General features: G+C 44.4%; 1 long non-coding RNA gene and 1 pseudogene across 2 annotated transcripts; one reads left to right on the plus strand and one right to left on the minus strand.

Moving 5' to 3' along the window:
• The first annotated feature begins 26,806 nt into the window (after positions 1-26,806).
• LOC134947921 (uncharacterized) lies at positions 26,807-45,429 on the plus strand. 2 transcript variants are annotated; one of them, XR_010182858.1, is made up of 4 exons: positions 26,807-26,890; positions 27,018-27,063; positions 41,086-41,222; positions 44,701-45,429. It is a non-coding gene; the product is annotated as an uncharacterized LOC134947921 (long non-coding RNA). The 2 variants fall into 2 exon arrangements; XR_010182857.1 differs by lacking the exon at positions 41,086-41,222.
• LOC134950077 (5S ribosomal RNA) lies at positions 36,931-37,048 on the minus strand (annotated as a pseudogene).
• Positions 45,430-72,089: the final 26,660 nt, after the last annotated feature.

The following is a 72,089-nucleotide window of genomic DNA, read 5'->3' on the forward strand; positions in this document are numbered from 1 at the left end:
GACGCTTCGCTGACTCTAAATATGCCAGATTCTTATGGTCAGTGAGAATTGAGACCACAAACTTAGCCCCCTCAAGCCAGTGTCTCCACTCCTCGAGTGCATCCTTAATAGCCAACAATTCCCGGTTACCCACGTCATAATTCATCTCGGCAGGCGAAAATTTACGGGAAAAGTAAGCACAGGGATGAAGGCGATTATCAGACACTCCCATCTGAGAAAGCACTGCCCCAATACCCATCTCAGAGGCATCCACCTCCACCACAAAAGGACGCTCTGGATCTGGGTGTCGCAGCACCTTGGCCGAAACAAATGCCCTTTTGAGACGGGCAAAAGCCGCTTTAGCCTCACAAGACCAGTGAGCAACATCCGCCCCTTTCTTAGTGAGTGCCACCAAGGGCGCCACTATAGACGAAAATCCAGCGATAAATCGTCTATAAAAATTCGCAAAGCCCAGGAAACGCTGAAGCGCCTTCAAACTAGTGGGCTGCACCCAATCCAGGACTGCCTGTACCTTGGAACCCTCCATTTGGAAACCTTCTGGGGAGATAATATATCCTAGAAATGCGATTTGCTGAACTTCAAATTCGCACTTCTCCAGCTTCGCCCCAAGCTGGTGGTCTCTGAGTTTCTGGAGGACTAAGCGTACATGCTTCCGATGTTCCTCCAGGGAATGGGAGAAGATTAGGATGTCATCTAAGTATACAACTAAGAATCTATCCAAATATTCCCTGAGCACATCATTCATGAAATCCTGGAAGACTGCCGGGGCATTACAGAGCCCAAATGGCATCACCAAATATTCATAATGCCCTGAGTGGGTATTAAAGGCAGTCTTCCATTCATCCCCCTCTCTTATTCGGATTAGATTGTACGCACCGCGTAGGTCAATCTTAGAAAAAATGGTGGCAGTACGAAGCTGGTCAAAGAAGACCGAAATGAGAGGCAGTGGGTATGAGTTTTTAATCGTGATACGGTTCAATTCCCTGAAGTCGATGCAGGGTCGCAACGAACCGTCCTTTTTACCCACGAAGAAGAACCCCGACCCAACTGGAGACTGTGAAGGTCTGATAAATCCCTTAGCCAAGTTCTCCTGAATGTACTCTGCCATAGCCTGAGTCTCAGGACGTGACAGGGAGTACAACCTGCTCTTGGGAAGCTTAGCATTTGGCAACAAATCAATGGCACAGTCATAGGGGCGATGGGGAGGTAGTACCTCTGCAACTTTTTTGGAGAACACATCCGCAAAATCTGCATAACACCCTGGCAATCCTGGCAAACTTAGCTGCGAGAGCCTGACTGGAAGGCTCAAGCAACTCCTGAAACAATCAGTACCCCAACTAAGAATCTCCCCAGAGACCCAGTCAAATTGAGGATTGTGGGCCCTTAACCAGGGTAACCCCAACACCAATGGGGCAAAAGTACAGACAGTCACATAAAAGGACAATTTTTCAGAGTGTGTGGCTCCAATAAACAAAGAAATCTGGCTAGTGCAAGAGGTAATTTTACCTTGGGATAATGGTTCCCCGTTTAACCCACAAATCTCAATTTCCGATGCCAAGGGTACTAAGGGAACAGAGTGTTTCAGGGCGAATTGGCGGTCCATAAAAACCCCGTCGGCCCTACTGTCCACAAAGGCCTCAGTCTTGACAGTTTGACCGAGGATCTTCAAGGTCACCGGAATGATAAAAGTCTTCTTGGGAAATTCTGACTTCTGGCCTGACAGGATATTTCCCATCACCCTCAGGCCCTGAAGTTTTCCGGCTTTTCTGGGCATGATACTACCACATGACCTTTATTCCCACAGTACAAACACAACCCCTGCTGTCTCCTCCGCGTCTTCTCACGCGAGGAGAGGCGGGTAGCCCCAATCTGCATAGGCTCCTCAGAAAATTCCTCAGAGTCTGAGGTTCCCTTGGGAAGGAAGGAAATCTCAGTCTCCCTTTCAAGCCTACGCTCTCTCAGCCGTCTATCCACCCGGATGGATAACTGCATGAGCTGATCCAAGCTATCAGGCAAGGGATATTGTACCAGTTGGTCCTTTATCTGGTTAGAAAGACCTCTTCGGTACTGGTGTCTCAGGGCTGGGTCATTCCACTGGGTATCATGGGCCAACCTCCGAAACTCCGTACAGTAAACCTCAACTGGCCTTCGCCCTTGCTTAAGGATCGAAATCTGAGCCTCGGCTGAGGCCGTCTTGTCAGGGTCATCATACAACATGCCCAGTGCCGTAAAAAAAGCATCAACACTTTTAAGCGACGGACAGTCAGGCTGCAACCCATATGACCAGACCTGTGGGTCTCCTTGTAGCAAGGAAATCACTATGCCCACCCGCTGAATCTCCGACCCAGAAGACTGAGGCCTAAGCCGGAAGTATAGCTTGCAGCTCTCCTTGAAACAAAAGAACTGCGAGCGATCTCCAGAAAAACGATCCGGGAGATTTACTTTCGGCTCCTTAACCCCTGCAGGTGCTGCTGCTGCGGGAGCTCCGCCAGCAGCCTGGGAGGTGTGCATTTTAATGGACAAATCATTAAATTGTCGAGTCAGGACCTGCACCTGATCGACCACCTGTTGCAACGTATTTTGAGGGGTATGCTCCATATTCCCACAAAATTTCAACAGGAGTATTAGGCTGCTGAATATGTTATGCACACCAGTGCCTGCAGGAAAGTACTGGTGTCAGAACTGTTATGCACTCCAGTGTCTGCAGGAATGTACTGGTGTTTGAACTGTTATGCAAAACAAATGGACTCACAGACAAACTGGGGAATATTACATAACGTACACAGAAGGTAATAGGGTAACAAAATACACACAAAGTGAACAGAGAAGCCCAGAGGCTAAGGAACTGGGTATCTCCCTTGTATTAGAACTGCACAGATGGAAAAAGCAAGATGTTGTGTTTTAATACGTAGAGAACCCGAAATGCTGTTGCTAAGGGCAACAGCAAAACCCTAAAGGGTTACCAACGGGTGTGGCAGTAAACTCCTTGGTCAGAGATGGAATGATAGACACAAGGAGAGTCTCCACAATCCTATTTCTCACTTGCAGTGCACAGGTTTTAGCTTACTGCCACTAAACTGACCCCTGACACCTAGCACAGTGAGACAGGATTAGACAGGCAAGTCTTAGAATACAGCCGCAAACTTGCTAAGTTCACAGAGTAGTAACAGAACCCCAGCAAGCTAAACGACTGACTCCAGTCTTACTGCTAGGTCTGGATTGGCAGAGTGTAATACCAAATCCCCAGGCCTATTTGCAGTAAGCAACAAACAAATACAAAGCTACACAGTACTGGCTAACTTTCATGAACTGACTAACCAACAAAGATTCAGCAGCATCTGCTTACCCTGAAAAGAGGCCTTATAAAGCAGGTGCTGTCCACGCCCCACTCAGACCTCACAGACTGTGAGCACAAAAACCAGCACCGGATCCCCTGCCGTGCACAGAGCCTATAACCACTGCACAGCAAAAGACCCGAACCGGAGTATCAGCTGCGCTCAGGTTACTCCACTAGCACTTGTCTCCCGGTTGCCATGACAACGTGGCAGCACAGGGCAGGAGACCCTAACAGTACCCCCCCCTCTGACGAGGGGTCAAAGAACCCCTACCACCGGGTTTATCGTGGAACTGCGAGAAGAAAGAGCGTATCAGTCTGGGGGCATGAAGATCACAACTGCGCACCCACGACCGCTCCTCCGGGCCATACCCCTTCCAGTGCACCAAAAATGACAGCCGACCCCGAACCACCTTGGAGTCAAGAATCCTTTCAACAACAAACTCCCTCTGGCCACGTATCAGAAGAGGGGAAGGTCTTCCACTGGAAGAAGGATTACTAATCGCCCGTTTTAAAAGGGAACAATGAAATGTTTTATTGATACCCAAAGAACGGGGCAGATCTAACTGAAATGCCACCGGATTGATAACCCTGGTGATCTTATAAGGGCCGATGAACCGGGGCCCTAACTTATGAGATGGCTGTCTCAACTTCAAATTCTTGGTAGACAACCAGACGAAGTCTCCTAATTTGAAGCTGCAGGGTCTTTTCCGCTTATCAAAAACCCTTTTGGTCACTAATGACACAGACACAAGGGCTTTCTTCACTTTCCGCCAAATACCTCTAAGGACCGAAACCACAGAGGAACCACCAGGCGTGGAGTCCAGGGGGTCAAAAGAATTGGCCTTAGGATGATGCCCATACACACAAAGGAAGGGAGAGATCCCTGTAGCAGAGTGAGCCGCGTTGTTATAGGCAAACTCCGCCATGGACAGATGAGCAACCCAGTCAGTCTGACACTTGGAGACATAACACCTGAGGAACTGCTCCAAGGACTGGTTCACCCTTTCAGTCTGCCCATTAGACTGCGGATGGTAGCCTGACGACAAGCTGACAGAAATCTGGAGATCGGAACAAAATGCCCTCCAGAATTTGGCCACAAACTGGGATCCGCGGTCAGAGACCACATCAAGTGGCAACCCGTGGAGACGCACAACATGCAGCATAAATAATTCAGACAGGCGTCTGGCTGATGGCAGCCCAACCAGTGGAACGAAGTGCGCCATCTTCGAAAACCTGTCAACGACAACCCAGATGTCTGTCATCCCCGAGGATTTGAGCAAGTCCACCACAAAATCCATTGAAATGTGGGTCCATGGCTTAGATGGGATAGAGAGTGGATGTAATGGGCCAACAGGAACCCCTCTAGGAGTCTTATTTCGGGCACAGATGTCACATGCCCGAACCCACTGATCCACATCCTTAGCCACCGAGGGCCACCACACCGTCCTAGATAGCAACTCCCGAGTTCTGGCAATACCCGGGTGACCTGCGGACTTCTTGGCATGGAATTCCAGGAACACTCGCTGTCTTAACCTAGGAGGCACAAACAAAAGACCTACCGGAAGGTCTGGAGGAGCCTGCTCCTGTGCTCTAAGGACTAATGATAAGAGGTCCTGGGTAATGCCCACTTTAATACATGATGGGGAAACAATGGGCAACGGCTCCTCAGTGGTCTCCTGGATTGGAGCAAAACTCCGCGAGAGCGCATCAGCCTTGATGTTTTTTGACCCAGGGCGATATGTTATCAAAAAATTAAAGCGAGCAAAAAACAAAGCCCATCGTGCCTGCCTGGCATTGAGACGCTTCGCTGACTCTAAATATGCCAGATTCTTATGGTCAGTGAGAATTGAGACCACAAACTTAGCCCCCTCAAGCCAGTGTCTCCACTCCTCGAGTGCATCCTTAATAGCCAACAATTCCCGGTTACCCACGTCATAATTCATCTCGGCAGGCGAAAATTTACGGGAAAAGTAAGCACAGGGATGAAGGCGATTATCAGACACTCCCATCTGAGAAAGCACTGCCCCAATACCCATCTCAGAGGCATCCACCTCCACCACAAAAGGACGCTCTGGATCTGGGTGTCGCAGCACCTTGGCCGAAACAAATGCCCTTTTGAGACGGGCAAAAGCCGCTTTAGCCTCACAAGACCAGTGAGCAACATCCGCCCCTTTCTTAGTGAGTGCCACCAAGGGCGCCACTATAGACGAAAATCCAGCGATAAATCGTCTATAAAAATTCGCAAAGCCCAGGAAACGCTGAAGCGCCTTCAAACTAGTGGGCTGCACCCAATCCAGGACTGCCTGTACCTTGGAACCCTCCATTTGGAAACCTTCTGGGGAGATAATATATCCTAGAAATGCGATTTGCTGAACTTCAAATTCGCACTTCTCCAGCTTCGCCCCAAGCTGGTGGTCTCTGAGTTTCTGGAGGACTAAGCGTACATGCTTCCGATGTTCCTCCAGGGAATGGGAGAAGATTAGGATGTCATCTAAGTATACAACTAAGAATCTATCCAAATATTCCCTGAGCACATCATTCATGAAATCCTGGAAGACTGCCGGGGCATTACAGAGCCCAAATGGCATCACCAAATATTCATAATGCCCTGAGTGGGTATTAAAGGCAGTCTTCCATTCATCCCCCTCTCTTATTCGGATTAGATTGTACGCACCGCGTAGGTCAATCTTAGAAAAAATGGTGGCAGTACGAAGCTGGTCAAACAAGACCGAAATGAGAGGCAGTGGGTATGAGTTTTTAATCGTGATACGGTTCAATTCCCTGAAGTCGATGCAGGGTCGCAACGAACCGTCCTTTTTACCCACGAAGAAGAACCCCGACCCAACTGGAGACTGTGAAGGTCTGATAAATCCCTTAGCCAAGTTCTCCTGAATGTACTCTGCCATAGCCTGAGTCTCAGGACGTGACAGGGAGTACAACCTGCTCTTGGGAAGCTTAGCATTTGGCAACAAATCAATGGCACAGTCATAGGGGCGATGGGGAGGTAGTACCTCTGCAACTTTTTTGGAGAACACGTCCACAAAATCTGCATAACACCCTGGCAATCCTGGCAAACTTAGCTGCGAGAGCCTGACTGGAAGGCTCAAGCAACTCCTGAAACAATCAGTACCCCAACTAAGAATCTCCCCAGAGACCCAGTCAAATTGAGGATTGTGGGCCCTTAACCAGGGTAACCCCAACACCAATGGGGCAAAAGTACAGACAGTCACATAAAAGGACAATTTTTCAGAGTGTGTGGCTCCAATAAACAAAGAAATCTGGCTAGTGCAAGAGGTAATTTTACCTTGGGATAATGGTTCCCCGTTTAACCCACAAATCTCAATTTCCGATGCCAAGGGTACTAAGGGAACAGAGTGTTTCAGGGCGAATTGGCGGTCCATAAAAACCCCGTCGGCCCCACTGTCCACAAAGGCCTCAGTCTTGACAGTTTGACCGAGGATCTTCAAGGTCACCGGAATGATAAAAGTCTTCTTGGGAAATTCTGACTTCTGGCCTGACAGGATATTTCCCATCACCCTCAGGCCCTGAAGTTTTCCGGCTTTTCTGGGCATGATACTACCACATGACCTTTATTCCCACAGTACAAACACAACCCCTGCTGTCTCCTCCGCGTCTTCTCACGCGAGGAGAGGCGGGTAGCCCCAATCTGCATAGGCTCCTCAGAAAATTCCTCAGAGTCTGAGGTTCCCTTGGGAAGGAAGGAAATCTCAGTCTCCCTTTCAAGCCTACGCTCTCTCAGCCGTCTATCCACCCGGATGGATAACTGCATGAGCTGATCCAAGCTATCAGGCAAGGGATATTGTACCAGTTGGTCCTTTATCTGGTTAGAAAGACCTCTTCGGTACTGGTGTCTCAGGGCTGGGTCATTCCACTGGGTATCATGGGCCAACCTCCGAAACTCCGTACAGTAAACCTCAACTGGCCTTCGCCCTTGCTTAAGGATCGAAATCTGAGCCTCGGCTGAGGCCGTCTTGTCAGGGTCATCATACAACATGCCCAGTGCCGTAAAAAAAGCATCAACACTTTTAAGCGACGGACAGTCAGGCTGCAACCCATATGACCAGACCTGTGGGTCTCCTTGTAGCAAGGAAATCACTATGCCCACCCGCTGAATCTCCGACCCAGAAGACTGAGGCCTAAGCCGGAAGTATAGCTTGCAGCTCTCCTTGAAACAAAAGAACTGCGAGCGATCTCCAGAAAAACGATCCGGGAGATTTACTTTCGGCTCCTTAACCCCTGCAGGTGCTGCTGCTGCGGGAGCTCCGCCAGCAGCCTGGGAGGTGTGCATTTTAATGGACAAATCATTAAATTGTCGAGTCAGGACCTGCACCTGATCGACCACCTGTTGCAACGTATTTTGAGGGGTATGCTCCATATTCCCACAAAATTTCAACAGGAGTATTAGGCTGCTGAATATGTTATGCACACCAGTGCCTGCAGGAAAGTACTGGTGTCAGAACTGTTATGCACTCCAGTGTCTGCAGGAATGTACTGGTGTTTGAACTGTTATGCAAAACAAATGGACTCACAGACAAACTGGGGAATATTACATAACGTACACAGAAGGTAATAGGGTAACAAAATACACACAAAGTGAACAGAGAAGCCCAGAGGCTAAGGAACTGGGTATCTCCCTTGTATTAGAACTGCACAGATGGAAAAAGCAAGATGTTGTGTTTTAATACGTAGAGAACCCGAAATGCTGTTGCTAAGGGCAACAGCAAAACCCTAAAGGGTTACCAATGGGTGTGGCAGTAAACTCCTTGGTCAGAGATGGAATGATAGACACAAGGAGAGTCTCCACAATCCTATTTCTCACTTGCAGTGCACAGGTTTTAGCTTACTGCCACTAAACTGACCCCTGACACCTAGCACAGTGAGACAGGATTAGACAGGCAAGTCTTAGAATACAGCCGCAAACTTGCTAAGTTCACAGAGTAGTAACAGAACCCCAGCAAGCTAAACGACTGACTCCAGTCTTACTGCTAGGTCTGGATTGGCAGAGTGTAATACCAAATCCCCAGGCCTATTTGCAGTAAGCAACAAATAAATACAAAGCTACACAGTACTGGCTAACTTTCATGAACTGACTAACCAACAAAGATTCAGCAGCATCTGCTTACCCTGAAAAGAGGCCTTATAAAGCAGGTGCTGTCCACGCCCCACTCAGACCTCACAGACTGTGAGCACAAAAACCAGCACCGGATCCCCTGCCGTGCACAGAGCCTATAATCACTGCACAGCAAAAGACCCGAACCGGAGTATCAGCTGCGCTCAGGTTACTCCACTAGCACTTGTCTCCCGGTTGCCATGACAACGTGGCAGCACAGGGCAGGAGACCCTAACACATACCCAGCAGCCAGCCATCAGGCATTTGTCCGTCCTCAAATTTATCGAAGAGCGATGACTGACTGAGGATGAAGGAGTCATGGCAGCCGCCAGGGTAACCTGCAACCACACTCATAATTTTTAGTTTTGCATCACAAACCACCTGGACATTAGTGGATTGAGCCATATGTCTGTTGGTATATATATATATATATATTGACGGCCCCTAGGTGGTCTCAGCTGAACGTGTGTGCAATCTATGGCCCCCAGCACATTGGGCATGCGAGCAAGCTCATAGAAAGCTACCCTGACAGCATGCCACTCCGACTCCTGGGTAGGGAAGCAGATTGAGGCATTAATATGTGGATCCAAGACATCCAAAACCTGAGTGGACATTAAACAATCTAAGGTGAGTGTCATGTTATGTATTCTATACAATACTGTGTTGTAAGACCTTACAGAAGCAACACTTAGACATAAACGTGTATGTATTTTTCAACTCACCTGATTCAAATATTTTGAAAAGGTTGGCTGCGAGATACCAATGACGTCGCCTGTCACAGCCTGGAAACTCCCAGTAGCCATAAAGTGTAACACAGCCAGGAGTTTGTGCAGGCCTGAGACAGAGCGAGAGCGTGCTGTCTCAGGGTCTAGTCCCAGTTTGACAAGGTCATACAGGCGGAAAATGTTGTTTCTATATGACCCTATCATTCTGTTCTGTATGACCCCATCATCAGACAATGCGTTTAAGTTTAAACGACCCCTAAAAAAACGTGGCTGGCGCAGCCTCCGCGGCACCTGGACAACCTGCTGACCATGTTCACTTACCTGGCCCTGATTTCTGGAAGCCTCATGGAGCAGTCTCAGGTATCCCCCAGCAAACAGAAAGTCATTAGCACACACCACAGCCGCCATTTCAGAGTGAGTGAATTTCAAAATGTGCCTGGGACCCTTTTATAGGGCCACACATTTAGGTGTGAGTAATGGATAATTGACTACACATGTAAACACGCTTCTCAAAAGCAGGTCTGTTTTTTTTTAGGACTTTTTTACGAGTTGTAATTTTTTACGGCCGCAAATGCATTTTCACGGAATACATTACAATTACGAATGGTTAGTAAATGACCGAGATTCATATCTAAACAGGCGCGTTTTGACAGATGGTGTATTCATTCGTATTTTTTTTACTTTGACTTCCCAAAAAATACGAATGCCCTCATCACTGCCGTGATTTGAGTTTAGTAAATTCCCGAGATGACACTTAGAAGAAAAAACGACATCTCGGGCAAAATCGGGACCGTAGTAAATAAACCCCATAGTATGTTTTTCAGCCACACGGTGGGATGTAATGCATGGTTTTGCCTTGTAAGTAATTGCCCCTTCAAAAAAGTCTACGTTCGGCCGCCATCCCGTGCAGCCACCGTACTCAGGCGGCATTACATCCTGCCACCAGCATCTGTGTGCAGTGCTATCCCCATCATCTGCACTTCAAAAATCAAAAGTGGAAGAAAAATCTTTTTCTTTTTCTTTTTTTTTGCTGGTGTCAAAAAAAATCTCCCAGTGTTTTAGTAATAATACTGCATGATAAAGGTAATGGTCATCCCTCCTATTCCTATCTCATTGTGCATTCACTTGGTGAGGTATTAGTTAAGTTCAACTACAGTAACTTTACTTTTGACCTGGTTTAACTGTAAAAAAACAAAAAAAAAACAATCATGGCTCAGTTTATAGAAGATCAGGAGCATCCCAGTACCTAGTGCTGCAGCTCCTGCCAGTCATAGTACTTCTTCAACATCTGCTAATGGTGGTCAAAGGGAGAGAAAGTATGAAGGGCACCTCAAATCTAAACAGTATTTTTCAATGGTAAAGATAACATTATCACTAACTATAAAAGGACCACACATAGTCAGACATTTTCTGTAACCTCGCATTCAACGGCTTCTCGCTCTGAGTCTAGATGTGTCACCTTTAAAACAGGCAAATCAATTCACAAAAACAGACACAAAGGGGTACATTTACTAAGCAGTGATAAGAGCGGAGAAGTGAGCCTGTGGAGAAGTGCCCATGGCAACCAATAAGCACTGAAGTAACATCTATAATTTGCATACTATAAAATGATACAGAGCTGCTGATTGGTTGATGGGGAAATATCTCCACTGGCTCACTGCTCCGCTCTTATCACTGCTTAGTAAATGTACCCCTAAGGCTGTGTGTACAAATTTACCAAATCCCTAAGGAGAATTTAAGGTTGTCTATGATAGCTATGACTGAGTCTGACATTTCTGATTCTGAAACTGTAATCATACAGAAGCCTCTTTCCACCATTTCTGAACCCTCTGCAAATGTGAAGATGAGTAGTCATAAAAGTAAAGATGGTGATGGTTTAGAGGCAGACATGGAAATTGAGGCTGCTTCTGTGGAAGTGTGACAGGATGAGGGGATATTTCTGTATTTGACACTAATGAGGATATTGATGATGAATGTGTTGGATAAGAAGAAGTTGATAAATCTCAGCAGGAGGATGTTGTTTGTGTCAAAGTAAGTCAGTCACCAGTGGCAGCAGTTCTTGTCAGTGATGATAAAAAGGACATTGTCATGCCTGGGATTAAAATAAAAAAAATCCACCTTTTTCATGTATAATAATTTTTTTCCCCAAATACTGACATTTATCATGTTGAAGATTGCAGCAATTGCAACTACAGTTTTATTTGCCCTGTCACCAACTAAAGGTGGTAACCTGGTATAATTCCACCCTTTATATGCTGCATTTACTGGCGGAACAGCAACAAGCCATCTAAGTGTACATATTCCAGCATGAGTTAGCGAAAGGGAGGACATGGTTCCTTAGTCCAGCACAGTGGATAATATACTAAGTTTTATGCAAGCTACTGAAACCATTTGAAATTGTAACCAATGAAGTGAGTTCAGACGCTGCCAGCCTGAGTTGGGTGATTCTCTTATATAAACTACTGGAAAGGCAGCTAGAGAAACTGAAGGAAGAGATTCAATTAAGTGATTTCACTACGTATGTTGGCCTTGTACTGTAGATCAAGTTCTTTATATGCTTTGTTAGGACCAAAGGGTTTGCAAAATCTTGCGGTTGGATCATTACATTTTGCCAACCATACCTGATACTAGGTTTAAGTCATACTGTACATAATTTATTTCATTCCAACTGACACATATCTTAATAGATTCACAGACCTCATTGTGACCAAGTTGCCAGCTTGAGTGATGCATGACACAATAACATCTCCTTCTTCAGCTTCTCCTGCAAATGCTGCTGCCAGGAAAACTGACCTTTTCTACATCACAGGACTGCAGGATCTTACTAGTGACCCCCTCTCCGATATTTGTGCTCCTGTAATTTGCCAAGTGCTTTTTTGTTGCTGGACTGCCTGTACATCAATTTGGGAACAGTAAGTTTGCAGTGACTATCCGTTTCTATGTTGGTACTGTTTAGGTATTGTACATTTACATTTCTCTTACATCCTAGAGGATGCTGGTGTCCATATTTGTACCATGGGGTATAGACTGGTCTACCAGGAGCCATTAGCACTTTAAGAATTTAATAGTGTGGGCTGGCTCCTCCCTCTATGCACCTCCTACCAGACTCAGTTTAGAAAATGTGCCCAGAGGTGCCAGTGACAGCTAGGGTAGCTCTCTTAGAAAAAGTTTTTTTTTTTAGAGTTTGTTATTTTACAGGGAGGCTGCTGGCGACAGCCTCCCTGCATCGAGGGACTGAGTGGGGAGCAGTCTCCGCCCTTCGGGGTCTTGAGCCACTGCCTCCGCTGACTGGACATTGAGCTACAGAGGGGTCAGATCGTGCCCCGCCACAGGGGAACGCTCACCCCGGCAGCCTGCCGCCACCCCCTCAGAGAGCTGAAGTGTGGCAAGTGAGTCACTGTCCCCCATTACAAGCAGGGGGTCAGTGTGAAGAGGGCGGCTGAAGGGTAGGAGCACGGTACTGTGGTGCGGCCTGTGAGGGGCTTCCTGAGCCAGCTCCGTACCCTGCACTGACCAAAACAAGCATGAACAAAAAAAAAAAAAGAGAAAGATCTGTTTAGTGGTGCACTTGCTATTTAAAATATAACGTTTATTGATATCCTAAAAATTGGATAATATATCACACTTGACAAAGAAAACATTTATGCGAAATATTGGTAAAAACATGTATAATCGTGAAAGGATGAAGACATTGTGAGACTTTAAAGAGAAAAATGAGTAAAGAAATAGTGTTTTAAAAAACGCCTTAGTGTCTTTATTGTGTCTACTATTTATATATACAAATGTATCAATTATTAGCAACTGTCAAATATTGATTCAGTCTGCTGTTTGAGCTCCCCTATGATTCTTGGCCGTCTGTCTATATTTTGTGTTGAGAAATATTTGACACAGTAAATAATATAACTGCTGGTGATATCTGACAGAGAGGAAAATACACAGTAATTATTATTTGCACTATGATTTTATAGAGACTCAAAGCCTCTCGTGCAGCAAAAATGATGTTGAGAAGTACTGGGTAACTACAAGTATCTCTTATACATAAAAATATTAGGTTCAATGATACCAATTTGTATGAGTTACCAATATCTTATGGGGTCAAAGAACATTCAAATAATGTGCACAAATTATGTGTTAGGATATTAAATAGTCCCCTTCTGCTCTACAATATAGTGTAGTACGACTTAAAGCTTCCCCATGAGGCAAAGTATGTTAGTAAGTGCTACTAACACTCTGTGACAGGTGTGGGGATACTAATGTTATTGATCCCCTATCCACACTTCTATATCAATTAAAGAGAGTTTATGCATTAGTTAGTATTATGCTATAATTATTCTAATTGTGCAGATTCACCTGTGCTGAGTGCGTAAAACATTCAGTGTCTCTCATACTCAGTATTCCACTGTAATTTAGGATTCACTGTACCCTATAACCTCATGAAATAACGTTGTGGGCATATGGCTGCCCATGTACAGTATAATGATTGTACGTATGAGGGGAGCCTGATGTTTATATTGCGCATTCAGTTGACTATAGTATGCACCAACAAATCCCTTGTATACATAATAGGTAAGGTAATAATTATAGGGACCACTACACCCAATAGGTATGAGCCTGTATTGTCAAATGTTCTGTATATTTGTGGTATGTACTGTAAATCTCAATGTACCGAAGCCAGCTGATAAAAGGGTAGGATGATGTCTTGTATTTTTGTAAGTACATCCAATGTATCCCTCACCTAGGAGGGGTGTGGTATTGAAAGTCGACAGTAACCAGGTCGACAATGTCTAGGTCGACCGCTATTGGTAGACAGTAACTAGGTCGACAGGGTCAAAAGGTCGACATGGTCAAAAAGTCTACATGTTCTAGGTCGACAGGTCAAAAGGTCGACATGAGTTTTTAATGTTATTTTGGTGTCGTTTTCTTCGTAGAGTGACTGGGAACCCAATTAGTGCACCGCGTCCCCTCGCATGGCTCGCTTCGCTCGCCATGCTTCGGGCATGGTGCCTTCGCTTCGCTCGGCACAGATTACCGTTCCAATCGTAGTCCACGTGGATCGTTAAGTATGAAAAGGTTCAAAAAAAGAAAATAATTGTGAAAAACTCATGTCGACCTTTTGACCTGTCGACCTAGAACATGTCGACTTTTTGACCATGTCGACCTTTTGACCCTGTCGACCTTGTTACTGTCGACCAATAGTGGTTGACCTAGACATTGTCGACCTAGTTACTGTCGACTTTCAATCCGGATCCCCCTAGGAGGGTAGAGTTATCACACAGTTCCGTAGATGGTAATCTACAAAAATGCTTGCCTTCTCTGTCAGGCTGCCAATTCCTGAGACGATCGGTCTACCAGGAGGCTTGTGTTCATCTTTGTGTATCTTCTGTAATAAGTATAGTGTGGGGTTTTTTGGTTTATCCACTTTGAGGAAGTCCCAATCATGTTTGGTTATGATCCCTTCTTGATAGGCATCTGCTATAATTTTTTTATACATGCCCATGTAATTGCTAGTAGGATTAAAGATTAAGCGTTTGTAACACTTGGGATCTTGTAGCTGTCTAGACAATTCCTCCATATACATCTCCGGTGGCCACAGTACCATGTTCCTACCTTTATCAGGGGGTTTAATGACTATGTCTTGCCACTTTTCCATCTCTTTAAGAGCTTGTCTCTGATTTTCTGTAAGATTATCTACATAGTGACTCCGAGAATTGGATTCCTTCAGTTTGTCAAGATCTTTTGAGACTAAGTCAACAAAGATCTTAACGGGTGGAGGTGTCTGGAAAGGAGGTGGATTTGTTTTTTAGTTTAGGTTGTGACTTAGTGGGTTCTGTTACTAATGCACTCTCAGTTTGGAGTTCTTCTAGGATGGAAATTGCCATTCGATCTTCGTGTGACAATGTGGAGTCCATCTGACTAATAGAGGTAGCTCCATTTGTTCCAATGGTTGGGGAGTTGCTACTTTGTCTGAAGAAATTTTTGAGGAGTATTTTACATGAAAATAAATTCATATCCTTTTCACACTCAAAGCGATCGAATTTGCTTGAAGGTGAAAACGATAAACCTATATTGAGGAGTTCTATTTGTTCTGGAGTGAGAATTTTATCGGATACATTTACTATCCTTAATGAGTCCATGGGTATTAGTTTAATTTCCTTTAATTGCGTCTTTCCCGTGGCTCTTCTCTCCGGTCTCTCTGCTCTCTTTTTCTTCTTGTTCCCCTGCCCCCTCCTGATCCTCTTGTGTTTGCGCCTAATCTGGAGTGTCTGGGAGTTTGCCCTAAAAAAAAAACCCTTTCTCCTTGAAAATTGCCTGTACTTGTGCCCTGCCCTTCAGAAGAGTGGACATCAGACATGGTGTAATTTAGATGCTTGTCCATCTCTGGTTTGTAGGGTCTAATTCTCCATTGGAAGACTCTATTGTTAGAGTAGTCATTTTTATCCCTTTGCATTTTGTTCCTCTTCCTTTCCATGATCATTTTTTCATATTGTTCTATTTCTTTTTTATGTTTCTCATATGTATGTTGAAATTTTTCTAGATTCTCATGTTTCTTGAGTTTATCACCCAGGGTAACGATTTCTTGATTACATTTTGCTAGGGTTATTTCATCATGTTTGATGAGAATACCTATCAGATCTAAGGAGCATTGAGTGAGAACTTTTTCCCATGCTTCTTTCAAAGTATCATTGGCTAAATCATATGCCGGGAATAATTTGGGTCTAAGACCCCTTGGAATGATATTCAATTTTAGGTAATTCTCAAAGGTAGATTTATTCCACCAAGTCCTTGTCTGTTTCATGATGGTTTGTTTGAGTACTAATAGATCGTTGTACCAATCATCCGATATAAGATCTTTATCCGTATTTATGTCCCCAAAAACACTCTCCATATAGTTCCTCAACTTCTCCCTACTCTCATCTAGTTCCTGACTTATACTAAAGTTGGACATGTCGCGGGCTTGACTTCTGGTTATAAGTCTGTATTTCTATTTCCAAAGATAATTCTTAACATTCAATATTCCGTGCTAACGGAGGAAAGGGTTATGGTATACACCCTATAATATCTTGCTTTCAAAATGTGGGTAGGGGAGGAGAGGAATTCTGTTGCACAGGAATCAAAGTGACACCTTACCTAAAGAGGTGGTATTAAAAGACCCCTATTGTTAATTGGTACACAATAATTAAGTTGAAAGAATGAGGGTGCAGCCACAGATCATATATGGTACAAGCATGAAAAAAAAAAAGAGAAAGATCTGTTTAGTGGTGCACTTGAAATTTAAAATATAACGTTTATTGATATTCTAAAAAGTGGATAATATATCACACTTGGCAAAGAAAACATTTATGCGAAATATTGGTAAAAACATGTATAATCGTGAAAGGATGAAGATATTGTGAGACTTTAAAGAGAAAAATGAGTAAAGAAATAGTGTTTTAAAAAAACGCCTTAGTGTCTTTATTGTGTCTACTATTTATATATAAAAATGTATCAATTATTAGCAACTGTCAAATATTGATTCAGTCTGTTTTGTTCTAGATATAGAGATTCGCAAGAAATGTTGCTGTTTGAGCTCCCCTATGATTCTTGGCAGTCTGTCTATATTTTGTGTTGAGAAATATTTGACACAGTAAATAATACCACTGCTGGTGATATCTGACAGAGAGGAAAATACACAGTAATTATTATTTGCACTATGATTTTATAGAGACTCAAAGCCTCACGTGCACCGAAAATGATGTTGAGAAGTACTGGGCAACTACAGGTATCTCTTATACATAAAATATTAGGTTCAATAATACCAATTTGTATGAGTTACCAATATCTTATGGGGTCAAAGAACGTGCACAAATTCTGTGTTAGGATATTAAATAGTCCCCTTCTGCTCTACAATATAATGTAGTATGACTTAAAGCTTCCCCATGAGGCAAAGTATGTTAGTAAGTGTTACTAACACTCTGTGCCAGGTGTGGGGATACTAATGTTATTGATCCCCTATCCACACTTCTATATCAATTAAAGAGAGTTTATGCATTAGTTAGTATTATGCTATAATTATCCTAATTGTGAAGATTCACCTGTGCTGAGTGCGTAAAACATTCAGTGTCTCTCATACTCAGTATTCCACTGTAATTTGGGATTCACTGTACCCTATAACCTCATGAAATAACATTGTGGGCATATGGCTGCCCATGTACAGTATAATTATTGTACGTATGAGGGGAGCCTGATGTTTGTATTGCTGCAAATCCCTCGTATACATAATAGGTAAGGTAATAATTATAGGGACCACTAACCCCAATAGGTATGAACCTGTATTGTCAAATGTTCTGTATATTTGTGGTATGTAGATCTCAATTTAGAGGGCTCCGTGACTGTACCTGTAATTCGAATGGATGAGGCAGAGAAAGCGATAGCAAAATGTGTCTCCAGGTCTTATCACTCACACAAATTTCAGTAACACTGACTGCATCTGTTCTCCTACGCAGCCACGATATCTACCATGAGGTGCACGTATCCATGGGAGTACGAGGTTAATAGAAACTTCTAGTCTGATAATTGGAACATAGTGTTCTAATACACTTTTATTTCAAGTTTATTATTTCCAATGTGGTACCCTCAAGATTAGACAGTGGAATCCACGGTGTATAATACAGAGTAATATGATCGTATTTAGGATAGCACAATACAGTATTGTTATAAGCAGAAGTTATTTTCCATCACACGGGGATCAGAAAACAGCATGCACTAAACATCACTATACATTGGAATCTGGCTGCACAGCATAGGATTTCAACGAGATTAGTATACTCTAATGGCATCCTTTGCCCTGCCTATTATTAATACTTATAGCTGAGCTTGACAAATATTTAGAATTAGAAGTAAACCATATTTTCTAGACACGTAGGACACTAGGCTAAGGTCCTACGTACGTTTCGCATTTTAGCTTTATCGAGGTAAAACAAGCCTATCGGGGTCTGTGGATCCAAGCCAGCACAAAATCCTCTGGCCAGTATAATCTTCAAAGAGCGGGAAGAGAGTGCCATTGAGGGGGTGGAGCTTCTCCTCAGAGCGGACCCAGCAGCGTTCAGCGCCGTTTTCCTGCCTGCTGCTCACTGCCAGTGGATGCACAGGTCCCTTCAGAGCAACTCTAGCTATCTGTATGGTACCAGGGGGTTGTAGAAGGGAGGCTGTGTAAAGACTGTGTCACCTACTAAGGGACACAGTCAGAACTGGTTAGGGTCTCCCTATACCTCTAATAGCACTGTGTGTGGGTTGGCGCCAATCTCTGTGTTTCTCTGCCATTCTTGGGGGGAAACTCTGTCTACCCAGTACCCTGTGTGTTTGTGGGGTGTTTTGTCTGTATGTACAACATGTCTAGGGTCACTGTTTCATATGCTGCAGAGGATTTATATTCCCAGGAAGACTCCATACCATGTAATACGGAGCCAGAATGGTTAGTCTCTCTGAAGGGGACTATTTCTCAGATTTCTGATAGAGTTGCTAGGACTGAGCATGCCACTAAGGTCCTCCAATCCCCTATGATTGTATGGTCTGATACTGTCTCCTCGGGGTCCCCTGTGGTACATTCTCACAAACGTGCACTTGCAATTATGCAGAATGACATGGACACCGACTCTGATGCTGCAGACGGTGACGGGGATGTGTTGAGGGGGACACCATCCCTTGCCAAGGGGGTGCAGTTGATGATTGAGGCTGTTAGGGATGTTTTACACATTTCGGACACAGCCCCGGAGCAGGTGGAGGAGGCCTTCTTTACAGATAATAAGAAGCCCCCCTCACCTTCCCGGCATCCAAAGAATTAAACGCTATCTTTGAAAAAGCCTGGGAAACTCCGGAAAAGAAATTCCAGATCCCCAAGAGAATCTTGGTTGCTTTTCCCTTCCCTGAGTTAGATAGAAAGAAATGGGAGTCCCCACCGATAATCGACGCCTCTGTCTCCAGGCTGTCCAAACAGGTGGTGTTACCAGTCCCGGGATCTACCGCGTTGAAGGACCCAGCAGATTGCAAGGTGACTGCTACGCTAAAATTCATTTACACGGCTTCAGGGGCTATATTGCGGCCTACTATAGCCTGTGCTTGGATTGCAAAAGCTATTGCCAGGTGGTCAATCACTCTGTAGGAGGAATCGACTATGCTGTATAAAGTTGACGTAGATTTATTTTTACGTAATATTCAGGATTCTGCAGGGTTCCTGGTAGATTCCATGAAGGACCTGGGTTCCATGGCTACAATGATCTCCTCCATGTCCTTCTCGGCTCGCAGGGGTCTCTGGCTGTGCCACTGGTCTGCGGTCGCGTAATCCAGGAAGAGTGTGGAGGGCCTACCATATACAGGTCAGGCTCTCTTTGGGGAGGCGCTGGATGCGTGGATTTCCACGGCTACCTCGGCTAAGTCTCGTTTTCTCCCCTCAGCTGCACCGGATATGAAGAAGCCTTTTACACCAGCCATGTCACAGTCCTTTCGGCCTGCGAGGCCTAAAAAGAACAAGCCTTCGAACACCTTCTTCAGCGGTGATCATGCCAAAGGAAACAAACCTGCTCCCACAGGTTCCCAAACCTAGAAGCCCGCTTCTGATACCCCTAAGTCCTCCGCATGACGGTGGACAGCTAGGCCTGGGGAAGGGTCAGGTGGGGGCAAGACTCCGGCAGTTAAGCCACGTCTGGGTGTCATCTTTTCTGGACCCCTGGGTCCTGGATATAGTGTCCAGAGGGTACAGACAGTAGTTTCAAGATCCCCCGCCTCACCAATTCTTCAAGTCAGGCTTGCCAGCTCTGCTGGCAGACAACAATTCTTCTGGAGGCCATCAGAAAATTGATTGTGTCAGAGGTCATTGTTCCAGTTCCGCCTCAGCAGTGGAACAAAGGTTATTATTCAAACCTTTTTGTGGTACCAAAACCGGATGGTTCGGTACAACCTATCCTGAACTTAAAGTCTTTGAACCCTTATCTCAGGGAGTTCAAATTCAAGATGGAATCTCTGAGAGCTGTCATCTCAGGACTGACAGAGGGGGAGTTCCTGGTGTCACTGGACATCAAGGATGCATACCTCCACATTCCCATTTGGTCGCCGCATCAGGCATATCTCAGGTTTGCACTGTTGGACGATCACTATCAGTTCCAGGTCCTGCCGTTTGGCTTCTCCACAGCACCGAGGATCTTCACCAAGGTGATGGTGGAGATGATGGTTCTCCTCCACAAGTAGGGGGGGAACATAATTCCATATCTGGATTATCTCCTGATCAAGGCATCGTCCAGGGAGAGGTTGTTGCGGTCCATCGCGCTCACGACGCAGCTGCTCAGGAAGCACGGTTGGATCCTGAACCTTCCAAAGTCTCATCTGGAGCTGACAAGGCAGCTGTCTTTCCTGGGAATGATCCTCGACACGGAAGTGCAGAGGGTATTTCTCCTAGTGGAGAAAGCATTGGTGATTCAAACAATGGTCCGGGATGTCCTAAAGCCTACCCAGGTATGAGATCATCAATGCATACGCCTTCTGGGGAAGATGGTTGCCACCTAAGAGGCTCTGCAGTACGGCAGGTTTCATACTCGACCTTTTCAGCTGGACCTCTTGGACCAGTGGTCGGGCTCTCACTTACACATGCACAAGAGGATACGCCTGTCTCCGAAAGCCAGGATTTCACTCCTCTGGTGGCTACAACTTCCCCACCTTCTGGAAGGGCGAAGGTTTGGAATTCAAGTCTGGATCCTTTTAACCACAGATGCAAGTCTAAGAGGTTGGGGAGCAGTTGCTCTGGGGAAACCTTTCAGGGACGATGGTCGGATCAAGAATCACTTCTCCCAATAAACATCTTGGAACTCAGGGCCGTGTACAACGCCCTTCTGCAAGCAGCACACCTTCTACAAGATCGGGCTGTTCAGGTGCAGTCGGACAATGTGACCACAGTGGCCTACATACACCAACAAGGCAGAACAAAGAGCAGGGCTGCCATGTCAGAGGTGTCAAAAATCCTCATCTTCATTCCGGCCGTAGACAACTTGGAAGCAGACTTCTTCAGCAGATACAATCTCCATCCAGGAGAGTGGGGCCTCCATCCGGAGGTGTTCGAGGAGGTAACCGGTTGGTGGGGGGTTCCTCACATAGACACGATGGCCTCCCGCCTCAACAAGAAGTAGCGGAGGTACTGTTCCAGGTGAAAAGACCTACAGGCATTGGCGGTGGACGCACTGGTAACACCGTGGGTGTTAAAGTCAGTGTATGTGTTCCCTCCACTTCCTCTGATACCAAAGTTTCTTCAACTCGTGAGAAGAACAAAGGTTCTGGCAATCCTCATAGCTCCGGACTGGCCAAGGAGGGCTTGGTACGCGGATCTTCTGGATCTTCTGCTTGAAGATCCACGGCCTTTACCTCTTCGGGAGGATCTGCTACTGCAGGGGCCATTCGCTTATCAAGACTTACCGCGGCTACTTTTGACAGCATGGTGGTTGAATACCAGATCTTAGCTCGGAAGGGTATCCCGAGTGAGGTCATTCCTACCCTGATACAGGCTAGGAAAGGGGTAACGTATAAATACGACCATCGCATTTGGAAGAAACATGTTTCTCGGTGTGAAGCCAAGAAGTTTCCTGCGGTAGAGTTTCAACAGGGGTTGAATATGGGACTGAGATTGGGCTCCATCAAGGTCCAGATATCTGCTTTGTCCATCTTCTTCCAAAAACAATTGGCTGTTCTTCCTGAGGTTCAGACCTTTTTGAAAGGGGTTCTGCACATCCAGCCTCCCTTTGTGGCGCCTACGGCACCATGGGATCTTGATGTGGTGTTGCAGTTCCTGCAATCTGCTTGGTTTGAGCCTCTACAGAAGGCTGTAGAACCAGGAAATGAAAGAACTATTCCAATGCGCAAAAGCAGCCTGTCAGTGGTAAGCTCCTGAAGGTATCATTAACCCTTCACCAATAGTGCAGACATAAACAGAAAAAATGGAAAAAACCACTTAACTAGCGCTTTAGTTCGTTCAGTAATTCACTCGATTCTCATCAAATCATCCCCATCAGATGTATATGTAACAAAAAATATGGGATAGAGAATATAGTGTAACACAGTTTTTAATATACAAACAACATAAAAAATATTAAAATCCAAAGGTCTGTGCAAAATGGCATAATTTTTGACAAGGTAGGAAATCCAGTTAGCTTATGTAATGGAGGTTTACCGGATAAGTTGGAACTGTGTTTTAGACAGTTCAAATCAGCTTAAGTAATGAAGTGGGGATCCCGGGAATATCACTCACATCCGTCCTTATCGCTGGATCCAGCAGATACAATCTCCAACAGTGCCAGAACTGGATTGCCTCCTCCACCAACTCGTTTCCTCCCCCAACTGGGGTCTTTATCAAGGTGTCAGTATGCCATACATCTGTTCCTATTTAAACTACAGATAACCAATGAGGTACCGCCGTGCACAGCTGTATGTAATCTAGACAAGCAATTCCTACAAGTCCCAGCATCCTCCAGCCGCGCACGAAGCTCCCGCTAGGTCACTTCCGGTATCGCGGGTTGTCATGGTGATGTCGGGTTTTTACGAGCGCAGTCGTGTACCCACTCACCCGTACCTCATTAGAGCTCCATATATTAAAGTCCCGGTCTACTGTGATATAGATTCCTTAATAGATATTGTAATAAGTAAATTGTCCAGATAGTTAAACTCCCGTCACGTCACTTCCGGTATCGTCTGTTGTCATGGCGATGTCGGGTTTTCACAATCATAATCTACTCATAAGAGCTTTTTTTCTTTTCTTTTGTAGGTTATAGGTCCTGGTCTAAAGTTGTTCTTTAATAAATATAAAAGTCCAGGATTTATAATTATGATGTCACGTCCAGGGGAGTGACGGGAGTTTAACTATCTGGACGATTTACTTATTACAATATCTATTAAGGAATCTATATCACAGTAGACCGGGACTTTAATATATGGAGCTCTAATGAGCTACGGGTGAGCGGGTACACGACTGCGCTCGTAAAAACCCGACATCACCATGACAACCCGCGATACCGGAAGTGACCTAGCGGGAGCTCCGTGCGCGGCTGGAGGATGCTGGGACTTGTAGGAATTGCTTGTCTAGATTACATACAGCTGTGCACGGCGGTACCTCATTGGTTATCTGTAGTTTAAATAGGAACAGATGTATGGCATACCGACACCTTGATAAAGACCCCAGTTGGGGGAGGAAACGCATTGGTGGAGGAGGCAATCCAGTTCTGGCACTGTTGGAGATTTTATCTGCTGGATCCAGCGATAAGGACGGATGTGAGTGATATTCCCGGGATCCCCACTTCATTACTTAAGCTGATTTGAACTGTCTAAAACACAGTTCCAACTTATCCGGTAAACCTCCATTACATAAGCTAACTGGATTTCCTACCTTGTCAAAAATTATGCTATTTTGCACAGACCTTTGGATTTTAATATTTTTTATGTTGTTTGTATATTAAAAACTGTGTTACACTATATTCTCTATCCCATATTTTTTGTTACATATGCATCTGATGGGGATGATTTGATGAGAATCGAGTGAATTACTGAACGAACTAAAGCACTAGTTAAGTGGTTTTTTCCATTTTTTCTGTTTACCTCTACAGAAGGCTGATCTCAAGTTTCTCACGTGGAAGGTGGTCACCTTGTTGGCCTTGGCTTCTGCACGACGCGTGTCAGAATTTGGGTCTTTTTCTTGTAAAAGCTTCTATCTGATCTTCCATGAAGACAGGGTGGAACTTAGGACTCATTCACAGTTCCTGCCTAAGGTTGTATCGGCTTTCCATATCAACCAACCTATTGTAGTGCCAGTCGCTACTGACTCCTCAATTGCTTCAAAGGCCTTGGATGTAGTGAGGACTTTGAAGATTTACGTGAAGAGGACGGCTCGTCATAGGAAAAGTGACTCTCTGTTTGTCCTCGATGATCCCAAGAAAATTGGGTGTCCTGCTACTAAGCAGTCAATTGCACGCTGGATCAGGTTCACTATCCAGCATGCTTATTCCACGGCAGGACTGCCGTGTCTGAATCCGTAAAGGCCCTCTCTACTCATAAAGTGGGCTCTTCCTGGGCGGCTTCCCAGGGTGTCTCGGCGGTACAACTCTGCCAAGCAGCTACTTGGTCTGGGTCGAACACGTTTGCCAAGTTTTACAAGTTTGATGACCCCAAGTTTGGTCAAGCAGTGTTGCAGGAGCCTCCGCACTCTCCCTCCCGTACTGGGAGCTTTGGTACATCCCCATGGTACTAATATGGATCCCAGCATCCTTTAGGACGTAAGAGAAAATAGGATTTTGGTTACCTAGCGGTAAATACTTTTCTCATAGTCCGTAGAGGTTGCTGGGCGCCCGACCAGCGCTGCGTTTTCCTGCTTTGGTTTTATAGTTCAGTACTGCCTGGTTCCTAGGTAAGTTCTGCGTTATTTACTGTTTTCAGCTGTTGCTGAGTTTTTCCGGCATGTTGGCCGGATTTGCATGTTGTGTGAGCTGGTATGAATCTCGCCACTATCTGTGTAATTCCTTCTCTTGAAGTATGTCGTCTCCTCGGGCACAGTTTCTAGACTGAGTCTGGTAGGAGGGGCATAGAGAGAGGAGCCAGCCCACACTATTAAACTATTAAAGTGCCAATGGCTCCTAGTGGACCCGTCTATACCCCATGGTACTAATATGGACCCCAGCATCCTCTACGGGCTACGAGAACAGGATTTACTGGTAGGTAACCAAAATCCTATTTTATCACTCAGTTTACTAGATTTGACAGATTACTTTATACTGCCAAAGATTCTATTTCTGTACTTTTAAAATTGTGTTTTTCTCTGTACTGGGTACCAACACTGCCACCTAGTGGTGCATATTCTATCTTGCTTTATTTCATTGTGTACCACGTTTACTTTTATTTGCTGTCTTCTCATATAAGGTTTGTGTATGTCTTCTGTTGTAAATACTTTTGATGTCTCGATACATTATTTTCTAATGTAGTTAACTCTTTTCACAGTGAGATACTGACTTTTTCCTTTGTGTACAACTAATTCTTATTTTTGTATTATACAGTGTTGTTCAAAATGGATAATCCTGACCCTTCACTATTTGTTTTTGCAAAATCTCACATGGACATATTCCTCAAATAACCTATGGCTTCTAAGTCATTCCACACTGCCAATAATATCAGACAAGGAAATCAAAAAACCATTCAGGCAAAGTTATCTGATTCAGCCACCCATGAAATGGCAGAAACTATCTCCAAAATTCTGGCCAAAGACTATCGGACCAGCGATACAGTCCTTTTCTCTTATTACAGGTAACCCTCTCTGCATGTCAGTGGCAACAAAATGGATTCCCCAAAGTACAGTATGTGTGCAACTTCCCGATCACAGCCAGAGGTTTGCTTTGCTACATGTCTTCAAGCCCCGGGGTTTGAAAATGGTCAACCCCTATTTAGTAAAGATCCACCTGTGGATAAACAACATCTGATTGCTCGCAGCTCATCCTCAAGGTCACCTCCAGGTCAGTGACAGGTTTGTGGGCCACACGGAATACACACTATATCCTGGCGGTTGGGATGCCAGCAGTCAGATGACTGACTGCGGCATCCCGACAATGAAGATCCCGACTTCAGAGGGGGAAAGTGTTTCTAACCCCTTGTCTCCTTGTCCTACCCATCTCCTACCCTAACCCTCGGGGCATGGCGGCTAGGGTTACCCCTCCGGGGGTGTGGGCTACAGCTAACTCTCGGGGGTGGTGGCTAGGACTAATTCCCCTTGTGCCTGTGCCCAACCCACTTCCCCCCAGTGCCTAACCCCCCTCCCCACTCTGGGCCCAAACCCGTACCCAATACTCACCTTCAGGATGTCGGCTGTCGGTGATCCGGCACCAGTCTCCTGTGTTGTCGGGATTCTGGGATTGGTCACATGACTGCCGGCATCTCTACAACCGGGATGGTAACTGCATCTCGGCTACACTGCTTCCTGTTAGCTCTATTAAACTGAGCTAGTCAATGTTTTTTTGGGTCATGGTAACCCTTTAAGGTTATGGTTGTATATGTGTATTTGTTCTTCAATGTTCATATTGCTTGTACTTTGTTTGTGCACCTCCAGCTGGTTTGTTGTACTTTTGGACCTGATTCTGAGTGAAATGCAGCGGATCTATGTTTTCGTCTTTTGTTGTAGTCACATAGGTGACTTTATGCTAAGACTAATATAAGCCTATTCCTGACTGAGCAAGGAATGGGACGCTCACCACCCACTATGTACTGTATCTGACACTCCCCTTTTGGGGTTATATGTGCATCTGGCCCCCATTTTCTTTGGCCAAGCCCCGTGTGGCTAGTGGCCACACTCATTTTTAGGGAACGCGCGCCTCTGGCGCGCACACACAATACCACTGAGAATTGTTTTCTACTTGCGCCACTGGGTGAGGGTCTTAGCTACTTCTCCCTTTATGACCATTGTTTTGTTGTTCTTTATAAATTTCATTCAATTACATAATTTAGACATGTTTTGGCAGAAAAAAAGCAGAAGCGTGATTGTAATCATAAATCAACATTTTGTTATGTACATACTGATAAGATAAAGAGATCAGAGTTCTGTGTTTTTGGCGTTAATTACGTTTATAAATAGAGAGGTTACACAGCAGAGAGCTACAGCAGCTGCTGTGGTGATAGCTCAATATACGGTAACAGAGTCTAATAACATAACAGGTGAGAGGGTCTGGGGAACAATGTGTACAGTATGAATTACAGTATTGTTGCAGCTGATTGGTGAAAAGATTCATTTGATTTCTATTTTAGAATATATTTAAAATGTTACCTATGTCTCTTATCATAGATCTGCTCTGTCACTGCGTCACAGGATTCCAGACTTTATACGGAAGGTAAGTGGCAAACCAAAAGAAAATTTGCATAATAAAAATATTTTATTTAGCATTTAGAAAGAAACCGTTTCCAGGACAGAGGATTAGGTAAGTGTATGCTCTTGTAGCCAGGACTTGCTGTATTGTAGAAATCAAACTTATTTTCCTCTTCACCATCCTGAGTGGGCAATAGTCATTGGAGGGGTGTACTATGACTGACCGGCGGTCGGGATGACGGCAGCCAGCATACAGGCACCAGGATCCCAACCGCCGGAATGCTGGAGTCGGGCGAACGCAAAAGAGCTGCTTGTGGGTTCAGTGCACTCACCACGCAGCGGGCACGGTGGCATGCTACGCGCGCCACACTATTTATTCTCCCTCCAGGGGTGTTGTGGACACTCGAAGAGGGAGAATAGTTGTCATTATACTGTCTGTTGGGATTCTGGCATCGGTATGCTGAGCGCCGGGATCCCCACAGCCGGTATATCGAGTGCCACCCGATTGGAGGACACCCGGTGGTTCATGTATGAACACTGTGCTTGTTAAATAGGCTTTCCTGTGCAAAGCATCACCAGTAGTGACTGGCCCAGATTTAGGTATTTTCTCCATACAATAAATCAATCCCATACAGCCTGCAAAATAAGAATTGATAGAGAAAACGGTATCATATATCAGACAGAGGAAAAATATACTGATGTACAGTTGGTCAGTACTGAACAAAATATCCAGGGACAAGTCTTTATAACCTGCAACACCCCATGGATGGAACATTCAGGCAACTGGCAACTGTGGGTTTATAGGATTATGTTGTGTGTGTGTGTGTGTGTGTGTGTGTGTGTGTGTGTGTGTGTGTGTGTTATGCACACCAGTGCCTGCAGGAAAGTACTGGTGTCAGAACTGTTATGCACTCCAGTGCCTGCAGGAATGTACTGGTGTTTGAACTGTTATGCACACCAGTGCCTGCAGGAATGTACTGGTGTCTGAACGGATAGGTATGCAAAACAAATGGACTCACAGACAGACTGGGGAATATGACATTACGTACACAGAAGGTGATAGGGTAACAAAAATACACACAAAGTGAACAGAGAAGCCCAGAGGCAAAGGAACTGGGTGTCTCCCTTGTATTAGTAATGCTCAGATGGAAAAAGCAAGATGTTGTGTTTTAATACGTAGAGAACCTGAAATGCTGTTGCTAAGGGCAACAGCAAAACCCTAAAGGGTTACCAACGGGTGTGGCAGTAAACTCCTTGGTCAGAGATGGAATGATAGACACAAGGAGAGTCTCCACAATCCTAATTCTCACTTGCAGTGCACAGGTTCAGCTTACTGCCACTAAACTGACCCCTGACACCTAGCACAGTGAGACAGGATTAGACAGGCAAGTCTTAGAATACAGCCACAAACTTGCTAAATTCACAGAGTAGTAACAGAACCCCAGCAAGCTAAACGACTGACTCCAGTCTTACTGCTAGGTCTGGATTGGCAGAGTGTAATACCAAATCCCCAGGCCTATTTGCAGTAAGCAACAAACAAATACAAAGCTACACAGTACTGGCTACCTTTCAGGAACTGACTAACCAACAAAGATTCAGCAGCATCTGCTTAATCTGAGAAGAGGCCTTATAAAGCAGGTGCTGTCCACGTCCCACTCAGACCTCACAGACTGTGAGCACAAAAACCAGCACCGGATCCCCTGCCGTGCACAGAGCCTATAACCACTGCACAGCAAAAGACCCGAACCGGAGTATCAGCTGCGCTCAGGTTACTCCGCTAGCACTTGTCTCCCGGTTGCCATGACGACGTGGCAGCACAGGGCAGGAGACCCTAACAGTGTGTGTGTGTGTGTGTGTGTGTGTGTGTGTGTGTGTGTGTGTGTGTGTGTGTGTGTGTGTGTGTGTGTGTGCATATATATATATATATATATAAATGATATCTCTTTGGAACGCACTTCTTTAACGTATTAGGCAATTATTTGTCTAATGATAAAACTTTTTCTGAATATATATATAAATATATATATAAAGATAGGATGACACCCATATTAAAAAAAAACATGTTTTTATTGTTAAGACAATGTAGTTCAAAATCATATTTACAATAAAAATTATAATTTTTTTCCTAATATTGATCATTAGGAATACAATTGTTTGTTCAGTTTGTACATTTAAAAGGAATAATAAAAATGCTTTCATCCAACGCATTTCATCTTATAGCGACTTCTTCAGGGGTGTTCTTTGGGGTGTAAACAGGAAAATTAATAAAAAAAATAATAAAACACAACCAAAAATAAAAAAGGAACAATACTGAGAAGAATATGCACATTGAAAACAGTTATTATATTTCTATTGTCCAGATAGTCTATATTTTAAAAAGGCTATTTGTATATATCCTTAATACATTCTTGACTCTTGTTATATATAACTACTTCTTTAAACAGTTATTTACATTATAACGATAAAAACTCATAGTGTGTATTACAATAATGGTTGTCTATTGAACGACTCCATAATGAGTTGGTTAAGTAATATATATAATACAGAATACTTACTTCTAAACAACATTTTTTTCTCTTAATGAAAATGCTCTCAAAATTTGAGAAGACGTGTTCTTCTTAAGAGGTTATAGAAAGTGATCTTTTGATCAAACCAATTATCATACCTATTTGGAAGAAATCCAATTTAGGTTATTATGTATAATGGCATTTTCACATATTTATAATTATTTAAACATAGATACTTACTAGATATAAATCTGGATTAAATTTGAAGGATTTGGGATTTAGATAAGGTAATTTCCACAGTATGACAAAATTTAGTCGGATTCCCTAATTAGGACCATCCTAAAGGGAGATATATATTAATTCAATAATGAGGTCATCGATATAAATATAAAATAAAAACTTACTGATTGTATTAGTATTCGTATCCAAATCAGTATTTGTATCCAAATCCAATCAGTATTAGTATCCAAAAAGAGGGCTTTTAGCTGTTACCAAGCTCCTTTCAATTCTCCTAATAGAGATAATATATTACTATATAATTTTAACCATAATAGAGTGGGACAAAATGTCCATATGGCTTACCAGAAGCAATCCTATTTCCACCGTATGACAAAATTTTATCGGATTCCCTAATTAGGACCATCCTAAAGGGAAATATAATTGTATTCATTTAATCTAATTAGTTTAGGTTTTTAATAGTGAGGTCAAATATACAGAATTAAATATAAAAAATACTTACTGATTACTAGTATCAGTATTAGTGTCCAAAAAGAGGGCTTTTAGCTGTTATCAAGCTCCTTTCTATTCTCCTAATAGAGATAATATATTACTATATATCCTAATTTTAACCGCAATAGAGTAGGGCAAAATTTCCATATAGCTTACCAGCAGCAATCCTATATGTCTGCATACATGGGAATCCAAATGCAGAATGAATGCTGAGCTCCAGGCTCACTATTTAAGCTCCCCAACTGATTACCTCACTTCCTATCTGACTTTGTTAATTACTTAATTGATGCAATCAATATATGTGGTTTTCTATAATATCAATACATGTTTGGAATCCCTTATTATTTTAATGGCCTTTTAGTGACTATTCATATTGAGAAGAAAATGTTATTGAACTAAAGAGAGCTTAATTTACTGTTTGGAATCCCTTATTATTGTAATGGCCTTTAATACCCCTTTCAGACCAGAAATGCCGGGGTCTTACCCGGGAATACGGTCCCTGGATCATGCAGGGACATTCCCGGGTAAGACCCCTTGCATACCGCAGTCAGCAGCCGGCATATTGCCGGGTTGCTGACGTCAGCGGTAATGAGGCGGGGGCGGCGCAAGAGATCACATGATCTCCAAGCGCCGCCTGCTAATAGAGAGTGAACGGGAGCCGGGTGGCATTGACCCGGCTCCCGTTCACATTGACCAGGTTCCCGGGAGGATCCCGGGACCAACCCTGCAAGAAAGCAGGGTTGAAATGCAGGGGCATGGTTCCCGGGATTCTGTCCCGGGACCCTTTTACACCAGAGCTACACTCGGGTTGTTGCCGGGATCATCCCGGGAAAATGGGCTGGTGTGAAAGGGGTATTAGTGACTATCCATATTGAGAAGAAAATGTTAGTGAATTAAAGAGAGCTTAAGTTACCAGTTTGTATACCTTAAAATTGGTTTATAATGTGACTGCAGTCATATGAAGCTAGTCACAGTCACATGATACTTATATACTCGATGATAGCTATATTTAATACACTGGGAGACCGCAATCGTACTTTTTATTAACAGATCATTGACACGTCATATTACTGAACTACTACACTAACGATATGTGATCCAATCTAAATTAATAACCTTATTGGTTTAATAGTGAAATAATTAAAATATTGTGAGTCTTCTAAGTGTGTGCTATTTTATTGAATCTATTGTGGTGTTCTATTATTTAATCCAAACGTTTTTTAAATCTTATCAAATATATATTCGCTTTGTACTAATGTTATTTTATTATTTATTATAGTTTGTTCTTAGCTTATGTGAGTGTTTATCACTATTTACTACCCCCTTTTTTTAATAAGGTGTCAATTAATAAATTATATCAATATTTTATCAATGTGTTTGGTATACAATATACTTTTTTTATGAATAAGTGAAAATTAATTCCCAATAAATAATTACTATAAATTAAGATTAAACATATGTTCCCTATTAGAGCCCCCATAAGGTTTCCTCTGGAGTCTTTCTTTTGACACTCATTTTACACAATAAGGCTAACATAACACATATGGTAATCATGATTCATTAGAATAAATGATAATGACAGATTAAACCAGGACTTTTGATCATGCAAAATAATATCTTCATCACAGAAATGAAACAATATCAATTCCCTCATTCATTCCACATGGAGCAAGGGTGTTTAAGGTGAATATCCAGTATAACTCCCTTTTGGATAACTATAATTCTCTATTACCCCCTCTGTCGCTTTCTGTGATATGTTCCAATATAGTGAACTTTAAACTTTTAGTATCGGAATTATGAACTTCAGAGTGTGCTAACTTTGTTTTTGATATTCCTCAAATGTTCTTGGAGCCACAATTTAATCAACTGTTTGGTCTTTCCTATATAAGCTTTCCCACATCCACAAGTGATTCTATAGATGACAAAGGTCGGAATTGCAGTTATAAACCCCTTTTAAGCTGAATTATTTTTTGTTTAGTTCATCATAAATTACTGGTGATTTTTCTATAAATTTACAACAAATGCATCTAGTGCACGGGTAACACCCTGATTGCTTTAAAAAATTGCCTGGTTTGTTGTGGATTTTATCTATTGGTCCTAAATTACTCTGAGCTATAATATTTTTCAAATTTGTTGCTTTTCGGAATATGATTGTGGGTTTCTGAGCAAGATGAGGACCTAGAATTGGGTCTCTTTGCAAAATTGCCCAATTGTTTTCAATAATTCTTCTAATCTGTTTGTTCTCTTTATTAAATTGAGTAATGAAAGGCCGATTATTGATAATGTTTTGATCTTTATTGGTATTTGGTTTCAATAATTCGGTTCTATTCCTTTTAAACGTTTTCATTCTGGCCTCTTCTACTCTTTCTTTACCGTAACCTCTTACTAGAAATCTTTCTACAAGTTTCTCTGATTGTTCCCAATAACAGTTGTCATCACTACAGTTCCTTTTAATTCAAAAGGAATTGTCCAAATGGAACATTATGTTTCCAGTTGGGGAGATGACCGCTATCAGCGGGAATATAACTGTTCATATCCATCTCTTTAAAGAAGCTGGAAGTTTTGTATTTTACCCGAAATTGAACCCTTCAATACCAGATCAAGATAATCTATTTTTTCTCTTTCTGTTCTATGAGTAAACTTTAGATTATAGTTATTGATATTAATGTAATTTATAAAGTTATTAACACTAATCAGATCTCCTATCCAGATAATGATTAAGTCATCAATATATCTTTTGTATAATGTAATATGATTAGTTTCCCAATCCGTATTGTAAATAAGTTTATGTTCCCAATCACCAATGAGTATATTTGTGTATGCGGGTGCAAATTTAGTTCCCATGGCTGTACCTTGGCACTGTAAAAAGAATTCCCCCTCAAATTTAAAATAATTATGCTTTAATATAAATGAAATACTATCTATTATAAACTGATGTTCTTTAATTGGTTTCCCCATCTTCTAAATATTTTTTCTCCACTGCTTCCAACCCCTTCTGATGTGGGATTGATGAGTATAATGATTGAACATCAATTGTTAGCCATCTAAAATTTGGGTTCCATGTAGTTTCATTTAGAATGTTAAGGATATTTATAGAGTCTTTAACATAGGACTTAAGATTTTTTACATATTTTTGCAATTTCAAGTCTATGTAATGGGATAGGTTCGCTGTCAGAGAATCCATCCCTGATATAATGGGCCTTCCAGGAGGGGCAGTTTTTGTATTTATGTACTTTAGGTATGTGGTATAAAGTGGCTAGTTGTGGATTTTTCATATATAAGTAATCAAACTCTTTTTCACCAATTAGACCATCTATTTTTGCTGTATTTAATAGTTGTAATAGTTCTTTCTGATATTCCATTGTAGGATCCATATCTAATTTCTTATAGGTATTATTATCATTCAAAATTTTATATGCCTCAATGAGAAATTGATCTTGATTCTGAATTACAACTGCCCCCTTTATCAGCCTGCTTTATCACAATTGTACTGTCAGTTTTTAATTGTTTTATTGCCTGTTTTTCTATAGGCTTAAGATTACAGTCTCTCTGTTTTTTTGGATCTATCTTTAATTTTCTAAATTCTTCTTTAACACAGTCATAAAAAATATCTATCTGGCTCCCTTTAGGTTCGACTGGAAATTATTTGGAGGGAAGTAAGACTAAAGGTTTTTTTGTAGGCTCATAGGCCAATTTAGGTACTGGATTTAAAAAAAATGTCTTTGTAAGGTCAAACTATAGATATATTTATTTAGATCTATAAATAGATCAAACCTGTTTATATGATGTCTGGAGCTAATTTTAACATTTTTCTAATATCTTACTATGTGGTTCGGATAATTGCTTGTTGGATAGATTGATGACTCCTGTAGATTTTCCTTTATGAGGTTTAATGGGTTTTTCCTTTTTTTGGCGAGCCTCCCACTGCCCCTCTTTCCTCTTCTCCAATGTTTAACCTTATTTTTAAACCCTGAGGAGAATCCAATCTGTAATGGACTTCTTCCTTCCTTTGGGTATGTGGGAGCTGTGTGCTCCTTTCCCAAACTAAAAAATGTCTCCTAGTGTGAGGTGGGGATGATGAGAGGGGTTCGTAATGATTTCTGACTGTGACAGGGTTATATCGTTCCTTATGGCTCTGTTGTGGGGCAAATATTGTAGGCCCTTTTTTATTTCTATTTACTTCATGCCATCTTTCATTACTTTGATGGTTACTCCAGACCTTTTTCTGTTCCTTTGATGAAAATAATAATTTCTTGATCAATCTGTATTATACTTTCCTTGGTGAAGATGTTCACTCCTTGATCTATCCCTATTGTAATCTCTCTGGTACCTATATCTGGATCTCTTATTTTGAGGGTTTTGTTGATCTCTATTTCCATTCAATTATGTATTTAACATTCTCGTAATGTTTTTTGTCTCTAAAAAACTTTTTTTGTTTTCTTATAATTAAATCATTTTCAAATTTGTCTAACCCTTCTTGTGCGAATTTGACCTCTTTTTTATAATTCTCATTATTTTCAAATTTCAATAAACCTGATTCATAGTTGTGCATGTCCTCCTCTATTTTTTTTAGTTCACTTTTTCTTTCTATAATTAATAGATCCACTTATTTTAATGAACCTTCTTCTAAAATGTTATACCAGTTTGTCATAAAATCAACATTTGAATTCCCAAATGTGGGATTTTTAGGAGTCTTAGTCCCCTAGGGACTCTACCTACTTCCAAATATTTTTCTAATGTTACAATATCATACCAGCTTTTTAATTCACGTGCTGATAGTTTCTCCATACCTCTAATGAGGTCATAAAAGGAATCCTCTTCTTTATTTATATCCATTTCAGTTGCATCTTCTTTAAAGATGCTTTTGCTATTTTTTGACCATTTGGACCTATCTCTAAAGATAGGCATTTGTGGGCAGCAGAAAGGATAAATTGACAAATGTATGAAATAATAATAGAATTCCTTAATGTGCTCTTATTGTAAGTCTACTGTTCTGTTGCTTATTTTATATCCAGTTCTCATATAGGGCCTAATTCAGACCTGATCATAGATGTGCGAACGCACATCTACGATCAAAATATTTGACATGTGGGGGGAGGCCCAGCACAGGGCAAGTCCGCACCACATGCCAGGTCATATATTATGTACCAACGGTGGCGTTCAGACTACCGTAACTTTACCAGAATAACAGTAACTTGCACAGCATGAATAGCATATAGCAGCAGGATGATATCACGTCAGTCCACCAATCACCAGATCATTCCACTAACACAGCAACCCATCACCGGTTCTCTCTATTAAGTCATAACTCCTTTCCTGTATATGGTAAATGAATACATCAGAATTACAATATCACACTTTAATACTCAGTTAAGCATGTTATATACAATATTCCCCAATAAAAATAAATACCATTAATAAAAATATATATCCTTCATACAGCGACTGTCTCATATTCCAATAACCAGAGTATCTGTAGCAAGCATAGTTACAATGTTACACTTTACATTCAACTGATCACAATTAATGATATCCTTTCTCATGTGTCACATCACAATACAACTGCAACATGTACTAAAAATAAGCATTTAAAATCAACCCAAGAAACATCTATAAAACATGATTATGGATCGCTAGTTTAAAATATTATTATCAGTCTCTCCATATTCAATATAAAATACTTTTAACCACATACAGTACAAGGCTATTAACCAAACTGCACCAACATACATCTCTTCACTTATCTCAAAATATCTCCTTACCCGACCTCTCCGCTCTGCACAAGATATATGTCTCTCATCCACAAGCATTACTCACTCCTACTCAATCCTACTCAAAATTACAGGACTTTTTTTAGGCTGCACCCACTCTGCGGATTGCCTCCCATGCACAATAAGACCCACCTCTAGTCTCCAAACCCTCAAACGTACCCTGAAAACTCACCTCTTCAGACAAGCTTATCAAATTGAAAATAGAGTATTTTTCCGCACTTGAAAAAATATTCTGAGAAATTCTATACCAACGTTATCAATTTTTACTCACTATATTGACAAATTATAAGTTGCTGGCATGGTCGACCAAAGGGTTTCAGTAGTATCCTGCTGGTAAGTCCATTAACAAAGAAGAAAGAAGACCCTTGTCTGGCGCACTTATTTAAAGAAACAATATTGTATGTATTGGTTAATTACATTCTTAAAACATAACTTTTATTTGTTGTTTAAGTTAAAATATGGTTCCCCTTGAGATATGTATACTTGTTCATGTGAACACGGGGAGCAAAAAGCGGGAATAATAAAGATATAAAATACTATCCAAATTTATAACAATTAAACAGGCTGTATTGCCTTATATGAAGCAGGAGCAGTACTGTAGTCCTGAAAAGGACTTATTGCACAGCGCACTCTAGTGGTCTGATTTATTAACTGGATAAGTTCCTGTGTTAAATTCTAACAGTAGTAGAATTACCCCACACTCTGGTTGATACAAAAATTACTGGGAACAAATTTCATTAATGTATTAACAGGTAGTGAATTCTGTCTGTCCGTAGGTTATAATATGTAAGTAAAATATTAAGAGGTGAGGTATCCCATGGAACCACAGGAGAAAGTAGGAAACATGTGAATCTGCTTTCAAAGTTAGACTGGATTTATACCCAGAACTTACAACACCAGGTATTCACGGGGGGCCTCCCTCCAGATACTCGCCCGGCCCAACACTTTTTTGCTTCCAAGATCAGACGAGATTGGGCAAATTAAGGGTGGTTTGGTTGTAAACTGGAGTGCTCCTCCTCCTGAATCGTTGATGAGAGTTCACGGATATGGAAAATTAGAGGTAAGTATAATATTATCAGGAAATGTATAGAAAAACGAGACTGATCTGCTGTTGACATTAGACAGCTAGGACCTGTCAGTTGAAAACTACCCCAGGACATCATTTGTCTATGCTGAATCTCCAATGAGAGTCTTAGGAATGCAGCAGTATGGAGGAGAAGAAGGGGGAGATAATGCCTATCAACATGAAGCCCCTTCTTGGGTCTTCCTTGCAGTCGCAGGATAGCCGTCAAAAGATAATTAATAGAAATTGTGTTAAATCCACAAAGAACAGGTAGAATTTACCAATCAATATACATCCAGCAGCAATAATAGTGCCCACCTAGCACTTGTCCTCTTATAAATAAAATAAACAGTAAATGATTGGACAATGTGTGTCCTGTATTGAACCAAATATACTGGTTCTAAACTGACACTGTTTTTTGTGTGTTTTTTTTTTAGGATAAATGAGTATGTGTCCTATATTCAATTGCCAAAGAGGCCAGTAGCATATATTGAATGAGCAAACCTGTCACTGGGGCATACTGTACTTCTTAGCTAATAGACATGGACATAAATTGTTTGACACTTTGTTTGGTAATGGAATATTACTCATTCAAAGAAGCTGCGGACACAAAATAAAAGTAATCACTCCTGGTAGAGAAAAAGAAAAAAAAAGTGGGTTGCGATTCCCATTACCGCTGTCAGCATGAGATATGGAGCTGGGGCAGGTTGCTGCATTCAAAGAGGATGGCTGGCAGTAAGCCGTGGTGTGGGGACTGCTGCTTTTACGATGTCCGAGCAGTGCTGTGTGCTCCCTGCTGTTGGGTGCCGTTGGATACTGAGGTGTGGGGTAATTCTACTGCTACACAGAACCTTATCCAGTTAACAAATCAGACCACTAGAGTGCGCTGTGCAATAAGTCCCTTTCAGGACTACAGTACCGCTCCTGCTGCATATAAGGCAATACAGCCTGCTTAATTGTTAGAAATTTGGATAGTAGATTTGTGATATATAATATTTTATATCTTTATTATTCCCGCATTTTGCTCCCCGTGTACACACTAACAAGCATACACATCTCAGGGGGAACCATATTTTAACTTAAACAACAAATAAAAGTTATGTTTTAAGAATGTAATTAACCAATACATACAATATTGTTTCTTAAAATGAGTGCACCAGACAAGTGTCTTCTTTCTTCTTTGTTAATAAGCTTATCAAATTCCAGAACCACCCACATAACCTTCATAAACTTTCCTATCTAATTACAGCCCCTCTGTATCAGTGACATGCGGTGAGGTCAGGGGCTGGGGAGGCACTGCAGCTAAACACCCCCCCCCCTTCAGTCCCCCCCCCCCTGGAAAAAAAAGTGCAGTCCCCCCACACCGCTAAAACCAGCAAGCACCAGGCAGAACCAACCAGGGGAGGTAATGCCATAGCAGGGGAGACACTCAGTGTGGGGTCCCCCTGCCATACCATTAAACACCCCCCAAACCAGTCAGCCCAGGGCTGGAATTCCTCGGAAAGTTGGGCCCCCAAAAAATGAAAATGGGGTCCCCCCTCCAGAGCAATAACCAGCACTGGGCTGATAGCCCAGTGCTATACCCCGCACCCCTGGTGGCGGTGGGTGCGGGGTTCATTGTATGCTAATACTGTTCTTTACAGGTGGCCTACAGGTCCCTGCAAGCCTGCCCCAGTATGCTGGCACTTGGAGAACCACGAGTGCCAGCATGCCCGGACATAAATGGCCCGCTGGCACCTGTAGTCCACCTGTAAAGAATAGTAATATTGTCCATTACAGGTGGCCTACAGGTCCCAGCAAGCCTGCCCCAGCATGCTGGCACTTGGAGAACCACAAGTGCCAGCATTCCTGAACATAAAGGGCCCGCTGGCACCTGTAGTCCACCTGTAAAGAAAAGATTTAAAAAAACACAGTACACTTACCTTAAAAAAACCTTTATTAAACAGGGTCTTCACCTGGGGGCAGTGGCCTTTAAGCTCTTTTGCGTGGCCGCCGCCTTCCCAGGGCTTCTGGCATCTTCACCTGGGGGGACGCCACCTCCCCAGGGCTTCTGGCGTCTGCCTCCGGCGTCTTCACCTGGGAGGCGGAGACCTTTAAGCTCTTTTGCATGATCGCCACCTTCCCAGGACTTCCAGCGTCTTCACCTGGTGGGTGGCGGATGCTAAGCTCTTTTGCATAGCCGCCGCCCATCCAGGACTTACACGGCGTCTTCGGTCTTCAGGAGCTCTTCTCAGCTCCTGCTCTGCCGGTGGACTGACAGCCGCTACCTCGCGCTGACTTATATAAGTCAGCGGAGGGGGCGGGGCGATGACGTGGCGAGCCATGATTGGCTAGTGGCGGCCATGTTGAATTTCAAAAGTGACGCTGAGGCGCCATTTTTGAAATGGGTACCGCTTCCGCTGCCAAACTCTGCAGAACTGTCCGTACTGCCGCGTCCCGCCACCGCTACTGCCGCCCGCATCTCCACCACCAGCACCTCCGCCGCCCGGCTTGCCGCATCCCGCACATCCGCCGCCACCGACGCACACACAGTGATTGACAGCGGATCCAGTGACGGATCCGCTGGCCTCATAGGTTGAAAGCACGTCCCCGTAGGAAAGCGGCACCTCTAATGGTGCCGCTTTCCCATGCAATTTCAATGGGCTTTTCCTGCCCATTGCTAGGCCCCGCCCGCGTCCGCCCCCCGCTCCCATATCTTTTCCCAATCACTACGGGAGGCACCACGATCGGTGCCTCCCAAACTAATTATTCACACTGTAATGATGAGTAAAATAATAAAGAAGATACTTACGTGTCATAAGTATCTTCTTTGTATTATTTTACTCATTAATGACAGGGGAGGCACTGCCTCCCCTGCCTCCCCTGACTGCACGTCCCTGCTCTGTACAGGCCACACATATCCTCACATATTTTATCTTTCTTCACTTTCACACGCTCCATTTCTGTGTGACCATATCATACAGCCCATTAAGAACCTTTGCAATCTGGTGGTCCATTATGCAATAGACAGCACCTATCCTTGTGTGCCAATGCCTATTTCCCTATAGAGTGTAAGCTTGTCAGCAGGGCCTTCCTACCTCTACAGTACAGTATGGCCCTCATTCCGAGTAGATTGCTCGCTAGCTACTTTTAGCAGCCGTACAAACTCATAGTCGCCGCTCACGTGGAAGTGTATTTTTGCTTTGCAGGAGTGTGAACGCCTGAGCAGCCGCGTGGCAGCAAACACATTTTGTGCAGAACAAGACCAGCCCTGTAGTTACTTATTCTGTGCGATGAATGCTGAAACAAAGGACCTGGAACTGAAGCGTCAGATAACCGCCCAGCAAACGCCCGGCCACGCCTGCATTTTTCCAAATATAATTGATATTAATACCACCTATATGGTGTATATGCTGATATGTGGATGCAGGAAAGGATATGTGGCTAAAACCAAAACAGCATTAAACGTTAGACTTTTGGAAGATATTAGGAATATAACAAATTGTAGCTTAATGACAAGACAGCCCATTGAAGTGGCCATAAGTGTCTCATCTCCGGGCTTCTCCAAGAAAGGAGACGTAAGCTTAACAGGAGAGAGAACTAAGAATTTGGGTTTCATAGACTTATTTGTCAGCATCCATTGTCTTTAGGGGCAAACGCAGGATTTCTAGAGGGGGCTTTCCAAATGCATTCTACAATCTCCCGCTCTGCGGAACATTGGAACAAGTGCGGGAATCTGGAGGAGTGGCAGAAGAAATTAGTACTGACTCTGAACATATACAGTATGTATCCATTGGTCCATCATACATATTTAATATAGATAACATTAGTGGTCAGGAAAAGGTTAAACATACTATAATATATAATTATACATACATACATACATACATACATACATACATACATACATACATAGAACCTGCAAGAGACAAATCTGCACTTTCTAAGCACTCATTCTCCCACCTCATGGTAAGACTCCTGTCTCTTTTTCTTGGCAGCTACTCTCTGGTCTAATGCACTGATTGACTGCTCAGATCTACACACGCAGCAAACCTGGTTGAAGAAGCTGCTATAACTGGACATGTGCAGCAGCTCCGCCCTGTCCCTGTAACTGCATGTTGTGGCAGCAGCTCTAGTAAGCGTATTATATAGTATTGCATGCTTGTCTACTTTTGAAAACCAGTTTCAGGGAGATTGTACACTAGGTGTAAGCAGAATGCAGTGTGTCATGCTCCACTGAAAGGACGTGTCTAGCACCACCAATAGGCGTATATACTGTCTTTCCACTAAGGGGTGTGTCCTTCAGTGTCAGGTGCTCACTCCAGTGACTATAGGGGAATTAATATGGTTTGATTGTTTTGTCTCACCCAAAATGGCCGCCTCCATAGGGGACCCAATATCCTTAAAACATGGATTTTCAGGGAGCAACATTTACAGTAAATCTAGCTTTTACAACAGACCTGCTAACACATGTTTGTATATGCTCCCTGTGCTTGTGTGGGTTTCATCAGGGTACTCCTGATTACTCCCACCATACAGAAATATACTGGTAGTATACTTACTTAGGCTCTCAGCTAATTGGCTCCCAATAAAATTAACCCTAGCGTGAATGTGTGTGCGTGTACATGTGGTAGGGAATATAGATTGTAAGCTCCACTGGGCCAGGGACAGATTTGAATGGCCAAACATTCTCTGTAAAGCACTGCGGAATATGTGTGCCCTATATAAATAACTGGTAATAAATAATAATACAATTAGGAGGAAAAAAACACCAGCATTTAAGATGTAAACAGCATTAGGGTCTACACAACCACTGAAAAGCAATTTGACATAAAATAGATGCAGGGGGTGACATAACAAGCCATGTTTAGAGATATCCATGCTTGAAAACAGAGCGTGACATCACATTTGTTCTAAAAAAAAATATAGAAGGTCAACTGTGCTCCAGCATGACTATCCTTAAAACATAGATTTTTAGAGGGCAGCATTTAAATCTAGCTTTTACAACAGACCTGCTTACACATGACAAGGCTTAACAATGACGTAGAGCATCCCTACCCTAACCATCACCCTAGTATCCTAACCTAACCATAAACATTAACCCCAATACTCTTTCCCTGGTCCTAATAGCCTAACAACCTTAACCCAACCATCATTCCAAACCTCTCCCTTACCATAACCCCTAACCCTAATATCCAAACCAACCCTAATATCCTATTCCTAACACCCTAACACCTAACCCAAACCCCCGAACTAACCCTAATACCTTAAGCCCTAAACCAAGCCTAATACCCTACCCCATCGTGCAAACTAACCCTAATGCCCTAACCCAAGCCACTAAACCAATCCTAATACTCTAACTCTAAAGGGCAGATTGTCTGGGCCATTTGGTTCTTATTTGCCGACAAATTATTTGTTTCTATAGAAAACTATACTACAAAGAGCGGCATACCACAGAGCAGGTTTGTGTATGGTAAGCATACTAACAGAGGATACTGTAACAGGGACACTGTCCCTATAACTCTGACGCATTCCATAAAACTCTGACCCTATCCCTACAACTCTGACCCTATCCCTACAACTCTGACCCTATCCCTATAACTCTGACATTATCCCTATAACTCTGACTTTATCCCTACAACTCTGACCTTATACCTACAACTCTGACCCTATCCCTACACCTCTGACCCTATCCCTACAACTCTGATCCTCTCCCTATTACACTGACCTTATCCCTACAACTCTGACCCTATCCCTACAACTCTGACCCTATCCCTATAACTCTGACGGACCCTATCCCTACACCTCTGACCCTATCCCTACAACTCTGACCCTATCCCTATAACTCTGACCCTATCCCTACAACTCTGACCCTATCCCTACACTCTGACTCTATCGCTATAACTCTGACCTTATCCCTAAAACTCTGACCCTATCCCTACAACTCTGACCCTATCCCTATAACTCTGACCTTATCCCTATAACTCTGACCCTATCCCTATAACGCTGACCTTATCCCTACAACTCTGATCCTATCCCTGTAACTCTGACTCTATACCTACAACTCTGACCCTATCCCTATACCTCTGACCCTATCCCTACAACTCTAACCCTATCCCTATAACTCTGACCCTATCCCTATAACTCTGACCCTATCCCTATAACTCTAACCTTATCCCTGTAACTCTGACTCTATACCTACAACTCTGACCCTATCCCTATACCTCTGACCCTATCCCTACAACTCTAACCCTATCCCTATAACTCTGACCCTATCCCTATAACTCTGACCCTATCCCTACAACTCTGACCCTACCCCTACAACTCTGACCTTATCCCTACACTCTGACTCAATCGCTATAACTCTGACCTTATCCCTACAACTCTGACCCCATACCTACAACTCTGACCCTATCCCTATAACTCTGACCCTATCCCTACAACTCTGACCCTATCCCTATAACGCTGACCTTATCCCTAGAACTCTGACCCTATCACTACAACTCTGACCCTATCCCTACAACTCTGACCCTATCCTTATAACTCTGACCCTATCCCTACAACCCTGACCCTATCCCTACAACTCTGACTCTATCCCTATAACTCTGACCTTATCCCTATAACTCTGACCCTATTCTACAACTCTGACACAATCCCTATAACTCTGACCCTATCCCTATAACCCTGACCTTATCCCTATAACTCTGACCCTATTCTACAACTCTGACCTGATCCCTATAACTCTGACCTTATCCCTATAACTCTGAGCCTATACTACAACTCTGACCCTATTCCTACAACCCTGACCTTATCCCTATAACTCTGACCCTATTCTATAACTCTGGCCTTATCCCTAAAACTCTGACCATTTACTGCAACACTGACACTGCCCCTATAACACTGACCCTATACTACATCTCTGACCCTATCACTATAACACTGACCCTATACTACAACTCTGACCCTACCTCTATATCTCTGACCTTATCCCTATAACTCTGACAATATACTACAACTCTGACCCTATGCCTATAACTATGTGACCCTATACTGTAACACGGACACTATCCCTATACTATAACTCTGACCTTATCCCTAAAACACTGACCCTATACTATAACACTGACACTATCCCTATTACACTGACCTTATTCTATAATACTTAACCTATCCCTATAACTCTGACCCTTACCTTATAATGCTGGCCCTGTCCCTATAACGCTGACACTATCTCTATATTCTCAGTTTGTTTTAGATTATTTTGTTTAATGTATGCACCATTGTACCATTGTGGACTTGATTTGCTCACCACGCTTCGGGCACGGTGTCTCACTTCACTCGCCACAGGTTACTATTCCAAAAAGTTGGTGACATGGACCCAGGGGATTATGGGAAAGGTCATCTCCACGAAGATTATCTAGACTTTACCCAACCTCGTAACTCATGATAAGCCCCCCCATAAGACGTGGCCATGCACACATGATGCTTGATCACATCCCCATGTGGCCACACTCCTTTCTGCATGCATGCATGCTACTAATGGCTCGCTGCTCCAGTCTGTCATTGCAATGGATTATGACCCGGCTGTAACCTCCTCTCTATATCTCTTTCAGGTCACGCCCACCAGGATGCGCTCACCATCGCCATTTATCCTGACACTCGGGATCCTCCTCAGTATCTACCATCTGTCCACATGTCAGGACTGGGGAGCCTTTCAGGGTAATCACATTATTAGAAGAACGGACTTCACCTGTAGGGCTTTGATGTATCGGTTCAATAAGAGAAACCTACCGGAATGCAAAAGGGTTAACACCTTCATCTATACATTAGATCCCACCACCATTTCGACGATGTGCACTGGTTATGGCCATGGGACTATAACAACTACCACAGCCTTCACCCTCATTGAATGCGCTAGAAAGTACAAGCGTAAGCGACCATGTGAACATCGTAGGCGGATGCTAAACGATGTGGTGTGTATAACATGCCAGAATGATTACCCTGCATACGTTCAGAATATAGGCCCATGCCTGTAATCTAAACGCAACGTTTCTTCAGTGTCCCGCAACATTGTAGAGCAGAGGAGGAAAGGTCTCTGTCTTCTGTATATCTCAGAGTAACATTCAGGCCGTCCTCTGCACAATCAACCCTTCTTTATGCAGCACATTCTCCACTCCATAACATATAACAAAAGGCAAGCCCACTTCTGTATAAGATGCAGAAGTTGTGATGTCACTGCTACAAATACGTGACAGAATGCTTCATGTAACCAGTTGTATAACGAGCATTGCTTATCTAGCTTATTCTACAAATAATAAATATTCAAACTAATTAAACCTGCACTCACCTTGCTCTGTAGCACTTTTATTTATTTATTTTGTAAATATTTTTTAATTGAGAAAGAATAAACATTACAAGGTAATCAAAGAACGCAGTGTTGGCAATGGAACAATCGTAGTCCACAAAGTTGAACAGAACATTGGGCCTAATTCAGACCTGATCGCAGCAGCAAATTTAATAGCTAATGGGTAAAACCATGGGCCTAATTCAGACCTGATCGCTCGCTAACGTTTTTTGCAGTGCTGCGTTCAGGTCAGAACTGCGCATGCATATGCACTGCAATGCGCAGGCACGTCGTACGGGTACAAAGCGGATCGCTGCTGGGCGATGGATTTAACGAAGAATCCATTCGCACAGCCGAACGCAAAGATATTGACAGGAAGAAGGTGATTGTGGGTGGCAACTGTCCGTTTTCTGGGAGTGGTTGGAAAAACGCAGGCGTGTCCAAACGTTTGCAGGGCGGGTGTCTGACGTCAATTCCGGGCCCGGACAGGCTGAAGTGATCGCATCGGCTGAGTAAGTTCTGGGCAACTCAGAAACTGCATAAAACTTTTTTGTAGTGCTCGGCTGCACACGCGATCGCACACTTGCAAAGCTAAAATACACTCCCCTATAGGCGGCGACCAGGGCCGTTTCTTGGGGCAGACGAGCAGTGCAACCGCACTGGGCGCCCGCCGTGGCACTAACTGTGGCTCCCTGCTTCCCCCTCCTATTTCTCCCCTAGTAACCCTCTCGGGGGGCGGAGTTTCACAGAAAGACGAGGTTGCGTCATTATGTCACGCAACCCCGTCACTCTGCGAAACTCCCCCCCCCCCCCAGCGGAGTACAGAGGGGGATCCAAGTTAGGAAGAGGGAAAGGCCAGCGCGAGGAGCGACTGGTGAGGCGGGCCGAAGAGCGGTAATCGCCTCTGTAAGTATTCGATCTCTCTCTCTCTCTCAATGTGTAAAATGAGGACACCTGCCGTAATGTGTGAAATGGGTACTCTTGCCTGCCGTAGTGTGGGGATTTAATGTATCAAGGGCATTGCGGTGTGTGGCATAATATGGTGCAGGGGGGATTATTGTGTGGGGCTTAATATGGTAGAATTTTTTTTCCTGTGGTGGTCGTGATCTGTTGGAGCAGGGTCAAAAACTGGATTGTGAGGTAGTCTTTTCAGACGAGGCCACACCCATTTAGATGAGGTCACGCCCCCTTGCCGAGTGCGCGCTCAAGTTTTTTTTTTATCTAGGTGTGTGTGTGTGTGGGGGGGGCACATTTTTGATGTCATGGGGGGGGCGCATTTTTAAATCTCGCACTGGAAGCCAAATTGGCTAGAAACAGCCCTGGCGGCGACTATCTGATCGCAGTGCTGCAAAAAACAGCTAGCAAGCGATCGGGTCTGAATTAGGCCCCATGTGCACAGCAGGTGTGGCAGATATAACATGTGCAGAGAGAGTTAGATTTGGGTGGGTCATATTGTTTGTGTGCAGGGTAAACACTGGCTGCTTTATTTTTGCACTGCAATTTAGATTTCAGTTTGAACACACCCCACCCAAATCTAACTCTCTCAGCACATGTTATATCTACCCCCCCCCCCCCCCCCTTCCCTGCACTGCACATGGTTTTGCTCATTTGCTAACAAATTTGCTGCTGCGATCAGGTCTGAAATAGGCCCTTTGAGAAGGAGAATAACAAACATCTTTCCCCAGAAAACAAAGTCATAAGTAATACAAAATAGTTAAAAGTATCAAGTATATGAGGTTATAAGCAAGAAAGCGAGGTAAAATTGAAACAGAAACAGTGTGGAAAACCCCGGAAATAATCAGTCAAAAAGGGGGAGCATTGGCTTCCAGAACAGCCAAATTATACCATGTGGTAAGGTGAACATTCTTTCTAATATGTTCTTTTTCAACAGACGAAAATGTAGTAATATACGGCAGCCAGATATCATAAAATGTAGACGCTCTTGATTCTGCATCCAATGAACACTCAACCCAGTCCACTTGATAGACATAGACAAGTCTCGGAAACATATATTGTAAGGAGATACGTTCAGGGTGAATCCATTTTGATGTTTTTTTTAGCCACTGCAGCAATTTTGGCCAAAAGGTGATGCACACCCACTGCTGGCTTATTAGTCAACGAGAAATAATTCCACAAGGCCCAAGACACATTCACTGTAAATGGTATGTGTAGTGTATCATTGATGTACAACTGGACCTCTTTCCAAAATAATTAATATCACAAGACCACAGACAGTAAAGGATATCAGCCTCTGGCAATGAACATTTAAAGCAATCGGAATTCTCCGATATACCCATTATAAAACATATAGTAAGCCGTATGTAATATTTTAAACTGAATTTCGGTGAAAGATGAAGATACCAGTTGTTTATTCAATTATACTGAAACTGGAGGGGGGGAGGTTCAGGGGAAATTTGCGGAAAAATTACTTCACAGAAAGGGTAGTGCACAAGTGGAATAGCCTCCCATCAGAGGTGGTAGAGGCTAAGAAAGTAGTGCAATTTAAACATGCATGGGATAGACATAAGGATATCCTTACAAAGAAATAAGGGCCAAATAATGAATGAGATAAAAATATGGTTTAAAAAAAAAAGGGGGCAGACTAGATGGGACAGGTGGTTCTTATCTGCCATCAAATTCTATGTTTCTATGTTTACTGAAGGCCTAATTATAATCTATAATAAAAGATCAGAAAATGAATCTTGCAATTTAGCTAGCCCAGTGGTAACCAAGGATAAGTCAAGCTTTTTCCTAATCAGATCATACAATGTGGAGGTGGGAAGCGGACCCCCTTACGACCAAGTATTAAGACAACTAAAGAATTAGACCTATCAGCCAAGGAAAGGTCAGTCAATTTATTCAAAATATAGCTGCGGGATTGGAAGTATGCAACTAACAGAATGTGGATAAGGGGGTATGCTTTCCTTAGTGATTCTAGGGTAAGAATAGAGGAGTAGTGTTTATCCAGAAACTGGTGAACCAAGTGAAGTCCATGAAGGTGCCAAGTGGTAAAAATAACATCTGCGTTCCCATCCTGGAAATCAGAATTATCCATCAGTGGTAAGAATAATGATCGGTTACATGACAAGCGCAGTCTCCTATGAGAGATGCTCCAGGCCATGTAAGGGGAGAAGAGTAATGGATTATATTACGTTCCTAATGGAAGAGAGGCTATCGTCAGGTGTAGCAAAGCAACTAAGGTAGTATTCAAGAGAAACACCTCATCCAGAGTCTGATGAACATAATTGTCCACACCTCCCACCCAATCCAATGCGTATCTGAGGTTGGATGCCAGGTACCAGGTATAGTCTTGAGCATTTGGAAGATTAATACTTCCCAGCATTAATGGTTGTTGTAATTTTGACAACAATATCCTGGGACATTTTAACGGCCCATATAAATTTGGTTATTGCCATATCTATAGACATAACATTACATGCAGACAACAGAAAAGGTAGCATCTGGATTGGGTAGAGAAGTCTAGGATAGGGATAGTCTAGGGTAGAAGTCTAGGTGTTTGTGTGTTTGTGTGTGCCTGTGTGTGTGTGTGTGTGTGTGTGTGTGTGTGTGTGTGTGTGTGTGTGTGTGTGTGTGTGTGTGTGTTCCAGCATAACCCCGGAATGGCTGGAGCAATTTACACCAAACTTGGTACACATATGCCTTACAATCTGGGGAAAAACACTGTGGGGGTAACATACCCCTAGAACCCACTGGGGGTGGGGTTGGGAGGGAGTAAAATGTAAAAATGCAGAGTTTTCGGACATAACTCTGGAATGCCTGGAGCAATTTACACCAAACTTGGTACACATATGTCTTACAATCTGGGGAAAAAATAGTGTGTGGGTAAGACACTCCTAACACCCATAGGGGTGTAAAGGGGGTGACATGTAAAACTCCATAGTTTTCATCATAACTCAGTAATGGCTGGAGCAATTTACACAGAGGCACACATGGGTAGGGGCAGAGGCACACATGGGTGGGGGCAGAGGCACGCACGGGTAGGGGCAGAGGCACACACGGGTAGGAGCAGATGCACACATGAGTAGGGGCAGAGGCACCCACAGGTGAGGATAGAGGCACACACAGGTAGGGGCAGAAGCACCCACGGGTAGAGGCAGAGGCACCCACAGCTAAGGATAGAGGCACACATGGTTAGGGGCAGAGGCACACATGGGTAGGGGCAGAGGCACCCACGGGTAGGGGCAGATGCACACATGAGTAGGGGCAGAGGCACCCACAGGTGAGGATAGAGGCACACACAGGTAGGGGCAGAGGCACCCACGGGTAGGGGCAGAGGGTAGGGGCAGAGGCACCCACAGGTAAAGATAGAGGCACACACAGGTAGGGGCATAGGCATACGGGTAGGAGCAGACGCACCTACGGGTAAGGGCAGATGCACACATGGGTAGGGGCAGAGGCATACTTTAGTGTCAAAGCTAAGCAAGGAGACCTAGGGCCCTTTGACATAGAGTCAACCTGCAACCCTAACATATTTCACATACAGCGGGCGGAGCTTGGCCTGTCATCCCAGCAGTTACAGCACTGAGCAGGGCAGCATCAGAGGTGGGATGTGGCAGAGAAGGAGGCAGATTATTCTCCTCAGAACCAGCATTTTGACAGCATCAATCTGGGGAAGCCCAGAGGTGCGGCCTGACAAGATCGGCATTATACTGTAAATTCTCTAGCAAAGCACGGGTATTCACTGTATTCAGCTAGTTTGGTTAATAAAATAAGAAAAAACTACTGAATAAAAATTAGATACATCTCTGGGGAACCTCAAGCATAAATATATCAAAAAGTCTTGTGCCTATTTAAAAGGAAACGAGGAACCCCATCCCAGTTTAGCAGTAGGATGTAATGCCAATGCCTCCGTTTTAGTAAAATTAACAAGAAAACCAGAGATTCGAAAAAAAAAAAAAAAATCATGCTACATGCAAAGCTGTTTTAGGGTTGCTAAGATACAAAAGTAGATCATCAGGAAAAGCCGATACCTTCATCTCAGTATTGCCAAGCATGACTCCTTTCCAAGAAACATCATGAAAAAAGGTACGTATTAACGGGTCAAGAGCTAAATTAAACAATGGTGAGAGGGGGCATCCCTGACGGGTCAACCTGGACAGTAGGAAAGCCGGTGAATTCAAACCATTTATCGTTATGAATGCCACTGCAGAGGAGTATAGCATTTTAAAGATCTTTATAAAATTAGCGCCAAATTGTTGTACTTGAAGTATTCTTAAAATTTGTGACCAGGAAACACGGTCAAAGGCCTCATCTGCATCACAGCTAACAATGATGGGCTCTTTATTGCCAAGTTGGTGAACACACTGCATGGCCACCACTAGCATGCGCACATTGTACACAGAGGTATGCCCCTTAACAAAGCCATTCTGCGCCGGGTGTAAAAGTCTATTGAACGGCCGATATATCGCCGGTCCATCAGCCAGTGTGTACGGGCGCTATGTCTGTGAACTCCATCGTTCACAGACATATCGCGTCGGCCTGGCAGCACAGTCGACGGCCAATATATATACCGATATATTGGCGCATCGCTGTGTGTGTACGGGCGACCAGCCGGCCGCCCGTACACATGCTGCGGTGGCCTGCGGTGATTGACAGCTGAACTGTCCCCAACGGATGGGGCAGTGGGTATGCACAGCACACTGCCCGATCCGTCCATAGATATATCTGCAGATCGATTGATCGGCAGCTATATCTATCAGTGTGTACCCACCTTTAGTTGCATACATTGGGCCAAGAGTTTAGTAAATATTTTTAGATCCTGGTTTAACAGTGATATAGGCCTATAGGACTGCACTTGGGTGGGGTCCTTCCCCGGCTTTGGGAATACTGCAATCCTATCCTCAGTGAAATTGGAGGGAGGTAATTTCCCTGACATTAGAGATTTATACAAGGATGGGAGATGGGGGAGTAAGTGCTCCTGAACATTTGATAATATTCTGCCCCAAAGACATCTGGGTCAGGAGACTTGCCTTTGGCTAAGGATTTAATAAGAGGGGCCAATTCCCATTCAGTCACTGGGCCAATTAAATATCCCCTTTCCTCTGAGGTGAGTGTCAGCAAGTCAGCCTTCTGGAGAAAGTGCATGCCGTCAAGAGGGAGATCTGGGGGAGCCTCATACAAATGTTTATAGTCATTTTGAAACACCTTTGAGATGTCCGAAGTATCCATTACCGGGGACCCAGAATGTGAAACAATTTGTAGATATGGGACAGTGTAGTAGAAGTACGCACCAATTTAGCCAAGAGCTTCCCTGATTTATGTGCACTGCAGGGGAGGGCAGATATAACATGTGCATAGAGAGTTAGATTTGGGTGGGGTGTGTTCAAACTGAAATCTAAATTGTAGTGTAAAAATAAAGCAGCCAGTATTTACCCTGCACAGAAACAAAATAACCAACCCTAATCTAACTCTCTCTGCACGTGTTACATATGCTCCCCCCCCCCCTTGCCCCGCAGTGCACATGGTTCTGCCCATTAGCTAACAAATTTGCTGCTGCGATCAGATCTGAATTACCCCCAGGGCAGGGTCAGGAGGCCGATGCTGGAATCCCGACAGCCGGCATCTTCACCGTAAGTATAGGCAGGCGAGTTAGGGCCAGGGAAGGGGGGGGGGGGGGGGGAGGTTAGGTTACATCAATGTCAGTATTTATTTTGCAGCTCTTAAGTCCATGGATCATGGTAGGGGAACCCGTTACCCTAGGGGCATAACTAGAACTTTTGTAGGCCCCATAGCAAGATCTTGAAAATTCCCCTTACAGGAGGAGAGAGAGTGAGGGCAGTGAGAGAGAAACACAGGTAGTGACATGGGGGGAAAAGAGAGAAAGCGAGCGGAGCAAGAAAGAGATGGAGAGAGAGGGAGGTCAGGGAGAGAGAGAGACAGTTACATGGAAAAAGAGGGAATGAGAGAAGAGAGACAGGAGTGAGAGAGAGAGAGAGAGAGAGAGAGAGAGAGAGTGTGTCAGGGAGAAAGAGAAAACAAGGGATTAAAGGGGGGGGAGCATCAGGGGGAGAGAGAGAGAGAGAGAGAGAGAGAGAGAGAGAGTGTCAGAGAGAGAGAGGGTGTCAGAGAGAGACAGAGAATGGGGAGGAGGAAGGAAGAGAGAGAGAGGCAGGGGAGCAAATGAGAGTGAGTTTCAGGGAGGGAGGGAGAGAAAAAGAGAGGGGAGCAAAAGAGAGAGTGTCAAGGAGAGAACACAGGAGAGGAAGAGTGTGTCAGGGAGGGAGAGAGGGAGACAGTACCAGAGAGAATGAGAGAGATACAGTGTCAGGGAGGGAGAATGAGAGAGAGAGAGAGAGAGAGAGAGAGAGAGACAGTGCCATAGAAAGAGAGATAGTGTCAGGGAGAGAGAGAGAGAGAGAGAGACAGTATTAAGGAGAGAGGGGGAGACAGTGTCAGGGAGAGACAGTGTCAAAGAGAGGGAGGCAGTGTAAGAGAGAGAGAGAGAGAGAGTGTCAGAAAGAGAGAGAGTGGCAGTGTCAGGGATGGAGAGAGAGAGATGGGGGGACAGTACCAGACAGAGAGAGAGGTAGAGACAGTGTCAGAGAGAGAGAGAGAGAGAGAGAGAGGGAGGGGGAATGAGAAGGAGATACATTAGCTGCCCTGAATACAGCAGAGGTGTCTGATGGGTGTGGGCACGGCATGGAAGTAGACCCCACCACTAAATACCTGCGAATCGAGGCACTGGTGACTCGGGTCTCTGAGTCAGCCAGATAGGATCCCGAAACCCCCCCTCTGCATTCTCTGCATGGCTCCAAATCCAAAATACACATTATGGGAATATACAAATATTCCATAATCGGACCAGTCCAAGACTGGTATACACTTTTTGAAGACACAGTTGGATCATGGAATCTATCAAGATGCTAGTATATGTAAGTATACTGATAGTTACAGAAAACAGCTAAGGCCAAACGATTCATTGAGGCCGCCAGGAGCCACAGTATTTAAACTGTGGATCCAGCGGGCTTCTTTCTGCAATAAGGTTTTATCCCTATTGCCGCCTCGGATGTGATTAGGGACCTGGTCAATTATTTTGTATCGAAGCGTTGACAGCCCATGTTTAAACTCCCGGAAATGGCGTGCCACTGGTTGCTCTGGGGAAATTGCCTGGTTATCCAATGATTTCCATATGGAAGACCTGTGCATGTTGATACGTTCTTTGAACTGCCTTGTGGTCTTTCCAATGTAGAAAAGACCACAAGGACAGTATATGAAATAAATTACATGCGTACTGGAACATGTAAGTACTTGTTTTATTGGTATACGTTTACCAGTATGAGGATGAGAAAAAGAATCACCCATTTACAGGAAACTGCACGTCGTGCATCCTGTGCAACGATAGCAGCCAGGTTTGCGTCTCAAAAAATTCTTTACATTAGTAGTTTTCTTGTCCAAACCCGATATATCATCCCTGACTAGCCAATCCTTGAGATTTTTGTTGCGAGAGAAGCTGGGCATGATTCGCTTCTTATGAAACACTTTCAGATCAGGATCTGAAGTTTCTAATGGCCATAACTGCTTAGTACGCCTAACCATACTATGACTCTGACTGTTAAACCTCTGAACAAATGGAATTTTGCTGTCTTCAGTAATCTGTTTCTTATTCCCGTACAACACCTGGTCTTTAGAAAGGGACAAGACCCTACTTTTGGTATTCTGCAATTCTACAAAATCCTAACCCCTGGCTACAAACTTTTCAATCATTTTGTCTATGTCTTTGATGGTCTTATCTAAATTATCAGAAATACGATGTACCCAAAGGAACTGTGAAAATGGCAGGCCCTTCTTCGTGCTCACCGGATGCTGGCTAGAATAATGTAACACGTTGTTTCTATCAGTAGGTTTCTTAAAAAGAGAGGTATGTATCCCCTCAGGACCTAACGATATCAACACATCCAAATAGTTAACACAATCTCGACTAATAGTGTTAGTAAACTTGATATATTCATTATTTTGATTCGCCTTAATCATGAGATCATGGAACTCCTGTTCTTCCCCCAACCAAATCATAAACAGGTCGTCTATGTATCGGTAGAACATCAAAATCTTCCCCTTGATATTTTCGTCAGTGAAGAAGATATCATGTTCCACCCCAAACATATACCCATTTGCAAATGCCGGGCCATAATGTGTATTTTGGATTGGGAGTTTAGTTTACTGTGTCACTGAGATACTCAAAATTTTTCATTGGATTGCTATAATAGCGTTCTGTTCAATGTAATTGTTTATATCTGTCATGTGGCCAGTGTTTACATGTTCCTGCTGCGGTTGGTTTTATTGGTGGAGGTGTGTCACATGATTATGCTCCGTGGTGCTCCGTGGTGCTGGACAGGACGCGAGGCGCCGCGTAGCGTGCGTCGCTGATGATGACGTCATCGGGAGGCGTCCGGCGCCCGGAGGCTGGCGGCGGGAAACGGAGGAGGTGTCATGCACTGTGGGTGAGCTATAAATGTTGTTTGTTGTTTGTTGTTCTGTGTAAAATGACGATTTTGGAATAAAATCGAAATGTTGATGACATGATTATTGATCATTGAAAAGACCCGTGAGTGCCACCTGCTTATTGATCTATATATATATATATATATATATATATATATATATATACAAGGTGCTTCATCGCGCCCTACGGGCGCTCTTCACACCGTCGGAAGGTACTACGCCCCCTTAACCCCTGCACGCCTTTCTGGGGTTCAATATATGGAGTATTACCTGCATTCCTAGTTTTGTTAGTGTTTGAATATTGCACAATGAAAGGGCGTCCGATGGTGAAGGGGGCGTAGTCCCTTGCAACAGGAAGGGGTTTGGGGAGTGGGGACCGCGGATGGGGGAGGGGGTATGAAGGCGCTGTGGGTGGGGTAGGAGCAGGGGTGTCGCAGGTGGGGGATGGCAGCTGCAGGGCTGTTGCGGATGGAGGAGGGGTTCCGAAGGCGCTGCAGATGGGGAAGGGGTGGGTGCGGGTGTGCAGTGGATGGGGGAGGTGTCCAGGGGGCGAGGTGGGTGGGGACGGGGTGGATGCGGGGGTAACGTGGGTGGGGGAGTGGCGGGTGCGGTGCTGTTGCGAATGGTGTAGGCGATGCGGATTGGGAAGGGCCTGCTGCGTGGGTAGGGTAGGGGATCCAAAGGTGCAGCGGGTGGGGGAGAGCCAGATGCGGGGTGTGGCGAATGGGGGAGGGGGTCCGGAGGTGATGTAGGTGGTGGAGGGGCGGGTGGCATAGGGGGTCTGGAGGCGCCGTGGGTGAGTACCGGGGGAGGGGGCGGGGAGGGGCTTGTGTGTGGGGGAGGGGCAGGTGGGGGAGGGGCAGATGCTGGGCTGGATGGGGGAGGGGTTCCAGAGGTACTGCGGGTGGGGAAGGGTGTGGCGGGTGGGTAGGAGGTGTGGAGGCGTTGCGGGTGGGAGAGGGGGGGTGCAGTGAATGGGGTTAGGGGTCCGGAGGAGGGAGGGTCCGTGTGTGTGGAGGTGTGGGGTCCGTAGGCGCTGTGGGTGGGGGTGCCACGGGTGGTGGAGGGACAGGTGTGTGGATTTGCGGTGGATGGGGGAGGGGGTCTGGAGGTGCTGCAGGTGGTGGAGGGGTGTGTTCGCGGGTGGGATAGGGGGTGGGTGCGGGGGTGCAGCGGATGGTGGAGGTGGTCCGGGAGTGTGGGAGAGGTGAGGTGCTGTGGGTGGGGGAGAGGCGGGTGAGGGGCTGTCGCGGATGAGGGAGGGGTTCCGGAGGCGCTACAGGGTGGAAGGGTGCAGGTGTTGCGGGTGAGGTAGGGGGCCTGGAGGCGCTGCGGGTGGGGGTGCGGTGGATGGGGAGGGGCTGCAGGTGGTGGAGGAGCGGGTGGTGGAGGAGGTCCGGAGGTGCAGTGGGTGGTGGAGGGGTGGGTGCTGAGGGTGGGGTAGTGGGTCCGAAGGTGTTGCGGTTGCTGGAGAGGTGGGGGTGTAGGGGATGGGTCAGTGGGTGCAGCGGATGGGGGAGGGGTGAGTGCTGGGGTTCAGCGGATGGGGAGGGGGTCAGGGGATGCGGGAGGGGTGGGGGTGCTGTGGGTGGGGGAGGCGGGGGAGGGGCTGTTGCGGATGGGGGAGGGATTCCGGAGGCGCTGCTGGTGGAGAAGGGTGCAGGTGTTGCGGGTGAGGTAGGGGGCCTGGAGGCACTGCGGGTGGGGGAGGGAGGGAGGGGGGGGAGGGTGCGGTGGATCGGGAGGGGCTGTAGGTGGTGGAGGAGCAGGTGGTGTAGGGGGTCCGCAGGTGGAGTGGTTGGTGGTGGGGTGAGTGCTGCGGGTGGGGTAGTGGGTCCGAAGGTGTTGCGGTTGCTGGAGGGGTGGGGGTGCAGGGGATGGGTCCGGGGGTGCAGCAGATGGGGGAGGGGCTGCTGCAGATGGGGGAGGGGTTTGGAAGACACTGCGGGTGAGGTAGGGGGTCCGAAGGCGCAGTGGGTGGGGGTGCTACGGGTGGTGGAGGGGCAAGTGCGGGGGTTTGCGGTGGATGGGGATGGGTCCAGGGGCGCTGCAGGTGGTGGAGGGGCAGATATCAGTGCACATAGTCTCTGTGGTAGTTAGTGAGGGTTGGTGATGGTGTAAGAGGGGTGAGGGCCAGTACACAGACAGGCAGTTAGAGAGCAGGATGAGGGTGACAGGGCATAGTGACGGGGAGTTTTTAGCAGATATAGGGGTGGGCTACAGGTGTGATGTCACAGTGTGTGTACCTTTGCTCTCATGTGTGAGGTATGTGAGGTATATGTGAGGTATATGTGAGGTATGTGTGAGGTATGTGTGAGGTAAGGATGTGCGGGTCGTGGTGGCCACTATTCTCCTGGCTGCTGTTGTGAGATGGTGACTGCAGAGGGAGGGAGCTCAGACCCAGCAGCAATGGGTCGTGGTCAGCATTCCTTCCTGGCCCCGTTCCGCCGCACACTGTCCGCCCCGTCTGACGAGCGTCATTCCTCCATCCTGCCTGGCAGCGTCAGCTGCTGTGATCGCGGAGCATAGGTAAGCGTCCGGAGCCCTGTGGGCATGGTGTTTCCCTGGAGAGGTGCGGCGCGCGTCCTTAGGCTGCAGACGGAGGGAGCAATGTTGATTAGTGCGTGTCCCGTCCTGGCGCTGTCCCGCTGCACATGCTCCGCACCGCTTGCCGCTGAGCATGGCAGCCCTTGTGTGTATGCTGCAGATGCTGATCTAGCGGTGCCTGAGCTAGCGCCCTCTCCCTGGGGTGTGGGTGTCAGGCGGCAGGTATGGTGTGTAGGTGGGAGAGGAGCTGCGGGCGGCGACTCGCTGCCTGCAAGTACCCTCCATATCAGCGCTGTTCCCCTCCCTGCAGATAGTGTCAGTGGCCGTGGTGTACTTTTGCTACTGGTGGCCAGGGCCGGTGCTAGGGTGTTCGGCGCCCCCCTGCAAACTATGAATTTTGCCCCCTCCCATATTCCTTTGTTGTGCATCGGGAAAAGTGGTGTGGTCTCACAACTAAGGGGCATGGCCACACAATAGTACCCCCATTTAAAATTACGCCACAATGTAGCACAATCTTATTCATCTTATACGTAATGCCCCACCCGTAGTAGTAGCGTCCTTATACGTAATGCCCCACCCGTAGTAGTAGCGTCCATATACGTAATGCCCCCCCCAATAGTAGTAGTGTCCTTATAGATAATGCCCCCCCAGTAGTAGTAGTGTCCTTATAGATAATGCCCCCCCAGTAGTAGTAGCAGTTATATGTAATGCTCCCCAACAGTAATAGTAGCGTCCTTATACATAATGCCCCCCAGTAGTAGTAGCATCCTTATACATAATGCCCCCCCAGTAGTAGTAGCGTCCTTATACATAATGCCCCCCCAATAGTAGTAGTGTCCTTATACATAATGCCCCCCCAGTAGTAGTAGCAGTTATATGTAATGCCCCACAACAGTAATAGTAGCATCCTTATATGTAATGCCCCACCCAGTAGTAGTAGCAGTTATATGTAATTCCCCCCAACAGTAATAGTAGCGTCCTTATACGTAATGCCACCCCTGTAGTAGTAGCATCCTTATACGTAATGTGCCCCCAGTAGTAGTACCGTCCTTATACATAATGCCCCCCCAGTAGTAGTAGCATCCTTACATGTAATGCCCTCCCAGTAGTAGTAGCACCGTCCTTATACATAATGCCCCCCAGTAGTAATAGAGTCCTTATACATAATGCCCCCCCAGTAGTAGCGTCCTTATATGTAATGCCCCTCAGTAGTAGTAGCCTCCTTATACGTAATGCCCCCCCATAGTAGTAGCATCCTTATACGTAATGCCCCCCCATAGTAGTAGCGTCCTTATACGTAATGCCCCCCTATAGTAGTAGCGTCCTTATACGTAATGCCCCCCCTATAGTAGTAGCGTCCTTATACGTAATGCCCCCCCTATAGTAGTAGCGTCCTTATACGTAATGCCCCCCCTATAGTAGTAGCGTCCTTATACGTAATGCCCCCCCTATAGTAGTAGCGTCCTTATACGTAATGCCCCCCCCTATATTAGTAGCGTCCTTGCATGTAATGGCCCCCCCAGCAGTGGCGTCCATAAAGCGCGCACACACAGGCATACACACAGGCGTCCATAAAGCGCGCACACACAATTCACACATATATACAAACACACACACCCCACCATATATACACACACACACCACCATGCACACACACACACCCCCACTATATACACACACACACACACACACCCACTACAAACACACACACACACACACTCCCCCCCAACTATATATACACACACACATACACACACACATACACACACATTTCTCTCTCACCCTCCACTTACCAAGTCTGGCTGGCCGTCACTGCAATGCTTATTCCACCACTGTTCAGCTGTCTGGTCCCGTGTAGCTCCGCCCCTCTATTCCGTGTAGCTCCGCCCCCTCGTGCCACCGTAGCTCCGCCCCCCTTTTCAGGACCCGCACTGCACAGCACACAGGCCGCTGTCACAGGTGATTGGGGGGGAGGAGGCTTTTCATGCTGCCGGCGCCGCTGCCTGTCATACAGTGACAGGCACAGCAGCCGGCAGCTAGTGGCCATCCTCACCTCCTATACTGTAAGGTAGGGTCTTGCACCTGACTGCTGCTGGCACTGGGTATGGGGTAGCTCCCTGCAGCAGATGCAGTTGACTCCGCCCAGCTCTGTAACTCCGCCCAGCGTTACGGCCAGCACAGAGTCACAGATCTGGGCTATTATATAGGAGATATTATTTATTTTCAGTTTAACTCTATGCTTTATCACTTAATGAAGCCCGCACAGATCATAGTGAACCTATTGTGTAGAAGGAGGAAAACAGGTCTGACAAGGAAGGTAACTAGGAGATAGATCCACAGAACTTTTGGTATTGAGGATTCAAGTAGGTTATTCAAATGTGCATGAACAGATATCCAAAAGATTTAAGCACAGGATAGTCCATCTATGCAAGGGTACCCTGGAGGCCACAGTTTCTCCAACAGAGGGGCAAGGCATTTGGGAGAGCCACACTGGAGTATAGTTCCAGCAATAATACAGTCATAGTATGTTTTTCAGCCGCACGGCGGGATGTAATGCATGGTTTTTACTTGTAAGTGATTGCCCCTTCAAAAACCGTCTAAGTTCGGCCGCCATCCTGTGCAGCCGCCGTACTCGGGCGGCATTACATCCTGCCGCCAGCATCTGTGTTCGGTGCTATCCCCATCATCTGCACTTCAAAAATCAAAAGTGGTAAAAAAATATTTTCCTTTTCTTTTCTTTTTTTTTGCTTGTGTCAAAAAAAAATCTCCAGTGTTTTAGTAATAAAACTGCATGATAAAGGTAATGGTCATCCCTGCTAATCCTATCTCATTGTACATTCACTTGGTGTAGTATCAGTTAAGTTTAACTACAGTAACTTTACTTTTGACCTGGTTTAACTGTAAAAAAAACAATCATGGATCAGTTTATAGAAGATCAGGAGCATCCCAGTACCTAGTGCTGCAGCTCCTGCCAATCATAGTACTTCTTCAACATCTGCTAATGGTGGTCAAAGGGAAAGAAAGTATGAAGGGCACCTCAAATCTAAACAGTATTTTACAATGGTAAAGATAACATTATCACTAACTATAAAAGGACCACACACAGTGGCAAGGAAAGGTGCAGTTCATGGCCTATCTTTGTGAGTGGTGGTCCTGCTATTGCTGTTTCAAAGTGCTAGAATGTCTATTGTGAAAGCTGGGGCCAAACACAGTCAGGCATTTTCTGTAACCTCGCATTCAATAGCTTCTCGCTCTGAGTCTAGATGTGTCACCTTTAACACAGGCAAATCAATTCACAAAAACAGACACTAAGGCTGTGTGTGTACAAACTTACCAAATCCCTGAGGAGAATATAAGGTTGTCCATGATGGTATCCGTTCACATGGTCGACCATGTTATGGTCGACAGTCATTAGATCGACCACTGTTGGTCGACATTGACATGGTCGACACTGACACATGGTCGACACATGAAAAGGTCGACGTGGGTTTTTTAACTTTTTTACTTTTGGGGACATTTTCCATACTTTACGATCCACGTGGACTACGATTCGAACGGTAATCTGTGCCGAGCGAAGCGGTAGCGGAGCGAAGGCACCATGCCCGAAGCATGGCGAGCGAAGCGAGCCATGCGAGGGGACGCGGTGCACTAATTGGAATTCCCAGTCACTTTACGCAAAAAAGACACCAAAAAAGTAAAAAAAAAACTCATGTCGACCTTTTCATGTGTCGACCATTTTCATGTGTCGACCATGTGTCCATGTCGACAATGTCAATGTTGACCAATAGTGGTCGACCTAATGACTGTCGACCATTACATGGTCGACCATTCATACCGAAACCGTCCATGATAGCTATGACTGTGTCTGACATTTCTGATTCTGACACTGTAATCATACAGAAGCCTCTTTCCACCATTTCTGAACCCTCTGCACATGTGAAATGTAGTCGTAAAAGTAAAGATGGTGATGGTTTAGAGTCAGACATGGAAATTGAGGCTGCTTCTGTGGAAGTGCAACAGGATGAGGGGATATTTCTGTATTTGACACTAATGAGGATTTTGATGATGAATGTGTTGGACAAGAAGAAGTTGATAAATCTCAACAGGAGGATGTTGTTTGTGTCAAAGTAAGTCAGCCACCAGTGGCAGCAGTTCTTGCCAGTGATGATAAAAAGGACATTGTCATGCCTGGGATTAAAATAAAAAAATCCACCTCTTTCATGTATAATAATTTTTTTCCCCAAATCCTGACATTATCATGTAGAAGATTGCAGCAGTTGCAGCTACAATTCTATTTGCCCTGCCACCAACTAAAGCAAGAGGTGGTAACCAGGTATAATTCCACCCTTAAAATGCTGCAGTGACTGGAGGAACAGCAACAAGCCATCTAAGTGTACATATTCCAGCATGCCAGCATGAGTTAGCAAAAGGGAGGACATGTTTCCTTAGTCCAGCAAAGTGGATAATACACTAAGTTTTATGCAAGCTACTGAAACCATTTGAAATTGTAACCAATGAAGTGAGTTCAGACACTGCCAGCCTGAGTTGGTTGATTCTCTTATATAAACTACTGGAAAGGCAGCTAGAGAAACTGAAGGAAGAGATTAAATTAAGTGATTTCACTAAGTATGTTGGACAAGTACTGTAGATCAAGTTCTTTATATGCTTGGTTAGGACCAAAGGGTTTGCAACATCTTGTAGTTGGATCACTACATTTTGGCAACCATACCTGATACTAGATTTAACTCATACTGTACATAATTTTTTTTTTTCCAACTGACACATATCTTAATAGATGCACAGAGCTCATTGCGAGCAAGTTGTCAGCTTGAGTGGTGCATGACACAATAATATCTCCTGCTTCAGCTTCTCCTGCAAATGCTGCTTCCAGGAAAACTGACCTTTTCTACATCACAGGACTGCAGGATCTTACTTGTGATCCCCTCTCCAAAATTGTGCTTCTGTAATTTGCCAAGTGCTCTTTTGTTGCTGGACTGCCTGTACATCACTTTGGGAACAGTAAGTTTGCAGTGACTATCCTTTTCTATGTTGGTACTGTTTGGGTATTGTACATTTACATTTCTCTTATGTCCTAGAGGATGCTGGTGTCCATATTAGTACCATGGGGTATAGACTGGTCAACCAGGAGCCATTGGCACTTTAAGAGTTTAATAGTGTGGGCTGGCTCCTCCCTCTATGCACCTCCTACCAGACAGTTTAGAAAATGTGCCGAGAGGTGCCAGTGACAGCTAGGGTAGCTCTCTTAGAAAAAGTTTTTTTTTAGAGTTTGTTATTTTACAGGGAGGCTGCTGGCGACAGAATCCCTGCATCGAGGGACTGAGGAGCAGTCTCCGCCCTTCGGGATCTTGAGCCACTGCCTCCGCTGACTGGACATTGAGCTACAGAGGGGTCAGATCGCGCCCCGCCACAGGGGAACGCTCACCCCGGCAGCCTGCCGCCACCCCCTCAGAGAGCTGAAGTGTGGCGAGTGGGTCACTGTGCCCTCTTACAAGCAGGGGATTAGTGTGAAGAGGGCGGCTAAAGTGTAGGAGCGCGGTACTGTGGTGCGGCGCTGTGAGGGGCTTCCTGAGCCAGCTCCGTACCCTGCACTGACCAAAACAAGCATGAACAAAAAAAAAAAAAGAGAAAGATCTGTTTAGTGGTGCACTTGAAATTTAAAATATAACGTTTATTGATATCCTAAAAAGTGGATAATATATCACACTTGACAAAGAAAACATTCATTTGAAATATTGGTAAAAACATGTATAATCGTGAATGGATGAAGACATTGTGAGACTTTAAAAAGAAAAATGAGTAAAGAAATAGTGTTTTAAAAAACGCCTTTGTGTCTTTATTGTGTCTACTATTTATATCAATTATTAGCAACTGTCAAATATTGTTTCAGTCTGTTGTGTTCTAGATATAGAAATTCGCAAGAAATGTTGCTGTTTGAGCTCAGCAATGATTCTTGGCAGTCTGTCTATATTTTGTGTTGAGAAATATTTGACACAGTAAATAATATACCACTGCTGGTGATATCTGAGAGGAAAATACACAGTAATTAGTATTTGCACTATGATTTTATAGAGACTCAAAGCCTCTCGTGCACCAAAATGATGTTGAGAAGTACTGGGTAACTACAGGTATCTCTTATACATAAAAATATTAGGTTCAATAATACCAATTTGTATGAGTTACCAATATCTTATGGGGTCAAAGGACATTCAAATAATGTGCACAAATTATGTGTTAGGATATTAAATAGTCCCCTTCTGCTCTACAATATAGTGTAGTACGGCTTAAAGCTTCCCCATGAGGCAAAGTATGTTAGTAAGTGCTACTAACACTCTGTGCCAGGTGTGGGGATACTAATGTTATTGATCCCCTATCCACACTTCTATATCAATTAAAGAGAGTTTATGCGTTAGTTAGTATTATGCGATAATTAATCTAATTGTGCAGATTCACCTGTGCTGAGTGCGTATAACATTCAGTGTCTCTCATACTCAGTATTCCACTGTAATTTGGGATTCACTGTACCCTTTAACCTTATGAAATAACGTTGTGGGCATATGGCTGCCCATGTACAGTATAGTTATTGTACGTATGAGGGGGAGCCTGATGTTTCTATTGCGCATTCAGTTGACTATAGTATGCACATGCAAATCCCTTGCATATACAATAGGTAAGGTAATAATTATAGGGACCACTACCCCCAATAGGTATGAGCCTGTATTGTCAAATGTTCTGTATATTTGTGGTATGTAGATCTCGATTTAGAGGGCTCCGTGACTGTACCTGTAATTCGAATGGATGAGGCAGAGAAAGCGATAGCAAAATGTGTCTCCAGGTCTTATCACTCACACAAATTTCAGTAACACTGACTGCATCTGTTCTCCTACGCAGCCACGATATCTACCATGAGGTGCACGTATCCATTGGAGTACGAGGTTAATAGAAACTTCTAGTCTGATAATTGGAACATAGTGTTCTAATACACTTTTATTTCAAGTTTAGTATTTCCAATGTGGTACCCTCAAGATTAGACAGTGGAATCCACGGTGTATAATACAGAGTAATATGATCGTATTTAGGATAGCACAATACAGTATTGTTATAAGCAGAAGTTATTTTCCATCACACGGGGATCAGAAATTAGCATGCACTAAACATCACTATACATTGGAATCTGGCTGCACAGTATAGGATTTCAACAAGATTAGTATACTCTAATGGCATCCTTTCCCTGCCTATTATTAATACTTATAGCTGAGCTTGACAAATATTTAGAATTAGTAACACATATTTTCTAGACATGTAGGACACTAGGCTAAGGTCCTACGTACGTTTCACATATTAGCTTTACCGAGGTAATCAGAGGCGGCCGCCGACTATCCTCTTTATAGTACCCACTGCCAATCAAAATACATCGCGGGAATTTCAAATTAGGTCCGTTGTATTCGATTATTTGGTTGTATATTACTATTCCTGCATGTCAATGAGGTTGATGATCACATGGGGGGCCCTGTATTCCCCCTCCCAGTATATATCTTCAGTTTCAGATCGAGATCTCGGCAATTCCTACAGCCGTGTTGTATGGAAATTATGGTACAATAAAATAGAGTGATATTTCCCACTTAATCAGGGAGTGCTGTCTAGCACTCCAAATGGCAAAAATACAATCCTGGTCCCCCAGCAACCAATACAATATTGGGGTGAAGCCATAACATATATCGGTATTAATTATTAGTGATGGTAAGTATATGAAACACGAGAATAAATATAGTACATTGATCCTATTCTCTATAATTTTTGTTATATCCTAATTATCAAATGGTAGCAATAACAGACATATCATGTGCTGCATCTAAGATTTTTTTATTTTTTTTATATATTATTTCTATTAACCAAATTATGTAGTCGTCTCGTTTAAAATAAACTTATTAAAATTAATTGAACTAATACATTTTTTCAATACATTTTTATTAGAAATGTAATGAATGACATATTGCTAAAATGTGTGTATGACTTACTTGTGTCTATTGAGTGATATTGTGTATTAAGTATATTCTATTTCATTAATAAAAACTGGAAAAAGAATAAAAGCTTTTTTGTATCTTTGTTGAGTGCATTTTATCGGTGAGTGAATAAACATAGAGGAAATGTGTGTATATATTATATTAGTTAACAAATTATAGACAGCTTAGTGTCTTATTGTGTGCAGAAAAAACATGACATGCATTCGTGTTAGCACTGCAAAATGAAAAGTGTCAAAAATATAGTGTAAAAAAAATATGAAATAAATGTGTATTCTGCCATAAATAATTTTCGTGATAGTGTAAAAAGAAAAAGTAAGGTCATAAATACTATCCTATATCTAGAAAGTAGTGTAAATCCCTTCGTAGTTTCTGGCCTCTCAAACTTCAGTGCCATTAAATGCAATCTGGTTATGTCCATATAATAACCTACAATATTCTATATAACGTTATTTCTTTTTCATCCACTAGGGGTCACTGGAGTACTCTTGGGATATGGATGGTTCCACTGGAACTAGGCACTGAACAGTTAACCTTTGACTATACCTCCCCTCCATATCCCAGAGTACCTCAGTGTTTTTTCGGTGCTCACAGAGCAACTAGGCTTGTGGAAGTGGATCCACAATTATTGATTTTTCTCTTTCATTACTTTTGAAAACATCCCTTTCCCCCTTCCAAGAAGGTGAGGGTTTGGGATAGTGAAAGCTGCTGATGCAGCTGTGGGTGTCAGACCTCTCTAGAAGAGCTCCCTCATTTCCACGTGCAGGACACCTGCAGTAAAAGGCTGACAATGCTTGCAGAGAAGCCCCGTCATTGCCCTCACCACAGGCTCCAGGTATGTGTTTGGGGCGGTCAGCTCATGCTGCCGCCCCGCTGTGTGGGATTACTGTGTCTGTGTATTGTGCCGTGCGCTGCCCGCTGCCGCCCGCCGCCGCCAGCCGCCGCCCGCCGCCGCTTTCAGCGCCGCTGTGAATACCTCTCCCGCCGCGCTCAGCCACGCTGGTGCATAGCCGCTCCACGGCATATCGTCTGGCACTTCCGGGGTCATAGCGGTCTCCGGGTACAGAGTAGCGGTACATGGAGCATGGGGGAGAGAGGGAGGCACACACTTCTTTATCGAGGGTGTTTGGTCTAACAGAGCCAGCAGCGCGGTATAAATAAGTAACAGGAATGGCATATATACATTTAAGTTTATAATCTGCTGCATAAGTTAAATGTTTGCACTTTGTGATATTCTGTGAGCATGGGGACATATTAAACCATGCTTCCTATTTTTCCTGTTTCTCTCCAGATTTTCCTGTAATACATCTCTCCACCATTGAAGGCGCAGGGGTGTTAGGGGGATTTTGGGATCAGGCATATTACTGGCACACTTGGCCAGATATATAGAGACACCTTAGTACTATTTACTGAGTCGCACAGGTTTTCTCTCTCTTGTCTTTGTATTTATATTGTTTTTTTTTTTATTATTATTTGCATAATGAGTAAGACACCAGCAAAGTCTAAGAAGCAGTTTTTCTACAATGTCTGTAAGGGTGTTTTACCTGACGGATTTACCACATGTAAAGTATGTGTGGTAAATTCCGAAACAAATACAACTCCTGCTCCGGTTCCAAATCCAGTTTCTACCCCGGACCCGCCATGGGCTATATTAGCAGATGTTTTAGCTGGTTTGCAATCAGAGTTGGTCGCCTCTCGGCAGGAGCGAGAGGCGGCAAGATCTGAATCTAGGGTGAGACCGCTAGAACTTCCTGAGGGGTCTCAGCCTTACCAAAGGTCCAGATCCTCTTTGACTAAAGGGGATAAGTTTCATTTTTTTTATAAACTACTGGTTTCTGCTGTGTTACTGTCTGATGATTCTTCACCAGACCTCACTGTACAAGATGTGGGTGAGGAGGGTGAAGTAGACCAGCAGTCAGATGGTGACGATTTTGACAGGCCGGGTATTGATAATCTCATCAGAGCAGTGCGTCAATCTCTGAATTTTACAGAAACTGAGGAGCCTCTGACAAATGATGAGGTCGTTTTTACTAAACGACAGAGAATTCCAATTTGTTTTCCTGTGTCAGAATCTCTTAATAAAATGTTACTAGAAACAAGGAAGAATCCGGAAAAACGGTTTTCTGTACCTCACAGATTTAGGACTAGTTATCCATTTCCAGATTCTATGACAGCTACATGGGAGAATCCGCCGTTAGTGGATTCATCTGTGTCTAAACTTACAAAGAAATTAACCATACCAGTACCAGCTGCAACTACACTCAAGGACCCTTTGGACCGTAAAATAGAGGTTATGCTGAAGTCCATGTATACAGCGGCAGGAGTGCTGCTTAGACCTGGATTGAGTGGCATTTGGGTAACTAAAGCTCTAATGGTACGGAACTCAGATCTGCCTTAACTGATGATCATCTTATACTTCTCGCTGATCAAATCTGGGAAGCGGCTGACTATTTATGTACAGCTTCTACTGACGTCTGTCAGCTCACTTCTCGCCTTTCATCATCACTAGTCACAGCACGACGTGCGCTCTGGCTACTTTCTTGGCGAGCGGAGACAGAGGTCAAAAAAGGAATAGAAGCATTACCTTATGAGGGCGAGAAGTTATTCGGTCCTGAATTGGACAAATGGATTTCTGAGGCCACGGGAGGGAAGTCGGTTTTCTTACCATTTCCTCCAACAGTGCCTAGAAAAAGATATTCTGGACCGGCGTTCAAATCTTTTACACCTCAGTCCTTTCGTGGGCGTGGCAGGGGAACGGCCACACCAGGTAGTCGAGGTCGGGGACGTAGTTTCCAACGAGCCAATACCACTCATCAGGATACTAAAGTCACCGGTAAGCCAGTGGCATGACGGGCTCCCAGCCCATCTCGGTTCTCCTATTATAAGAGCGCATCTTTAGTCATTCCAGTTGGCATGGCTTCAGACGTCCACAGATGGGTGGATCCGCAATCTAGTTTTAACAGGTTACAAAATAGAGTTTGACTGTCTCCCGCCAATGCGGTTTTTCAGGACAGGACTGCCTCTGTCGGACGACAAGAGGGCGATTCTGCAGACTGCCATTCAATCTCTGCTGGATGCAGCAGTTTTGGTTCCGGTCCCTGTGCACCAACAGGGTCAGGGTTATTATTCCAGTCTGTTTGTGGTACCGAAGCCAGATGGCTTGGTCAGGCCAATATTGAACTTAAAGGGCCTCAACCAGTACGTCACTTACTACAGATTCAAAATGGAATCTCTACGATCAGTAATTGCAGGTCTAGAGCCACAGGAGTTTATGATTGCACTGGATCTCAAGGATGCGTACTTACACATTCCGATTTGGCCTCCTCATCAAAGGTTTTTGCGGTTTGCAATACGACAGAACCATTACCAGTTTCAGGTTCTACCATTTGGCTTCTCGTCAGCGCCTCGGGTATTCACCAAGGTGATGTCTGTGTTGATTGCTCATCTCAGATCTCTAGGAGTGATAATAGTTCCATACTTGGACGATCTACTCATCAAAGCTCCGTCTCAACAAATCCTCCTTCAACAGGCATTGCTGACATACAGTGTACTGCAGGCCTGGCCAACCTGTGGCTCTCCAGATGTTGTGAAACTACACATACCAGCATGCCCTGCCACAGTTTTATCATTCACTAGCAGCAAAACTGTGGCAAAGCATGATGGGACTTGTAGTTTTACAACAGCTGGAGAGCCACAGGATGGCCAGGCCTGGTGTACTGGTTCACCACGGTTGGATTGTCAACATCAAGAAATCACATCTAGTTCCGTCCCAACGACTTCAATTCCTAGGTATAATTCTCGATACGGTAGACCAAAGGATCTACCTACCCGAACAGAAAGTACAGGTCATTCGTCATCTGGTACAGTTAGTGCTCAAGCCACGCACAGTCTCAGTTCATTTGTGCATTCGCCTCTTAGGCACAATGGTGGCGGCTTTCGAAGCACTTCAGTTCGGAAGATTTCACTCACGTCCTTTTCAACTAGATGTGCTTGCACAGTGGTCGGACTCACACTTACAGATTCACCACAGGGTAAGGTTATCCCCAAGGACCAGAGTGTCTCTACTCTGGTGGCTCAGGGTACAGAATCTAACCGCAGGGAAACAGTGCGGCACCTGGAATTGGATAATTCTCACGGCAGACGCAAGTCTTAGAGGTTGGGGAGCTGTAGTTCAGAATCTTCAGCTCCAGGGTCTCTGGGCGGATCACAAAAGATTGCTGTCTATAAATGTCCTGGAACTCCGGGCAATTTACAATGCGTTGCGACAGGCAGTGCACATGCTGCAGGCTCAAGCAGTTCAGGTGCAATCAGACAATGCGATGGCGGTTGCATACATCAACAAACAAGGCGGAACGAGAAGCCGCATGGCAATGCGGGAAGTAGCTCGAATCCTCAATTGGGCAGAATACCACCAGGTCATACTGTCGGCAGTGTTCATTCCGGGAGTGGACAACTGGGAGGCGGATTATCTCAGTCGTCTGGATTTTCATCCAGGAGAATGGGCATTAAATCCAGAAGTATTTCTCATGCTGGTCCAGAGGTGCGGTTACCCGTAGGTGGACTTGATGGCATCTCGCCACAATCATCAAACGCCCCAGTATGTATCCAGAACGAGAGATCCAGAGGCAGTGGCGGTGGATGCTCTCAAAGTCAGGTGGCCATACAGTGTAGTATATCTGTTTCCACCGTTTCCACTGCTCCCTCTATTGCTAAAACGGATCAAAAGAGAGTTTGTCACAGTCATACTAGTGGCTCCTCATTGGCCACGGAGAGCTTGATTCTCGGATCTTCGCGGATTACTCGCTGACGATCGTTGGCCGCTCCCACTACGTCCGGACCTGTTACAACAGGGTCCGTTTCTTTACCCCGATTTAGCGCGGCTGCGTTCGACGGGGTGGCTGTTGAGACCGCCCTCTTAAGAAGAGAGGGCATTTCAGAATCAGTCATTCCAACCATGTTACGAGCTAGGAAACCGGTTACGGCAGCTCATTATTACAGAATTTGGCGGGCCTATATAGGTTGGTGTGAAGATCGCAAATTTCCGACATCTTCTTTCAAGTCATCCCGTCTTTTGTTATTTCTACAGATGGGATTAGATGGAGGTCTACGTTTATCCACACTAAAAGTGCAGATATCTGCTTTGTCAATTTACTTTCAAAGACGATTGGCTCTTTTGCCATCAGTACACACCTTTATGCAGGGTGTCCTCAGAGTACAGCCTCCATTCATTCCACCTACAGCGCCATGGGACTTGAATCTGGTTTTAGATTTCTTACAGTCTTCATATTTTGAACCCTTACAACAAGTGGATATTAAATTTCTCACTTGGAAAACAATTTTTCTTCTAGCCTTGGCTTCGGCAAGGCGTGTTTCAGATTTGGGTGCCTTGTCATGCAAGCCACCATATTTGGTGTTTCATGATGACAGAGCGGAACTTCGGACGAATCCCGCTTTCTTACCAAAAGTAGTGTCATCTTTTCACATCAACCAACCAATAGTAGTTCCTGTGTTATTAGGACATTCTGAAACTCTGGATGTGGTACGCTCTTTACGCGTTTATGTGTCTCGAACGTCTACACTTCGTAAGACGGATATGTTGTTTGTTCTCTATGATGCTGCCAAGAGGGGTTGACCAGCCTCTAAGCAGACCTTATCCAGATGGATAAAACTGACCATAGGTCAGGCTTATCTTCAGGCTAGGTTACAGCCGCCTACATCGTTAACAGCTCATTCCACACAATCTGTTGGAACTTCATGGGCAGCTGGTCGTGGAGCCTCTACGACACAGCTTTGCCGGGCGGCTACATGGTCATCAGTGCACACGTTTGTGCGCTTTTATAAGTTTGATAATTTTGCGGCATCAGCATCTAGCTTTGGCCGTTTAGTGTTACAAGTGCCAAATAGCTCTCCCGCCCACGGGGGAAACTTTGGTACGTCCCAAGAGTACTCCAGTGACCCCTAGTGGATGAAAAAGAAAATAGGATTTTGGTACTTACCAGATAAATCCTTTTCTTTGAATCCATAGGGGGCACTGGACGCCCACCCAGAGCAGTTGTTACCTGGTTGTGGTAAGTGCAGGGAATATTATGGTAACACACTCTTACCGACTGTTTAAAATTAGAAATTCTGTCAGGTTGGTGTCAACTGTTAGTTGTCATTTTTTTGTTGGTGTCAACTTTATTGTTGTCCAGTTTTGTTATATGTATTTCTCCATTGTCAACCTCTATAGCTCCAGTTCGGCTCAGTAAAAAAAACACTGAGGTAATCTGGGATATGGAGGGGAGGTATAGTCAAAGTTTAACTGTTCAGTGCCTAGTTCCAGTGGAACCGTCCATATCCCAAGAGTACTCCAGTGCCCCCTATGGATTCAAAGAAAAGGATTTATCTGGTAAGTACCAAAATCCTTTTTTTAGTCATCTATATCTAAGTTGCTGTCCATCTGTCACCTTGGATGGACCCACTTATCGACTTCACTGATTGGAGTCCATAAGATATTCCATAGAGGGAGTCGGTACCAACTAGTAATTCTCGTATTTGCCCCGCTTGTATGTATTATTTCTAAGATGTATAATATGTACCGGCAGTCTTCTTAATAATATTAGTAAGGGGAGGA

Source organism: Pseudophryne corroboree, chromosome 8 (assembly GCF_028390025.1).
Source record: "Pseudophryne corroboree isolate aPseCor3 chromosome 8, aPseCor3.hap2, whole genome shotgun sequence".
Classification (NCBI taxonomy): domain Eukaryota; kingdom Metazoa; phylum Chordata; class Amphibia; order Anura; family Myobatrachidae; genus Pseudophryne; species Pseudophryne corroboree.